Here is a 51,208-nt window from a genome sequence, read left to right as displayed (position 1 = left end):
TTGAGCAAAATGTTGATTAAAGTGGCTGTGGTAGCGCTGCTGCGTATGTATCAAATAGAGTGCGGTGAAGACGTCGAAGACAATGTGGTAATTCAAGATAAAATTCGCCTCAAAATGTGCAAAATTTAGTGGTCAGAAGCGAAATGCTAAATCTTTTTCAAAGAAAGTTAGTGAGATTACAAGAATTCTAAATATTTTAAAAGAATAATTAAATTTTTATTTCTTCATAAAAAAAGTTGTTAGCTGTTTTTGTTGTTGATATAAAATTAAGACATTAATTAAGTTCGTATGATTTCATTGGTTCCTTGTTTGAAATTTAAAATTCAGCAAGCGTCTCAATATTCTTGCAACCTTAACTGTGTACTACTACCACTAGTGCTCTACTCTGACATGTGTGAATGAAGGGTATTCTCTTAAGCCTTCTCTTTAAACCAGCGCTGGGCAGAGACATCATTTACTATGCACGCGACTATACAAAATGTATAGAAAGCTTGAAAGAGCTTTTACCCAATACTGCTCTTAAATCTAAAAAATTAAAAAGGCCTCCAAACCCACCATGTGAGCTTATAATTACGATTTCACAATTGAACTATAGTCTATAGCGGCGAATTCTTGCAAAGAATGTAAAAACTCGTTCGTAAGACAAGTGAAGGAGAGATAGTAATATAGTTCGAAAGAATATTGTTATTTTAGTACAAAAGACTTAGAAAAATAAAAATTTATCATTCCCCGCTCATGGTGAAAAGCTATTTTGAGAGAAAGCACTTATATATCATTCAGCTCGCGTCGCCCCAACAGTCGCAATGGCCGTGTGAGCAAAGCCCTGTTGTGCCTTTGGAATGGTGATGGACACCGCCTTGCCCGTGGGCAAAGCTCTTTTAAGCTATCTGTACATTTTGTATAGGCGCGTGCAGAGTAGATCTCTCTCTGCCCATCGCTGCTTTAGAGCTCATTCAAGTTTTCAATACTAAAGTATACAAAACTTGGAAAAGCTTTGCCCGCATGCAGGCCGGTGCCCACCACCACTTTAGAGAGATTCGGTTTAAAAACCTCGTACAGCGCGTTTGTTTTTACTATAAGTCTTTTCCTTTTTAATTTGGTTTTATTTTAATTATTATTTTTAAAAAACCAAAGATTTATATTTTTAGTTTTGTTTAATTTTAAAAATCTTATTTAAGTTATTTTTTATTATTATTTAAGATATTATTTTGTCAAAAAGTAAATATATAGTTTTTTATTTTCTATACAATTTTAGAAAATCTTCTTTTTTCTTTTTTTAATTCAATATTTTTTTATTTTTTTAATTTAGTTTCCTCTAGGTTTTCAATGTTATTTTTTTATATCATTTAGTTTCCAGGGTCTTATTTAATTCTTCATATTTGGTTTAATCGATTTCCCCTCCTAATTAATTATCCTTAAATATTTACATTTTATTATTTAAAAAAGACAAAAAAATATTTTTTTAATTCTATTTAATTTTTAAAAATATTTTTTAGTTTTTGTTTAAAAAAAAAAAATTTTTTTTTTTAATTTTTTTTTATTATAAAAAAAAACTATTGCTAAAAGGCGAACAACATAAGGCTAAGGCCTCCTCTTAGCTCTTTTAATAAGTCTTTCGAAAGACAATAAAAAGCTTTCAAGATACATACATAGTTGCCAGAGTTGACAATTGTCTTTTAAAAGACTGTATTGAGTTGAAAGACAGCAGAATTATTTTGAATACGTCGCTGCCAAGCAAACATGCGACAAAAAGGACTTTCTCTCTTTTCTTTACGTTCTCACAACCAGAAGAACAACTATATGCCACAAAGTTAATAAGAAGAATGACCGCCTTTTTATAATAATTTTTATTTGTGACGAGAGATTTTGTTGCTTTCCTCTTCTAACAAGGGCTTGGATGTCATACCCGCATGCTTTTGTTTGTCCTTCTCAAATTTGCCAAAAGTGGCGCCAAGTTTCCGATATTAAAATATATCCGCTAAAATATATATATAACAGTGAAATGTTATGCTATCAGCATACAATGTGCCACTGTTAGCTTACTTAACATTACACCCAATGCACTCTATATATGTACATGAATATTAAGATGTGTTGGTACAAAGAAGTGCTCGACCATTGTTTAAATTACAGTTTACTTAGTGACTTGTAAGTGTTAAAAAATTTTTAAAAATTTACGAGCTTCCTACGCAAAGTAATTCAAATAAATTTTACCGTGTGCAAATCTGAAAAGTTTTGGTTAAAGCAAGAAAAGGGATTACATTTTTTACTTTGTTATTTCGAGACCATTAACTTTACCTGGGAATACGAAAATATATTTGATATATGTACATATGTATGTATGTGTTCCGGCGAAAAGATAAATCTTTAAAAGGCTTCTATGCCTGTAACCAACAAAATTAATGTTGCCTATTTTTATTGCTTTCAAAATCCATTTTTCAATGCTTCTTATTTATATGAAAATTTCATGTAACTACCGTAGTAAATTTTAACTTTGCCCCATTGCAATGCATTGTCAGCAGCCAATTCTTCCGTATTCCAATATAATTGTATTGCCACAGCTAGCAGTGGAAATACAAATATGTATGTACTTATGCATGTACATATATACTTGTACATAAATAAGCGCATCAGCCAATAATAAATGCGTCACAGCACCTCAATATACCATAAATTCAAGCGAGCACTTTTTTCATATTTGAATTTTTTTCCTTATCAATTTTGGATACATAGTATGAAAAATTTAGTTTGATCTTATCACGAAATTTAGCAATTTTTAAGGGTTAACTTGCCACACGTAAGTGAAAAAGTGAAAAGGACTCTGAGAATTCGCCACATAATACATACATATATGTATATTAACCACACACCCGCACGCTACTTTTAAGCGTTGAAGGAGAATATTTTTCGTAATTCTTGCGAAACTCAACAGCATTGCGTGAATGTAAACACCAAAAGACATTTATTTTCGCCCCAAACAGGTGTACTGAAGCATTGATGCGTGAATTACTGCTGTCAAATTGCTACACACGATTCACTTTATATACATACATATGTATGTATATATAGAAATGCCACTACAATGAGCAGCGCATGCAAATACTCAAGTCGTATAAAATCCGACGAGACCAAGAGCTCTTTCCGACACGCTTAACTAGCGAAAATATCAGCAACCACTGTGTAGTGGTGGCAAACTATCGATGGCACTATCGATACTATCGATGGTTTTGGTTTTTTAAGTGATAGTTTTTCAAAACTATCAAGTATTTTCACTATCGAAAACTTTCCAAACTTAAGACACAAAAATATTGAATGTGCATTGTATATATCGGCAATACTTTTATATAAAAGAATATATGGCAACTATGTTGGCCTAACGTCATCAGTAGAATCTGAACGAATGTACAGTAAAGCAACTTTAATAGTAAACGAAAAGAGATCACAACTAAAACCTAACTACTTTGACATGCAATGTTTCGTAAATAAAAACAATTGGCTTTAGAAAGCAGAATATGTAAATATGTTTAGTTTTTTAAATCATACTTTCATTATTAAGGTAGGTATGGTCTTTAAAATCATATTCAAGGAAAAGTTAACGTTAGCTTTTGACATCATTTTGGATGGGTTTTTAACTGTCAATACAGTTGCAACCAACTTTAAGTACCAACTTAATTTTGGCTATGAATACGCCGCAATTAGATTTTTATCTTTTTCAAAATAGGCGACTATCGATATACTATCGATAGTTTAAAAAAAAAATCGATAGTCGCGACTATGGATAGTTTGCCACCACTATCACCGTGTTGGCGCGCGCTGACAAATGGTGGCAGCTACGAGTAGTACGCACAAATTCGTATTGATTAATGATGGCGCTGATTTCTAAGAACCCACCACGTGCACTGCCGCCACCGCTGGTAAGCTTTTTATTTAAAGTGAGAAGGTGGAGGGGGGCGCAACAAAAATATCGTTGACAAGCGAAATCAAACTGTTGCGATTTAAGAAGGAACATCAATAAAATAAATAAAGTATGCACATGATGCATGTAGCGGTAAATGTATTAAGAAACTAACTGTATCTTTTAATATCAGAAAAATTCAGGGGCGCAATGCTTGATGTGAAATGAGTTATATGTATGTATGTATGTGTTAAATAACGCTCGAAATTTCCTCCTCGTTTGTGTGTATGATATTTTCACTCAGGTTAAGGGACCGCTACATTATCCCTTTTGTCGAAAATCGATATTGTTATCGATTAGGATTTAATAGATTTATCAATAGTTTTTATAGATCTAGTTAAGTGTGGGTTTATCAAAATATTTTCGATGTATTCACATGCTTTTTAGTTTTGTTCTAATTTATTTATCGTTACTTTTACCTTTATATGTCGATATGCTTATCAATTTATGTGTTTGAAGTCCCGCCACATATTGGTATAGAAATATTAATTTTTCTCGTTATCGATATCGTTTAAATATTCCAATTTATTTTAAACCTTAAATTATCGATATCGAAGCAGTTTGACAGTAAAAGGGTGAGTCACAGCTACAGCCCAGATGATTCAAGTCGATTTCTATGAAGTTTATATCCACTCCAGATAGGTCCAGAAAGGTGTTAGGAACTACGAACTCAAATACTACATAGATTCAACAAACGAAGGCAAACCAACAATAGAAATAAGAGGAGATTATCTCCTCATAGTTCTCCAAATAGCAGTGCTGCTCAGAAATTAAAATAGAGCTCGGCTTGATTGACTTTCGAGACTCTTTACAAAGTGTTCTTCTTACTTCCAGCCAGACGAAGGTCTATCTTAATTTCGTCCTTCATTCATTGACGTAAAATTAAAAAATAGGAGCGACTAGTGGGAAGGATATTCATTAAATGCTAATAAAAATAATAAAATGTTGTCCATAAAATTCGTTGCAAGCACTCTATAGAGGAAGTCAAAGGGCACGTATGCATACCAACTTCTTGTCAATGATCCCAACAGTAGGCCGGCGAGGCAATTCTGGGCTAACTTCTACGAAATCTTGCGTTTTATTAAGTCAACAAAGTGATTTTAATTTAGGTGTACAAACGAGAGTGTAAATGATATCACAACCGACCCAGCGAGTCCTAACCTGCCCAGTCCATGAACCTATTAATGAAGTTAAATTCGTCTGTTTATCAGCATACATTTTAAGCTCACATATGTGCATACTATTGATATCTCAAGTCAAACTCATTCAATCATAAGTACGACCACATATGCACTCACAAAATAAAATCACTACCACTCATACATGCATTCATATCCCAGCAAGACGAGGCTGACTAATAACACAAAACGACTAACTCAACAAAACAATAATAAAGGGGACTAAGTATTTTCATAAATTAAATAATTCCATATCGTGCATGTGCATTCCTGCGCTTCATGCCAATTCACTCGCTGAATAAGTGGTAAAAATATGCTAACATGGAATCACTGGTCAATGTTTGCGGAATAAGTAGATGCAATATTGAAAATATTTCAACCATTTTATTGCACCAAAACCCACAGAGGTTAATAAAACTTCATTCCCGTGTGTTGAATCGCCCATTGATCTCGCCCCTCTCGACCCTTATTTTTGCAAATTACTTCATTCAAATTTACGAGGATAAGTACTTGCATACATTTATGCATATACCAATGTATGTATTTACATATTTGATTTGTGTGTGATACCTGCATACCACCCACCCACACACACACGCCACCGAAATACAACGAATGATAAATAAGTTGAAAATTCAATCAACAACGACCAAGGGAAAATGTCGATATTTTAGATTATTTTGCAATCTCAATTCCAATGAAATGTAAAACCGCTATACCAATAGTAGAGAGTAATTGAATGATGTGATACTTGGTAGTTGGCCAATTGGAAAATTACACAGAGCGTGCTCTATCCGGATGGGAGAACTGTAAAGTGTGCACCGCCATCAATGTATCACAAACAGCGTAACTCATTGCTCATTTAAATGCTTTTATTTGGTAAATTATTAGCAAATGATTAATGGAAGAAATTATTTGGAGGTACAAATGAAATTCGGTTGCAAAATCCACAGTGAAGCGTTTGCAAAGGTCTAAATAAGTTGATTAGTGTATGTTCAATGTCTCAAAATGGAACAACTCGGATCTTTTCAACGAAAAAATTTGTTTTAGGGTAACAAAAAAAAAACACTTAGGTAACGGTATTGACAAATTGATCAATAGCGATATCGATAAATTTTGTAAAGTATTCATATTTAGGTATATAAAACGTCAAAGATATCGAAAGCTGAATTACCGATTTGAAAGATTATATCGATAATTTGACCGATAACAATACCGATTGAGAATCGATAATAATCGATTAAATGTTCAAATTGTATAGCTCAAATTTCTGAAATGAAAAAATCAGTTTTATTGTAGAGATATTAATTCTTCCCTGGCTACCGTGTGTGCCAAATGGATTAAATAAATTTATAAATAAAAACATGTATCGATAAATATTTCAAATGGTATCGATAACAATATTGGTGCACATGCACAACAATATCATTAAATATATCGATAACTTACTGATACATTTGCAACGGTACCAATAGATAAATAATTCATAAGGCATCGATAACAATATCAATAAAGAAATATCCATAAGAATATCATTAAATTGTCGACAATTTACTGATAAATTTACAATGGTACCGTTAAAAAATATCGATAAAGGTAACGATAAATTCATCAGCAAATATATCGATAAATTAAAAAAAAAAATTAAAACTTCAACAACAGCGAAAGATGTATCAACGATATCACAAATTTTGCCAGTAACAATATCGATAAAAATCGATAAAACGATTTAAAAATCAATTTATATTATTGCAGGTATAACTGCTCAGTAGAGGTAGCGATCTATTTGGCAATGAATAGAGTCAACGATATCGAAGGTTGTAACCATGATTTCTAGAAGGAAATGGAAAACATCTGCCGATAACGATATCGATTAAAAATCAATAATAATCGATGAAAGACACATATCTTTGCCATATTTGGGATGTTTAGTTATCTGTTAGACTAAACATATTCTACTTATCAAGCTTATTAATTGCACGATGAAATCTCCAAAAACGTAGATTTTGACTTATATCTCTATTTTATTAAACGTGCCATATGTATATCAAAGTCCGGTGTATTCTCGGAAGCAATGCATACAAATTCCGCACATACATAAATTTATTTCCAAAAATGTTTTCAAAACGCGCTCTATGAATCAATTATTTCGGCAAAATTGCAGTTTCAAATTTCATCCAACCACTAAATATTGCGTGAAATTTTCAGCAAAAAACATAAGCTGCAACATTGTATCTTTGCTAAAAATCACAATCCGTAAATGAATATGTCAAGAGCATATGCTGAGCTAAAATGTTCATGTTTTTCATTTGAACTTTTCCAGCGGAACGCTTTTGTTTAGAATTTTTAGCGAAATAGAAGTGAAACCATTTTAAACACGCTAGCACCCATGCGTTTACTCTATCGCATATGTATGTACATACATATATACACATATGGGCACATGCGAATGCTCCACTTAGTCATGCCTTTCGTTATCCTGCCCTCAGGTCAGTGGCTTTCGCTTGCACTCGCTGGTGCATTTAAGCTTTCACATATACATTTGCCTATACTCTTACATATGTACATATGTATGTTTCGATAGACGATGTATATGTCTGTGTATCTGTATTCAGACTGATACAGCTACAAGCGTTTGAGGGAAATAGTTTTTTTTTGTGGCTTTTTAGCTGTTGTGGCTTTTCGGCGGGAGGATAATAGTAACAGCATCATACTTTTTAATATATGTATACATATACATATGCGCATATGTATGAACAGAAAAGTACTGGTGGTATTTAGCCACCGAGTGAGGCAGCGTTCCACATCTAAGAAAGAATTTTAAACTAAAATTTGCATTTAACTAGCCCAGACCAAACAATTATATTGGAGTAAATTAAGTTTGTTTTACCTTTTGCCCTTTAGCCAATCTTTAGGTGTTTGTATTAAATTTTTCCCGTAGCAAAAAGGAAATATTTTTGTTTTTTAAGTGTGTTTCTCTATGCTGGCTTCTTCATGGAAATCCGTAAACATTCATGTACATATATAGGTGTGGAATTCATTAAGGGGTAGCACGGCGTATGCGTAACATGCGAGTGAATGCAAAGGGAAGTACATATACGTATGTATGTATGTATAAACATATGCCCATATGTACACATGTTTGTTAAACAAAATTAACGGAAATTAAGATTTGTTCAACAAATTTAATTACAAAAAAAAAGTTAAAGTTTCCACGGCTGCAAAAGGCCTAGAACTATATATGGAGCATATGATAGCAAGCATTTTAGCCAACCCCGAAAAATGGAAAACTTACAGGAAATGTGCAACGATAATGAATTAGGAGGCTCTTTAGCTCTTTGTCCAGTACTTAGTAGGCCTCGGCTTAGTGTCCTGCGGGTGGTTTTACTACCGAATTCAGTAATAGCCACCAAAAGAAGGTAAAACAAAATAATCTAGTTATAGAGTTGGCAGATAGGTGGCGGAATATATTACCTACTTATTGCTTAAGTATCACTGCTGAAGCTTGAGGATAATTTTCGTATAATAGCGCTGTCTTTTAACGCTTTTCTCATTTAAAATAAAATAATTCTCGGATATACGTAATTTTACAAGCTAAAGTCTTTCCTTTCTAGAATAAATAGCTTTATCGATATCTTTGTGGATATTTATGTACTCATATGTTCACCACACAAAGGAAAACTGTCAATCGAAGAACTTTAATCATTGCTATCTACTTTACACAGTTTCGAGCATTCAGCACTCTCACACACAGCACAACTTCAAAGAAAAATTGCACTCACTTTGTCGTTGAGAATTCGACCGAGCTTCTTCGGCTGCGTAAAGTCTTATTGTTGTCATACAAATATAATCGCTTTACGCTACCTTCGAATTGAAAGTGATATTTCATGAACAACTCTTTGGCATTGCTTGTCGAAGGGCGAACGCTGTTTGCAAAAAAAAAGCTTTCTCCATAAATTTTATGTAACTACGCACCTTTTACCACTCGGCTATGGCGGCTATGTGCTCGTACATATTTCCATATATGTTTGTATGTAGACTAGGGTGTTCCAAAAATGCATGTGAAAAATTAAGGTCGGAATTTCAATGTTATCACCCCTACATCGAAAAAGACTTTACCCGTGTTTTTTTTTTATTTTGAAATAAAGAAATATTTAGAGGTCGCTCAAAGCGCTTAAAGTTTCTAATATATTTTATATGGCGAAAAACATGTTTTCTTAGAAAAGGTATAGAATTCTTGAAAATTACAGATGACTTCCAATAACCATACCCAATTATTTATTTAAGCATTATCTATTATAAACTATTTATAAAGAACCCCTAAAAACCTAAAAAATGCAACTGGGGACCCATTTGAGGTTTTAGGGGCCCTATAAAAAATAGGTAATAATCGAGAACGGTTAAATGAATAATTGGATATGATTATTGGAAGTCTTCTGAAGTAAAACAAAGTTTTGCGATCGAAAAATATTGATTTCAAGTATTCCATACCATTTCTACGAAAACTTTTTTCCCCCCATATAAAATACATGGAGTATTTTGAGCGCTTTGAGCGACCTCTAAATATTTTTTGATTTCAAAATAAAAAGTCGGCGGTATAATTTTTTCCTATGGGAGAGAGCATTAAAATTCCCTCTTTACTCTTTTTGGACCACCCTAATGTACATATAATACCCACTACTCCAATTTCTTGTCTAACGAAAGCTATGCTCTTTGGTGAAGCATTTGCCATAAAAATTCCCTCGTATGCAAGTTTGATAATTCTACATTGGAGGTGACCACATGTGCTTATGTACATATGTATATGTGAACGCTTTTTTATTGAGTGATTCATACACACAACTGCTTACATATGTATGTTTGTTTATGCGCAAAATCGTATGTATGTATGTATGTAAGTCTCTTAACAATTAGAAATCGTTTTTATTTATCTCTTACTCATTACTAATTGCCAAAATAGAGACAAATACACATACATACATAGTATTTACAAGCGTACAGATGTATGCAAACAAAATAAAGGTTCTGCGCAATAAAATCAAAATAGAAGCTACAAATCTAAACAAATATTTATCATATGGCTGGTAAAAAATATGAATGGATATTAAGGTGGTGCAAAACTTTTGCACCATAATTTTATTGCTTGAAGATTTCTGAAGGCAAAACATTTATTTTTAAAGATTTTATAGCATTTCTACGAAGAAAAAAATTTATGTATGTCATCAGCTGAGTGAAAAATCGCCCTATCTCTGCTGCCGGTTCGAAAACGACCTATCACAGCAAATAGTTGTAGAACGCCCTATATCAGAATTTGGTTCAAAAATGCCCTATATCAGCTGTCGCTTTGAAAACGCTCTATTCAATATAAATTCAAGGTATTGGCTGCTGAGTTAGGGCATTTTCAAACCGGCGGGCGAAATAGGACAGGCAGTCCGCCACTCAGCCGTCGATATGCAAAACTTGAAAGCACTTTCCATTTTCTATAATTCTCGGCAAGAGAATTGCAAAAACCAGATTTTCTTGTGTAATTTTTGACCACCCTAAAATACATTTGAGCTCATGAAAGAAGTAACACAGGTTTTGAAAAATATAACTCATACTTTAGTACTTTGACAGGGCCAAGTAGTTTGTTGCTTATCATTTTATCGTTTTATAATTTTAATTTGGGGCATGCGCATATGTTAGCGATACCATCTTTTTTTAAATATCTATAGATTTTTATGTAAAAATTGTTTCGATAAATTTATCAAAGTATTTATCGATATTTTCATTGAGGTAGTCAATGATTTAAGTATAACTATAATAGTTAAGCAACCCCATCGATAAATGTATCGATAAATTAATCGACATTATTTTTTAAATACTTATCGATACTGGTTTAAATATTAGTCTGTGTATTTTTATTGTTGTTGAACAAATGTCCGTCCTCAATTCTCAATTAAAGTTTTGGAGACAAAACATAAAAGATCGTCATACCAATTTATACGTATACCCAGTTGGAAGCAGCAATAACCAAAAATTTAAATTCATTAAATTTTGCATTTGCAAGCGGCATAACATTTCGGATGCAAAACTAATCGTTTTTTTTCACCACTGTAGTAGGTACAGCGTCAACCGGATAGCACTTCCAAAAATAAGAACTGGCTGAACGGGATTTTCTGGCCTTAAAATTATCTACTCAAATCATTCCATGCACTCGTAGGTATTTATATACTAATTTATTATAATTTTATTATTGTTTTTTTTTATTGATGATAACAATTACCACCATATTTTTGCAAAATGTTCAACAAGTTGCTGAATCATTTAAATACTATGAATGTGCGTGAATATCTAGCATAGAAAACAACAGATAACGGTACAACAAAGACTTAAAAGTGTTTTCAGTATTGCGGAAGAGAGCCCATGCCCATCAAACAGGTGTGTGTGTTTGCGTGTGTCTACCAACTACTCTCCATAACTTCCACTTAAAGAGCGTATATATGAACGATAAGAAAACTGCTTCAATGAAAGCTCACAAATCGTCGAATTTAAATCTATTTAGCCCGCAAAATTTTGTTCAGTTCTTACTTAAATGTTCACTTGTTCAGTTCGCTTCGAGTCCTAGACAGTTTTACAAAATACATCGAAATGGGTGTGTTTCTCGCTTTGTTTATACTCACCGTTACACTGGGTTTTCTCGTCCTCAAGTACCGTCATGGCTACTGGGCACGCCGTCACGTGCCACACAATGAGCCTAGCTTCCCGATGGGCGATTTCAAAAACTGGCAGAAAACACAAACGTTTGTCGAAGTTTTTTTGCCAGTCTATAATAAATTCAAAGGCAGGGCTCCCTTTGCCGGCATGTTTTTGATGTTTCGCCCCATCGCACTAATTTTGGACATTGATTTAGTGAAAAATATTCTTATCAAAGACTTCAACAACTTTCACGATCGCGGTGTCTTCCACAACGAGAGAGACGATCCACTCACCGGCCACTTATTCGCTTTGGATGGGCAAAAGTGGCGCGCACTGCGTCAAAAACTATCACCGACCTTCACATCCGGTAAAATGAAGTTTATGTATCCCACCATCACCAAGGTGGCTGAGGAGTTCGTACGAGTTATGCAAGAAAAGCAAGCGACGTCTGCTGGTGGCATCATAGAAATGGGCGATTTAGTATCCCGCTTCACCTCCGATGTGATTGGTACCTGCGCTTTTGGCATCGAATGCAACGGCCTACGCAATCCGACCGCAGAATTTGTGGTGATGGGACAGAAGGCGGTCAGCGAAAGGCGACATAATAAATTCGTAGATGCTCTGCTTGAGTCAGCGCCTAAGTTGGCGCGTGCACTACGAATGCGGCAAATATCACAGCAAGTGCACGACTTCTACATGGGCATAGTCCGTGAGACTGTCTCCTTCAGGGAGAAGAACCAAGTGACCCGCAGAGATCTGATGCAAATTCTGATTGAATTGAAAACGAAAGATGGCAAGGATGGCGGTCTCACAATGGATCAAATTGCCGCACAGGCTTTTGTTTTCCTATTGGCCGGCTTTGAGACCTCGTCCACTACAATGGGCTTCGCACTGTACGAATTGGCTAAGCATGAGGATATACAAGAGCGGCTACGCAAAGAAATTTTGGAAGTGCTTGAGCGGTATAATGGCGAATTCACCTACGAAGCAATGATGGATATGCATTATATGGAGCAGGTGTTTTCGGGTGAGTAGTGGTTGTGAAAATAAGTATATCACTGGCTTATTCCTATACGAAATTTTCGCATATAATTCCAGAGACCTTAAGGAAATACCCAGTACTGCCACATTTGACACGCGAGGCCAATGCGGATTATAAAACCGGAGACTCGCGCTACACTATCGAAAAGGGCACTATGATAGTTATATCCGTAGATTCCATACACTATGACCCCAAATACTACCCCAATCCAGAACAGTTCGACCCCGAACGTTTCACGGAGGCGGAAATCAAGAAGCGACCCGCATGCACATGGCTACCGTTCGGCGATGGGCCACGCAATTGTATCGGCTTGCGTTTTGGCAAAATGCAAGCAGTAGTTGGACTGACATATTTGCTGCGAAATTTCAAATTCTCACTTTGTGAACAAACCAATGTCAGCAAGCACGGCATGAAGGGAAGAGTCTTGCTGCATTCGGTTGATGGAATTAAATTGCGTGTGGAGCCTGTGTAGATAAATTAATTTTCGGGTATAAGCTGAAATAAATTTGACTGCTAATTTTATTTAAAAAAAGATGTGAATATGTAAATGTATGTAAGTTTATAATATAGTATAAATGAGTTAATAAAACATATTGTTGCTAATTTATAAAAAAAAATATATTGACGTATAATCGATATTTGAGGCACTTAGCAATTCCAATTACTTAGTCACTCATTGCTTGCTAATTTATCAGTTTCGGTGTCATTTGGCGCTGAGTGGAAGTCCTATAAGATAATATATTTTTTGTTTAATCATTTAAAAAAAAACAGATATAAGTACTATATCGCTGTGTTGTAGTGGCTAGCAGTGCGCTCTACCATTCCACAAGGCCGGGGTTCAACCCAACATAAAAAATTAAAAAAAAAAATTTCTAATAGCGGTCGCCCCTCGGCAGGCAATGGCAAACCTCCGATTTAGGATTAGAATGAACTGAACCGATCTGAAAGTAATTAAAAAAATCATATTATTTTGACACCATTGATAAATTTTTGAAACATCTTAATGAATATTTTTACGCTTAAAATTTTCTATCGGCCGAGGTGTTTTTGTAGAATATATTAAAGCCCAATTTATTTACGAAAAAATTAATGCATGTATTTTTAAATCAGTTCAATTCAGGTAAATCTTTATATTTTTAAGAAATATTTTGGCGAAGGTCTCAAAATATAATAAGTTTTAGAATACCCATGGAAAAACAGTACCGGGTTGTTTTTTTTTATGGAGAGTGATGCACCCTAATGTACATATGTAAATATCCCTTTAGTTATACCAGAGTTTTGCGTTAGTAGAAACTGTTTGAACAAATTCGCATAATTTTCATATTTTCTACACTTCATTACATTCATTACCCATATGTATGTATGTGTGGAGGTACTTATATCTAAAATTTACAAAATCCCAATATCTCGCATTTACCCCAAATGCCAGTATAAGCTCTCATTTCTTAAGGACCATTACTTGTTTTTGTTTGCTTTGATTCAAAAATTGTTCCAAGTAAAATGGCAATCTCATTTGCATGTAGAACATACATGCATATAGCAAGGTGCAAACACTGTATATGTATATCTAATTATGTTCCCTGTCGGAAAATCAACTATGCATTTTAAAAGCAAGTTGAAAGAAATTCTTCCTTTTTTTCTGGTTAGCAACTGACTTTATTAAAATGGCGATGTCCTGGGTGCAATACAATTGTTCCATTTTGCATTTGATTTCCATTACTTTCAAATGTGTTTGGCTTAAAAAACTTCAAAATCAGTGATTTTCGGTTAAATATGCTTTTCTTCTGCACTTCACAGATGCTTTTTCTTCTAATTTTCATATGTTTCGTCGGATGACAATTGCAAACGCAGAACCTCATGCAATATAGCAAACAATGGAAAACTCCCCTGCGCACCCAGCTACAGCCAAAGTCCTCGTATGTGAACGTGTTCTCAAATGATCAGTTTGAATTATATACATTTCATACAATTATTAATTTCGCATAGAGAGAGAATTTCTTTAAAAATAGTTTTCATGTTCAAAAAAATTGCTTGGGAGATTTTTAGTGAATTTTCTGCATTTTTGTTTTAAAGGTGAATTTTCGAGACTGTCTGCTTTACTCCGATAGGGTTGTTACTTACATGCAATTGTATAGTGCATAGTCAGGTACTTAAGTGAAAACTCAATGGCCGAGTAGGGATTTAGGCGAAATTTTAAAGGCCAGAATGCTAAAATGCGAACAAAAGAAACAATCTTGCAAGTCATTGGGCCAGATACTCAATATAAGTACATACATATGTATGTAAGTATTCAAAAATTGATAAGGCAAATGCTTGTCAACATTCGAAAAAACTAAATTTTAAAAATATCATTTTTACAGTCTCAATTATCCGCAATTCATTATTAATGTGCCTTTCAAATAAACTTCTTGGAAAAATTGCATTACTTGCTTCAAAATGAAAAGTGTGTGGATACATGCACAGTTGCCACTTTCTTCTATTTTATGTGCCAAAATGTAAAAACTGCTACAGATTTAATTATTAAAATATTTTCAATTTTCTAGTGATTTGTGAACTATCTTATAATGCTGGAACATACCTCCCTTAAGTTAAATAAAATAGAACTATATAGATCCATTAAGTGCCATGCTCCAGATTTTGGCCGGAGACAATAACCGCTCCCCGAAATGTAAGGTCGAGGCCACGCAAGGAGCGGCAAAGCGGCGTCATACAGTAATGCCGCTCGGCCACTCAGTGCGTGGCCACTTCAATAGATTTTATATGTTTTAATCAGCCGCTTAGCAGCTCGCCGCTTTGCCGCTCATTGCGTGGCCTCGACCTAAGAGTCTCTGACCTACTCTTGAAGTCCTGTTAGGTAGCGTCTAAAAGTCCTCGGACCTTCTCGACTGAAATCCACAAGTCGTTCCGAGATTCCTCTGAGGCTATGAAACATTTCTTGAACTTTTGGCGGATCACAAAAATGCTGGGGACCACATAAGCTCCGTTGGAGCCCACGTTTTGCGAGAGCATCAGCTCTTTCGTTACTGTTATGAGTGCTTAATTGCAGTAGCTCACAAACCTAGATGTAGCTTTGAAAGAGTGCAGGGCTTTTGATGAAGAGGACACTACTGGCAGGCTATTTCCGTCTAGTGTAATCCGTATTCATAAATTTTTTTTCATAAACCCCAATAAATACCCCTTTTGCTATGCCATAGATATCTACTTAAAACAGTTAATTTGGTTTCTTATCAAAAGTGCTATTAATTTACTTTATGATCCACTACTACTGGCTCTTTTGTGATAAATTATTTGTAAACTAATTTTATTTATTTACAATACATTACATTTTAAAGTCTCTACTCTATTTTTATTACTAAAAAGCTGTTAATATTAATTTATTTAGCTTCAAGTGCAATATTTTTCTTATTTTAGTTGTTGCTGCGTGCAAGAAAATTACCAAAAGGAAGAGAGAAAGAAAATTACCCAAAGGAGGAGGGAAACTAAGAATGTAAGTGCACTACACTTTTTTCTATATTTTTTTTACCTTATTCTCATTTTATCTCAATTACCACCTTACACTGATTTGCTTAACAAAAATCGACGTAGGCGAGCTTTGCAGCAACAAGCACTGAAGCACATTGTTCCCAAGGTGGGTTATTTCTCAGATTTTGTGTCTTCTCTTTTTATGCGTCCGTCTCAACGGAGCTACTAAGTAAGCAAAATAATAAAAAAAAAAACATTTCAGTAATTCATAGTAAATGCTTTGTTTATTCATCTAGCAGCTTTGGTTGTTTATTGAGTGGGGAAGAGTTAGCTGGTAGAGGACTATAATATTTGCATAAAATCACCGTATTTATATCTACACGCATATAGTACAAATTTGCATGATCGTAGTTAATGAAAGATTGCTTTTGAAATAAGCAATCTTTAAAGTGATTATTTGTTTGGGATTAAACTTTCGAAGTCAGACAATGAAGCAGCCCCTGAGGCTCCACATACTCTATACCGGCGATGGGCACCACCTTGCTCGCGCGGGCAAAGTTCTTTTGAGCTCTATACATTTTGTATATGTGCGCGCAGAGTAAAAGCTCTCTCTGACCATCGCTGTTCTTTACCAGCTGTTCTTTACCAGCGATGAGCAGATAGAGCTTTTACTCTGCACGCGCCTATACCAAATCTATAGAAATCTTAAAAGAGCTTTGACCGCGGGCAAGGCGATGCCCATCACTACTCTATACTAATCACGACCAAAACATATGCTGAGAAACATGCTTTTTAAAGCCTTCTATAGGTTTAATATCAGTAATAAGTACAGAGAACTTTCACCCCGTTTGTAGTCATAAAAATGCAAAAGAGGCTTGAAAGAGCTCTGCATGCAACCAAGCTGCTGCCCATGACCGTTTTATATGGACGTGCAGAGTCTAAAAGCTGTCTGTGATCATCTCAGTAATGCTGAGAGAGAGCTTTTGCTCCGTGCTCTTGCCTGCGGGCAAAGCTCTTATAAGCTTAATATACATTTTGTATAGCCGCCAGTAGGGTAAAAGCTCTCTCAGCCCATCGCTGATATACAATCTACAGAGAGCTTTGAAGAGTTCCGCCCATGGGCGCTCTTTTGAGCATCACTACATCATCTCGCCTCTTATGTAACATAAGTTATACTTCATATTTGGTTCAACATAAGCACTAGTTGTAAGCTTTTAAAAGCTACCGTTACAATTTATATACGCCTGGCACAAACTAAGAGCTCTACCTGGGCCCTACTGATTTAAGTTGAATGCACACAATGCATACGCTCTCAATGTCCTAATCACTCTCTGCCATTGCTTGTTAGAGATCCGACATTCATGTTCGCAAGATTCATAAAAATAAAATAATATATGTATATGGCGGATGTTTTTTGTTTTGAAGAAATTATATAATTTCTTATTTACGAACCCCTAACTGTGTCACCCATTATTTCTTTATTATCATCAATTGAGAGTGCGTTCTTAAGAAAAGCTCTCCCTGTTATTTCACCACTTTATGCAAGCCCAAACACACATTAGTTCTCTAAATAAACTTGTCTAAAAACCAAAACGCATTGCTTGTTTACAAGTAACAATATCATAACACGAGTTATTCAAATTTTAAATATAACAGTAGCGACATATAATACTTAAAATTGGGTGGCCCAAAACATACTAGATCTGACGAATTTAATAATTCTGCTTACTCTTGTGTATGGAATCCAAAGCAGAATTATAATAAGAAGTAGACTGAAACCAAAACTCCCCACAACGCTCAAAACTGCGAGATCTACTTAGCCATTTTCTATGCACAAAGCGATACCGGCAAATGCCACGCGCTTAAGCGCAACGAAGATAACATCAGCAGTGAAAAGTTTGAGCACTTGCGAGTTGTTGTATGCTGTTTGTTTTATTTATAAATGTTTATTTGCTTCTATACTTGCCCTGCTGGTCGGCATAAACAAAAAAAAATACTATTTAATATGCCCGTCTGCTGTTGTCACTGCTATCAGTAATAGTAAAGCATTGAGACGAGCGGTATTTCGCTTAAAATTCTGTTAAATAGCCAAAATTTTATTTAAAGGCTACAATTTTTAACTTTGCTACTTAAATAAAATAAAACCGAAAGAATGTTTCTACTGTTAACTCTCATCATCTTCGCATTGGCGCTCGTGGTGTTCGCGCTCGAGCGGCATTACACCTATTGGCAGCGACGTGGGGTGCCACAGGTTGCGCCCCGTTATGTGGTTGGCAACATCCAGCGCACACCTGGCGGTCAAGTGCAGCTACGCCACTTCAACAAGCAACTCTACGAGGAGTACAAGAAGCGTCGGCCTTTTGTGGGCATGTATATCTTCTTCACGCGCGCCGCACTCATACTCGATTTGGATGTCATCAAAGACATCTGCATTAGTAAGTTTTCGAACTTCCAAGATCGCGGTGTTTTCTCGAATCCACGCGATGATCCACTCACCGGTCATCTGTTTCGCTTGGAGGGCGAGCAATGGCGCGCCATGCGCCAGAAACTCACGCCCGTTTTCTCTTCAGGCAATATGAAATACATGTTCCCCACCGTGCTGAAAGTGGGCAATAAACTGACGCAAGCATGCCACGCGGCGATCGCGGACAGCACACATAAGGGTGAGCTGGAAATGAAGGAGCTCTGCGCGCGCTACACTACCGATGTGATTGGCACTTGCGCTTTTGGCATTGAGTGCAATAGCCTACGCGATCCGCAGGCTGAGTTCAGACGTCGCGGCCATGCCGTCTTCTCCGAACCACGGCACTCACAACTCGTGCAGACATTCATGCTGATGAATCCAGATTTGGCACGTCGTTTGCGTTTGAAGTTCTTTCCCGACCACATCATACAGTTCTATGTGGATGTAGTGCGTCAAACGGTGGAGCTGCGACAGCGCGACAGAGTCAAACGCAATGATTTTATGGATTTGATGATCGCCTTGAAGGCGGAAGACGAGCGTTTGTCAGCGAAAAGTGATGGCATCGACCTTTCGCAAGGTCTTACTCTGCTGCAAATAGTGTCGCAAGCGTTTGTCTTCTTTGTGGCCGGTTTTGATACGTCTTCGACGACCATGTCGCTGTGTCTATACGAGCTCGCATTGAATCCGGCGATACAGGAGAAGGCGCGTAATGAGATCGAACATGTGCTGAAAGCCCATAACGAACAGCTCACATACGAGGCGCTAAATGAAATGCAGTATCTTGATCAAGCAGTGGATGGTGAGTAAAAGTGCGCGATATCTTCAAACATTACAGCTTTTACCTCCTCTTCTATTTTCTAGAAACACTGCGCAAATACCCCGTTGTGCCGTATCTGGTGCGCAAAGCTAAGGAGGACTACTTGGTGCCCAACACCAATGAGGTCATCGAAAGCGGGTCTCTTGTAGTGTTGCCTGTGCACGCCATTCAACACGACCCTGAGCTATACCCGGAGCCGGATAAGTTTGATCCCGAACGTTTTAACACCGAAGAGCATAGTGAGCGTCATGCTGCTGCGTACATGCCATTTGGCAAAGGACCTCGCGCCTGTATTGGCTTGCGTTTTGGCAAAATGCAGGCCAAGGTAGGGTTGGTTAATTTTCTGCGTCATTTCCAGTTCAGCAGATCCGCACGAACTCAAGTGCCACTCGATTTTATTGAACGCATTTTCCAAATCACACCAGCCAGCGGCATATATTTAAATGTGGAGCCTTTGAAAGTCGCGCGATAGGACAACAAATAGTTTTTTATGGCAATGAAATGAGTTTTGAAATAGACTTTTTAATTTATAGTTGAAATGTTGCGTCATTAAGTTATTAATAAGTCTCCACGTAAAATAAAACCTCGGGAATTTTTCCTTGCAAGGTGCGTATTCGTTATAAGAAAAACCTGCTTGATAAGACTGCTCAATCTGAAACTTTTACTTGAAATTATATGCTCAAGCAGATTTTGGCTCTAAGAAGTGAAACCCGATTCTACAGGAAATCCTAACTCGGCATTGGGGACAGCCTAGAAAGAGGGTTACCCCATCTCAGTTCCTGAAAAATAGACAGGGTAAATTAAAATAGAGCGTAGTAACCATTTGGGTACGCTTGCATCCAGCTCAGCTTAGCTCGTCGGATAGGGGTTGGTTTTGTAAATAACTCAGATGTGCAATGTACTTCGCCAACAATCATAAAAATATTATCGTATCCATGCGGCCATATGCCGATTGTTAAATAAAACCGCTATATTGCAAACCCACGTCTGGTCCTTAATGGTCCACCCACATCTGTCGTTCCTACTTAGTTGCCTCCGCTCCTTCATATCACAACTGTCTGCCCTGTCTCGTTCAGTCTCACGGTTCGCCGTAAGCCTGTCACATCGCACCCAATGGGCCCGTTCGTCCATCCATCCATCCATTAATTTGTTCATTCGGATAGCTTCTTACTGAGCTATCCAGACTAAATCACTGATTTGACAGAATTCACCGTCTAGAGCTTTACTATGAATGAACCGTGCTATAGATCGATCTGTCCGTTCTGTACAGCAGTAGTCTTTCCGTTATTTTGTTATTCTTCCTAACCGTCGACTTAACTAAATTAATCGCAATTTTTGCTCTCTTCTCCTTTAACCAAAAATTTCTTCTTAATTTTTATCATTTCTGTACACTTTCCTCCAAAATTTATTCTCCAAAGTGTGGTCTACCTACGCCTCCTGTATGCGGAAAGTGGGCGGTTTCGAATCTCTATTTGGGTTGTTATCTATAAATTAACTATATTTTTCTTCCCAATGCGCCTGTAGAAAACATTCGCACCAGAAGGAGGGAGTACAGAATTTCGTGTGCATATAATAAACTAGATTTGTGATCGCGAGCATTTCAACCGTGTCCATGGAGTAATCAGTGACTTCGCTGCAAATGACTTACGGTGCCAAAAAATCACATACAGAAAGCAAGGGATTCCTCCTATCGTTAACCCCTACGGAACTTAGAGTCTTACGTGTGCCTTCCCGGTGAATTACCGCCTGCTGGTCTAGGCGAAGATGACCACTACACAGAATCTACTGCCAATGGGAATCAACAAGAAAACTACTAGTCACTAAAAGTTTCGCTGCCACAATTTCTACAGAAATTAAGCACCTCCTCCCTAAATATGCACGAAGTTTGCATTTATTGGACCTTTTTAGAAAGATAATAGCTTAGCTCGCATACTATCGTTAACTGACTTGTAAGCTTACCTAGAGATTTTTTAGGATCTAGGATTCATAAACTGAATGCCCAGTACGTAGCTAAGGAACGGTAGCGGTCATGTGGTCCTGCGACAGTCGGGAGAGTAGTCGGTTCGAAGTATTATAAATAGCAGTCGTAATCCGAATATCAGACGTTTTAGTAAAAAAAATACGGCAAACCGGTTAAGAATTCGCTAGCGGGGAATTATTAGAGCGAATGTGTCACTGCTCAATGTGGCCGGCGCAGGTTTGGCTAAAACACAGTGATAGCGAAAACTATTATAACAAAATTAATATAGATAAATATTTATTTTTTTGTTATTTTTTTTTTTTTAATTCGTGCTTAACCTAAAATTTTCTTGTAAAACTTTAAAAATTACCAGGCTGTTGAAATAACCAAACAATAAATGCTTCCCTTTCGAGAAAGAACAATGCGTGAGTCTCACAGCAAAAGAACACATAGTTTCTTGATACGAAAACCGCGAAATTTGCATTCTTTTTCGTGATAAGCTTTTAAAACTTATACGCATATATATGTATATATATGTATGTATGTACCCCAGAAGCGTTTATAATTTACGAGAGCGCACTGCACTAAGCGAACGGCAAAGTAAACTAAGTGAACCTCTCAGCAGCGGTTGCAGTTGCAGTTGGCCAGTCGAACAGAATAGTTGGTGCCTGATATTTCATTCTTAAAGCTCGCATACCTACTAAAAAGTTATCATATATTAAAGCATTGATTATATACGCACATAGAAAAAATTTTGCTACGGAATTATCATTATTTTTAATAAGAATCTTCTACCTACGAACATGTCTGCTGCGGTATTCTGCGCGCTGCTAGCCACCGTCCTAGCCATACTCTATATACAGCTGCGCCGCCACTATAGCTATTGGGCGCGCCGCGGTGTTCCACACGAGCCACCGAAATTCTTCGTCGGCAATATGAGCGGCATTGGTACACTTTATCACTGGAAGGAAATCAACGCGCGCATTTATAATCGTTTCAAGGGCCAAGCGAACATTATTGGCGCGTATACATTCTTTAAGCGCGTCGTCTTCATCATCGAACCCGAACTCATCAAGCGCATCTTAATAAAAGACTTCAACTATTTCGCAGATCGCGGACTCTTTCACAATGTGCGCGATGATCCGCTCACCGGCAATCTGCTGTTCTTGGATGGCGAACAATGGCGCGTGCTGCGTCACAAGCTATCGCCCGCCTTCTCCACTGGCAAGATACGCTTCATGTTCCCCACTATGGTGGCGGTAGGTGAGCGGCTTGTCGGCGCTTGTCAGCGTCTTATTAATATTGGCGGCACTGTTGAGCTGAAGGAGCTCTGTGCGCGCTACACTACCGATGTGATTGGTGAAGTCGCCTTTGGCATAGAGTGCAACAGCCTGAAGGACCCGTATGCCATATTTAGACGCATGGGTCGCACTATTTTTGAAAAACCACGTCATTCGCTACTCGTGCAAGCTTTCATGTTTACCGATCCAAATATGGCACGCAGACTGCGGCTGAAAAACTTTCCCGATGATGTGAGCGACTTTTTTATGGGTGCAGTGCGTGAAACTGTGGGGTACAGAGAGAAGAACGGCGTGCAGCGTAATGATTTTATGGATATGATGTTGGAGATGAAGGCGCAGCGTGATCGTTTGGAGCACACTGATATCAGGGAGGACGATTTAACGAACGGTTTGAGCATCGAACAGGTGGCCGCACAGGCGATGGTCTTCTACTTGGCGGGCTTTGAGACCTCATCAACGGTAATGTCTTTCTGCATTTACGAATTGGCATTGCAACCAGAGCTGCAAGAGCGACTGCGTGAGGAAATTTTCGGGGTTTTACAAAAAACTGAAGGAAAGGTGACCTATGAGGCAATCAAGGAGATGACTTACCTTAAGAAAGTGATGCAAGGTAAGCATGCATTTTTGTTTTAATTAGCTACATTCAAACTACAATTTTTTTTACAGAAACGCTACGTAAACATCCCGTCATACCGCACCTGGTGCGCTTAACCACCGCTGACTACAGCATTCCAAACAGCAACATTACACTGGAGCGCGGCATGCGCATTTTCATACCCATCGACGCGATTCATCACGATCCAGATATCTATCCCGAACCAGAGAAGTTCGATCCTGAACGCTTCTCGCCAGAGGAAATCGAAAAGCGTCATCCTTTCACTTATTTACCCTTCGGTGAGGGACCCAGAAATTGCATTGGCATGCGTTTTGGTGAGTTTCAGACCTCCATCGGAGTCATACAACTACTGCGTAGCTTCCGATTCAAGCCATCAGCGCGTACTCAGGTACCCATAGTTTATGCGAAGAAGAATTTTCTTATCGCCGCAGACGGTGGCATACATTTGGCTGTGGAGAAGTTGGAGGAAACTATTTGAAAATTGAGCAAAATAAATTTTACTAAATATATGAACAAAAATTTTGTACTTCCATTTGCGGTTTTTTGTTGTCTGTCGATTAACTGAGCTACCTACATAGATAAATATGTATGTATAAGTACTTATGTAAAGCGCAAGTTTAAGTACTTAGGTATATGATAATTTGTTTAATAAATGCCTTTGTGTATCTTATCGACACTTGAACGCCTTCTTAAGTTTTTTTGTTCACTGCACTTTTATATAAAAAAATTGAGTATATTTACATACATATAATGAACACATTGTAATTCATAATCAGTAATAACATTGCCTCATCCAAGTTTTCTATAAAAAAATTCTTATAGTTCTTTTATTGAATGGAATTATAATTAATAAATATTTATAGTGCCGGATCAAAGTATTGGCACAGAGAATTTTTCGCAATGTATGCAAAGTTTTTTACTTGAATTTCTTTTCGCACATTATTTTTTTTAAATACAGTTAGTATGAAGATCTACTTTCAAATCAGATTTTTGAGAAAAATTCTAAGTATGCAGTTTTAAATCCCATTATATTTTAGTATAACATAGTGCAAGCTTGAAGTTGCCAGAAACCTGCGTTGATTTTTGGCAATTTTTTCACGCAGTTTCTTCCATGCAAATTATGTGCGACATTTTTTTTTTTGTATGGAAGAAACTGCGAATAAGAAATTGTCAAAAAACAAAGGGGTTCTCTAGCTATTCAAGCGTGCACTTTATTATACCAAAATTAAATGCGCTATAAAACTGCATACTTAAAATTTTTCTAAAAAATCTGATTTGAAAGTAGAACTTCATACTAACTATATTTTTATAAAAAACAATCAGAGAAGAAATCAGAATAAAAAACTTTGCATTCACGGTGAAAAATTCTCTGTGCCAATATTTTTTTCGCGGCACTGTATATGTGAAGATAATAAATATTAACAAATATAAATAAATATTAACAAACTATCTATTAACAAATTAACAATTAAATAAGAGGGGTTTAATATATATTATAAAGTTGCTGAATTTATTTTTTATCTTTTTTGCCGATAGGCTGCCAATTTTTTTTGCCGGTCGTGTGCATATTGGAAGTGCTTCTTTGAAACGGAAATAAAAACTTCTTCGTGGGAGTTAAATTTTTGACGAAAAGCACCTAAGAAAATAAAGTGAAAGATTAAACTCCATTGGAAACCGGAAAATTTAATTAAGTAAAAAGTGGTAATAAATAATATTATGATCCGTACTTCTTATTGCCGCAGTCGTTGCCAAACCAATAGCGCTGCTTTTGGTACCAGTTCCCTTCCACGAGAAAAGTTTTGCTACCTCATCTGTAATAATTTTTTTTTAATGAATCATTTATTGACGCTCGTACGGATAAGGCTTCGGATTTCGCACGCCTTTTTAATTGAGAAGCCATATTATGAATAAAACATTAAGTTCATTAACTGCAAAGACCTAATAAACTAGCAAATTAAAAAAATAAATAACTATAAACTTACGAGATAGGGGAATTAAACGTTTAAATCCTTTAGTGTTACTCCGCGCAGCCTGTGAAAGAATTGCAAAACTCGTTAAATTAATTTGCATTATTGAATTACATATGTAGTAGCTACTTACAAGAAGTTTAATTATAAAAGAAAGTGGTAGATCGTCCTTGGCGTTTGCACCAGTCTGCCAATAAATCACATACTTAATAATTTTCTTAAATTGAATATTTAACAAACTACTTATAAAATATTGTGATTGAAGAAAAATTGTCAACAAAACTAAAATTTTTTCTTGTGCTGACAAATTACTACAAGCCTCTTTCTATTATATTTTTTTTGTTTTATCGTTTACGAGCTTTTCTCTAACTATTTGGCGATACGAGAATCCCTCGTAAAACATAATGTTCGTAAAATGTATGTTTTCTTGCTGGCTGGGTATGTATACACAAAAGTATGTATGTATGAAAATAATTTGTATAAATTAAAAGCAGGTTTCATTTGCATCGCTTTTATTTTGCTCACAGTCAAGAATTTTTAATTGCATTATTCAATTTTTTATGAAAGCTTTCAAATGCTCTTGAGCGTATGTACTATGTACATATGTGCGTGTGTATGTTTGCATTCTTTGCAAAATGAATATTTTTTATACACTTGTTAGTGGCTAATGGCATGTACATGCGCATGCACTAAGTATATGAATCTGTGTGGGTGTATGAGATACTACGAATTATGTTAGCAAAACAAAATGAGCACAAAAATACAACTAAAGTGGGGTTAGATAGAAGTTCGCTTAGTTGTTATACTTAGTGTTGTTGCGAAATTTTTTTAAGGTGGAAAAAGTCCGACGATCGGAGACGCGAGTGAATATTTTGCTGATCTTCAAGATTTCTTTAAAAATAATTACAATAAAGAGCAGTTTTTCGAAATTTTAAATATCGCGCAAATGTATGATATTGATCTAGCTAAAATCGATTGCCAACGAATTATTGAAATATTCAGATTTTTTTTCACTTTTAAAACTTTTTCACACATTTTTAAGATTTTTTACAATTTCCTCAATATTTTTTCACGAATGTTCGCGATTTTTTGAGATTTTCGGGCATTTCCAAACGTTTCGGGATTTTCTCAGTATTTTCTTGGAGATTTTTTTAAAAGTTTTCTTTTAATGTTGAATTTTTTTCTTAATTTTCAGGATTTCCGAGATTTCTTAGGACTTTTTGAAATTTTAAAAAACTTTTGCAAGTCTTCTGTGTGTCTTTTATTTTTGGTCAATTTCGAAATACGAGTATTCAGTTCTTTGCATAATTTTTTGGTCTTTACGGGAGGTTTTAGGACTTCCCTTTGCTTTTTGTCGACCTTTTTAAACTTTTCGAGATTTTTTCAGTTTTTTTTTTTTGAAACTCAAACGTGTTGGTGCTTTTTTGTGAGTATTAGTTATTTTTTTTCTCTTTTTGGGATTGACAGTACTTTTTTAGGACTTCGCTGGTTTTGTTTAGAATTCTGAGGCTTTCCACACTCATAAAAAAGTTAGAGATTTTCTTTGGTGCTTTTGGTATAAGGAGTTTTTTTTACCATCATTTTTCAGGTTGCAGTGTGTCTCCTTTTTCTGTTTTTTTTTCAGGATTTTGCCTGTAGAACTTTGAAGATTTTTAAAATTTCAGTCTTTTTCGATAATTTTCCGGGACTTGAGTGTGCTTTTAGAAGTCTTCCTAATTTTGTTTCCCTTTGAGTATCGGTAGCTGTCTTATGACTTTTTCAGAGCTTTTATTTTATTTATTATATGTGAATTTATTTTCCTTTCCCATTACCTTATCACATGGGTTTATTTTTTTTGTTAATTCTAATTCTATCCATCGTCTGCCGCCAACGCCAACGCCCCAGCCATTGGCATAGAACGGCCTTCAACTTGAGCGGCTTTGGGTGTAAATAAATAAATGAAACAGAGTTTGATTTCTCGTGAAGCTTAAAGCTCTTTGCCAACACACACACACACACACAAACACATAATACTCGTCTTCATGCACTTGCTTGTATGGAGGAGATTATTTTCTAAAATTCCACATTCAGTGCATCAACAGCATTTGCCGCGTAAGCACATCGAAAAATAGCAAAAATAACTTTAAAATATAAAACTTTTCCGCCCTGTGTCTATCTAATCGATACATTGGCGCAACATGAGCATCTTTATTGCATTGCTAGCGATTGTAATCGCGCTGATCTTCTACTTTCTCAAATATCAACAGTCCTACTGGCGGCGGCGTGGTGTACCCCACGATGAGCCCAGCTTTCCTATGGGCGCTCTCAAGGAGTGGCGTCATACGAAATCGTTTTACGAGGTACTCGCGCCGGTTTATGAGAAATTCAAGGGCACCGGCCCTTTTTGCGGCATTTACTTTCTCATACAACCCGTTGTATTCGTGCTCGACTTAGAACTGATCAAAAAGATACTCATCAAGGACTTTAGCAATTTTCAAGATCGCGGTGTTTTTCACAATGAAGTCGAAGATCCGCTTACCGGCAATCTCTTCCAGCTGGACGGCCCGAAATGGAGTGGGCTGCGTAAAAAGCTTTCGCCCACCTTTACCTCCGGCAAAATGAAGTTTATGTTCCCAACCGTCGTCGAAGTGGCTCAGGAGTTCATCAAGGTAATGGGCGAGAAATCCAAAGACGCGCCTGATAACATCTTGGAGATCACTGATCTGCAAGCGCGCTATACCGCCGATGTTATTGGCTCCTGCGCGTTCGGCATCGAATGCAATAGTCTGCGCAACCCGAATGCTGAATTTGTGAAAATGGGTCGCAAGGCGTTGATCGAGCGCAGACACGGTAAGCTGGTCGACACGTTCATGGAGAGTTATCCACGGCTCGCGCGGAAGTTGAATTTGTGCTCGCTGACTAAGGATGTACACGACTTCTACATGGGCATTGTGCGTGAAACGGTTGAGTATCGCGAGCGAAATGAGGTGAAGCGCAATGATTTCATGAACATACTGTTGGAGATGAAGAACAAGAATGGCGAAGGTGATGGATTGACGGTGGAGGAAATTGCAGCGCAAGCATTCATATTTTTCCTGGCTGGGTTTGAAACCTCTTCCACTACAATGGGGTTTGCTCTCTACGAACTGGCCAGACAGCCAGAGATACAGGCTAGACTACGACGGGAGATAAACGAGGTGCTGGAGCGACACAACAACGCATTTACCTATGAGGCCATACACGAAATGAAATATCTCGATCAAGTTGTCTCAGGTAAAATTAATGAAAAAGACATAACAGTTTTCGTTTTTTCCACCATTTTTTCTTTTTACTTCACTTAGAAACTCTTCGCAAGTATCCAGTACTGCCGTGGGTGGAGCGCATCGCCAAGGCTGACTATGATACCGGCGACTCGCGTTATCTGATCGAGAAGAATATGCCTATCGTTATACTCACCTATGGCATACATCACGATCCCGAGTACTATCCCGAGCCCGATAGGTTTGATCCCGAACGATTCACTGAAGAGGAAATTAATAAACGGCCCTCATGCACTTGGCTGCCATTCGGTGATGGACCTCGCAACTGTATCGGTTTGCGTTTTGGCAAAATGCAGGCATTCGTTGGGCTCGCATTGCTGTTGAAGAACTTCAAATTTTCTTTTGCACCTCAAACACAAACTAAGTTGTCCTACAATAAGGAAAATGTATTGTTATCGGCAGAGCACGGCATTCATCTGAGGGTTGAGGCTTTATAGCGTAAGAACACAGTTGGAAAGAGAAGCAAATACGGGGCAAATTTGAAAGTAATTTTAAAATAAATTTTAAATAAATAGAAGTGAAAACCGATTTTAAAATAAAGTTAAGAATTTTTTTTACACGTGGAAACACTTTTTGTGCCTCAAATTTTCTAGCAACGTAAACTAAGAATTAAAAGGACAAGTAAATATGTACATACGAATTCATTTAACGCACGCCTTGTTGTCGCTATTATTTTTCTTGGTTATTATTATTATTACTATTATTATTTTATTTTTGTAAGTAAAAATCCCGTCCCCTATGTATGTGTGTATGTCCAGAAGAAAAGTTCGCCGTGCACCTACGAATCTATACGGAAAGCAACCTAAGAATATTTCAAATTTAAATTATATAAAAAAAATCACAAGCTTCAGTTGTCATGGCAACAGTAGTAGTTTTATAAAAGTCACTAATATTTTTGCCACTCTCACAGCGATCCAGTAGCGCAATTTCAAGTTCATTGAGCACCCTGTATTGGTTACAGTGGGAAATTTAAAGTTACATATGGATATTACAAATATCAAAATGAAAAACGTAACGGTGTGTCCCATTTGGTAGGATGAAATTTTTCCCCCCATAGAAAAATTGGGACATTTTAATGTACTTATATATATTACACCGTACCACCCTACAGGCAAACAAAAAAGATTGCCGTTCACCTTCGAATCTCAAATATTTTTGCATGGCAATTTCGAAAAAACAAAAAACTTTAGTATTTTTACGTCATACCTTCGGCACTTTCATTCGGATCTTAAAGTATGATATATCGATATTCTTAGCTCGAGGATTAATTTTTTTTTTTTTGTTCCGAAGTTTATTTAACTCAAGTACCCCTTTCTTGCCCACCAGAGCTCAGTTCTTATCACCCTAACGTACCACCCTAATGTCAGTGAATTAAAAAATCATTAAACTTTTGCTAAAGAAGTATTTCGATTATTCCAGTAGAAATATTTATTTAAGAAAAAATTCTTTTATTGTCGAATGCAAATGTCGCTGAAAAAATTATTATAAGACCACCCCTATGGTTGGCCAATAAAAAAATTTCGAAATTGCTTTGCGAAAAATATTTTAGATTCGAAGGTGGACAGCGATCTTTTTTTGGTTTCTTTTAAGGTGGTACGGTCTAATGTACACACATATTTACTTACTTAGCTGCTTTCCGAAAATGTGCCAATAATGGGAAAATAATTTCATGAGGTAAATATTAAACAGAATGAATAAGTCAGTGTGAGGGCAGGACCAGGATGAATGTATTTGCATAAAAATTTATTAAAGAAAAAATGTTTCGGGTAGGCGTCGGAGCCAATGATAACCATCAGTTACCACCTCTGCATGGTTGTAAGTCATGCAGAGTCCCTACGGCTAATAGCGCTGTGGCTTTGCCGCTTGAACTCTGTAAGAGTTTTTGGGGGTGTGCGTCAAGCGGGAGTGTTGAGCATTGGTTATTTATTTAGGTTCAAAAATTGGGTAGGCGCGGTGGCCAATGGTAGCTCTTGTACCACCTCTGTATGCTGAAAGTCATACAGAGCCCCAAACAGCTTGTAGCGGCTTTGGCTTTTGCTGTTTAAAACCACTCCGGTGGAGTGGTGATGCATCAAGCGGAATTGTTGAGCATGATTTGGAGTGCCAGCAATTAACTACTTTAGTAGGTTTTGTTCTGCGGAAGTTGAGAAGTGCATTAAAAATGCATACCCAATGAAGAACGAACGAATTATTTTTAAGCACAAGTGCGTGTGTTTATTCGCTGCACTTGGTTTTGGGCGGGAGTGCAATATACAAGTGCGTGTGTGTGTTCGCTGTTCTTTGTTTATGCGGGAAATGCATAAGTCGCTTAAACACAGAACAAAATATCGTTTTTGATCATTCGCTTAGACGCGCATGCAAGTAATCACGCGAGATTTTTAAATATCTAATCAAATATTGCTATTTTTTATTGGTGGTTATATAGCGAAGTGGCTTGCATATTAAAATTGTTGGTCTGCTTTTTGAACAAGTGCAAGCATTTTAATCTTTGAAATTAAACGATGTATGTACATATATTGTTTAATAAAATTGTAGATATACAATAAAACTTTATTTAACTGCTTGTTCGAGTACAAGGAGGGTATGAAAAGTAAACATATTTGATGTCATCCCACTGAAAATAGACTGAAACAAGAACGAATATATTAGTCATAAACCTCAATGAATTTTTAAATGCTTCTAGAGAAATATTGGCCAAAATGAGCTTTTACACTGTGATCGACAATACAAATGCGACTTCCTCTTTTTGATTGGTGGCAGAACCGTCTAAGAGTTTTGGTGTAAGTCCAATAAAGCAGTCCAGTCGATCCTTGTCGCAAATGCCGACAATAAGAAAGATGAACTGAAGCTAAATATATCTCTACTTAATCTGCCTTTCTCATCTTCTACCTCCTCGAATACTTTCAGAGCTGGAGCATTTGCATCCATTCGTGCGACATGGCCTAGCTAGCGTCAATGTTGCTGTAAGCATCCCGGGTAATTTTCATCACAAAGACGTAGAAGGCCTTAAATAGTTCGTTCAATCTTCATCTCAAACACTCCAAGAGCCACCTCATCAGAAAATTCAGATGCGCTTGCTTTCCAGCGTCCATTTGAAGAAGTTTAACGAGATTGGATCGCTTTTTCTAAAACCTCGTTGGGTTTCAAACGGAGCGGAAGGATCCTTTTCAATTTTGACGTCACTTTTTCGAGAGTTTTTACAAAATGTGACGAACTGTAGAAATCTGTTCAATGGTGGGTTTGAAGCCACACTGATAAGGCTTATTCAGTTCGTTGACGATGGGCTTCAGTCTTTCACACAATACGCTGACAACGTGGTAGTTGAAGCGAATGGGGGGACGTCGGGCATGCGTTTGTCTGACCATATCCTGCACAAGATTATTTAGCTCAGCTGGTAGGCTGTCAGCTCCAGCTGCTTTGTTGTTTTTCAAGCACGCTATTACTATTCGTACCTCGTCATAGTCAGGTGGTGGCACATCGACTACGTCATCATCGACTGGGGCCCGGGTTCGTCTTCTCCACAGCTTTCAGTGCTGCTACTTTCCATTGAATAAGGTGGAAAAGTGTTCCCTCCATAATTTAAGTACGTTCTGTACATCGGTAACTAGGTCGCCATTGTTGTTCTTACACGAGTACGACCTGGTCTTGAAACCTTCCGTAAGTCGCCTAACTCTCTGGTAAAATTTTCGGTCATTCTTCCCGTCGGCCAGTATTTGAAGCTCTTCGCATTCACGTATTTCGGCCTCTCTCTTCTTAATGCGGCAAATACGTCTCGCTTTCCTCTTCCATTCTCTATAGCGGTCCCACACAGCACGCGTTGCGCCCGATCGTAACACGGCCCTGTATGTGGCATTATTTTTCTCAGCAGCTTCTTGACACTCCTCATCGTACCAGCTGTTCTTTCGGGCTTGCTGAAATCCAACTACTTCTTCGGCGGTGGCGTCGTAATGTGCGGTGGTTCACTTCTCGCATAGATCGTTGTGTTGAAGAGTGATTTTACTCCTAGGCGCTCATAAAAACGATCGTTGGTCTTATCGTAATTATAATCCGTTGCTACTGTTGTTGAGTTCACCTTTTATGTGGATTGTGGAAATTCGCTCACTGTTAGAGGGGAACCTGTGTACAAGGTGTCGAAGTCTCGAAGCTCTGCACCCTGTCCTGGCAGCTATATGCATAAGATATCGCTTTCTTCCCGTCAACCTCGTTTTCTCCACTGCTTTGATATCCACCTTGTATTTTTGTAGGGCATCCAGCCATTGGATAGAGCCGCCACCTCGTAAATCGTATTCCCTATACCAGGAATGGGCAGATTTTTGGCTCTTAAAGCAGTCAATGAGCCAGCAAGAGCTACGCAAGGGGTAAGTCAGTTCTCAGGGTAAAGGGCATGCAAAAAAATACATTAAAAGCATTATTTATATAAGTGATGAGAGTTGGAGTACAAGAAACTTTAATACATACTTCTTCCACCTTCATGCTGGCTCTTGATGTTACCCCTCATCTAGCACCTAAATGTGCCAAGCCGGCTCCTATGTGCAAAAGGCTGGGAGCCACTTCGCCCGTTTCTGCCCCATACTAACACGTGATAATTTTGCACACCAAGTCAGCTTCTTGCCACTGTGATTATGTGGTTAGAGGTGCGTACTTCCACTCTATAGGGCCTGAGTTCGATCCCTGGTCCGAAAAATTAGAAAAATATTATTCTAACAACGGTCGCATCTCGGCAGGCATTGTCAAATCTCCGAATGTATTTCTGCCATGAAAAGCTTCTCATAAAGGCCCATCAAGGCGCACCCTCAATTCGGAGGAGAAGCTCGGCCAAACACTTAGCAAAATTTTAAACGCCAAAATATTTCTTATTATTTCATTTATTGCAAAAAACATTAGTACAATAAGATCTGCGATTATCATTAAGATCAGCTTCCCTTCATCAATATATTTCTTACACACGAACTAAGGTGCATCTTTTATGGCACACTCACCAGCAACTTGTGGACCTGTTTGCTCCAAAATAAACGTAAACATATGTATGTACATGTGCGCATATGTACATGCAAAGTCTGCATTGCGTGCAGCTGCACCTAAAGACATTACCGTCGCACTACAAGCCAAACCGCATTACGCCTTCACATTCTTTTTCTAACTTATGCACATCAATGACAAGCCAAATGTCCAACACGCGCTGTTACATCTGCGCACTCTGCTTTCACCGCCTGCTCCATTTATGCCGTAAAAATCCGGAAATTATAATTTTTATATTGATTCCTATTTTTGTCTTCGTTCTCAACTCAAAACTCTGGCGCAAATGTACCAACTATTTATGCTATTTAAGGCGCGCGGCACTCGCGTACCTGTTTCCACTGGCACAATTGCAAGAACCATCGATGGACGTGCAAGTCTTTATCGGCCTGCTTATTGGCCTGGCGACGATGATTGTTATTTGGTTCCTGCGTCAGCAAAGCTACTGGCGCCGTCGCGGCATACCGCACAGCAAGCCGATGATGCTGGCATCGTTGACGACGAAACATTTCACGCAGATATTGCGCGAGACGTACCAGCAATTTAAGGGCACCGGACCTTTTTTTGGATTCTTCCTACTCGCCACCAATACGGCGCTCGTAACCGACTTGGAATTGGTGAAGAAAGTGCTTGTTAAGGACTTTAACCACTTTTCTGATCGCGGGCTTTACAACAATGCTCACGATGATCCCCTCTCAGCGAATATGTTTTTCGCAGAAACTGAGCAATGGAAGCGTTTGCGCACAAAAGTGACACCCACCTTCACATCGGGTAAAATGAAGAATATGTTTCATATGGTGACTGCGGTGGGGGAGCGGCTTATGTCTACAGTGAGTGCATGGATTGGGGACGGTGATCCGCAAGGGCTGGGAAAACTGATGGATGTAACGGATTTGAGTGGACGCTACACCACCGATGCAATCGGAACTTGTGCCTTTGGACTAGAGTGCAACAGTTTGAGTGCCGAAACTCCAGAATTCGTGCTGGTCACGAACACTTTCACCCATCACCGTCGTCACAACAAAGTGGTTGAAGGTCTAATTTTCAGTTTTCCGAAAGTCGCACGCTTTCTGCGTATGCGCATTATGCCACAGCACGTGCATGACTTCTACATAAAACTGGTGCAGGACACGCTTGAGTACCGCAAACGTACGGCCTTGCGACGAAACGACTTTCTGGACTTACTTATCGATATGATGGAGTGCGAGGATGCAGACGGCAATCGCGTTGAGGGTCTGAGTGTGAACGAAATCGCGGCGCAGACTTTCGTCGTATTTCTAGCCGGTTTTGAGACCTCGGCAATTACAATGAGCTTTGCGCTATACCTGCTGGCACAGCACGTGGACGTGCAAGAGCATTTGAGACAGGAGATCAATGAGGTGCTCGCGTCAAACGACGATCGAATCACTTACGACGTCATTAACCAAATGGGCTATCTACAGCAAGTAATATTTGGTAAGCATTTCGGAGAGTTTTGCCTGTTATGTTCTGTTTAACTTTCTATCATACCCTATTTGCCTTTAGAAACGCTTCGTATGTACCCCATCGTGCCAAATCTTATGCGAAAGGCACAGTCGCACTACGACACCGGCGACCCAAAATACTACATTGAGAAGGGCACAATGATCATTATACCCACAATTGCCATACACTACGACCCCGAATATTACCCAGATCCTGAACGTTTCGACCCAGCTCGCTTTACAGCCGAAGAAATACAACGAAGACCTACATGCAGTTGGCTGCCCTTCGGCGAAGGTCCACGCAATTGTATTGGCATGCGATTCGGCAGAATGCAAACCAGCATTGGACTTATTTATCTTATACGCAATTTTAGATTTAGCACTGCCGCCGAGACGGAAATACCATGCCCGATGGAGAAGTCATCTTTTGTCGTTTCACCACAGAATGGTATAAAATTGAGAGTGGACAGGGTAGAGGACGCCAAGCCGATCGAGCGGTTGTGAGGGTCGAATAACACTGAGTTGATAGTAAATATATTTTTATTTTTAGGTTTTCTTTTTTATTAAATAAATTTAAGATTCTAGTTTCTAACTCCAACCATTTTAATTAGCGCAAAGGTAATAATCATGAGATTTGAGGATATATGACATACGAACATATATGCATTCTATTTCCAGGAATGTGGTCCGGATTAACCACTTTTTTTCTACTTAAACGCTTGATACGAGCCGAAAAAGCGATCCAATTTTATAAAGGTCTAATATGCGCTTCGAACAATTTTTAATAGACCGATTGCAGTTATTATTTTGTATTAGAAAGGTGTAGTCTCAAAGTTAGTCCGATATGAATTTGGGCCAGTTCTTATAATTTCGTCATTTTACAAAATTATGGAACTGTTGGATTTCTGACCACGTTAACGCATTTCGATGAAGCCGAAATTGTCTGTTAGTACATATATTTAATCTTCCAATCCGATATAAATATTTAGATATTCTGACAAAATTATTATTATTTTAATTTTTTTTCCTAAAAACTATCCTCTTGCCAATATTCCGGCAACTCACTATAAGTTAGAAGCTTTCGCTTTCATTACGTAGCCAAATGTTATTATCTAATAAGCTCATACATATGTAGATTTTATATTTTATCAAGCCACCCGACCAGTATGACCAGGTTAGCCTTTTTGAGGCTAGATTTAACATAAAATTGTATGCCATAGCCTCAGAAATTAAATTGGGACATCGTGGCTTTTTTCTGGGCTTTTCTTACTTGAAATATTCATTATAAAATTCGGACCGAAACTATAAAATTAAGTACCTAAGCTTACTAAAAAGCTTTAGTATTTCTAAAGCAACTATTCACAGTTGAAATATTATTTAATATTCTTTGAGAACAGACGTTCTTAGCTTTTTAAAAAATGATACTAAGAAATTCGCTTTCAACCATATTTTTACAATTCGATTTGTTGGCGTACTAATTGTGTACTCTGATTTAGAAAATATTCAAATATTTGAATTTTTCTTATACTAAACTAAACTTTTTGCTGTGTTTTGATGAGAATGATTTAAAAAGGTTGTTTACAGAAAATCGGTTTGCGGAACTTATTGAGTTTTTATATAATGAATATACTGACTTCTTTTTAACTTCAATTTTCATAGCGCGTAACTTGTTCTAACCATTTTTAAAAACGAATTTAGCTTCGCTCTTGCGATCATCTGGTCACACTGCTCCCGACCACTCTCTGCCCACTCTCTGCCAACTCTTATCAACACTCCATCACAAACAATAGCAATACTTCACATCGCCGCTGAGCTATCGAAACCAGCACTGGTGAGCTCTTACCTACTCCCAAATTCAGTTACTTACCGACCTTCGTACAAGCCGGTTAAACGGTCTGTCTATTGGTCAAATCTAAAAATCATATTCTGGCACGCACACTCACACACAGCTGCTATGTTGGCTTACTATTTGATAATAGCGCTCTATGCGATCTTAACGCTATTCATGATGGTTGTTGGTATGCTACGTTCGCGTATGCTCTATTGGCGCCGGCGCGGTATACCACACGATCAGCCGGCTTTTATAATTGGAAATCTGAAAGGTTTTACGATCACGCGCCAACTCGCCGAAATATTACTTGAAACATACAATAAGTATAAAGGCGGTGAGGGTCCCTTTTGTGGCTTTTATTTGCTTGTCAAACCCATCGCACTTGTGACGGATTTGGACTTGGCACGTAATGTGCTCATAAGGGATTTTCATAAGTTCGACGATCGCGGTTTATTCCACAACAAACGAGATGACGCAATTTCGGAGAATCTTTGGAACTTGGAACCAGCAGAGTGGCGCGCATTACGCAAAAAACTTTCACCCATCTTTGCAAGCGCCAAGATGCAGCTCATCTTCCCAATCGTAGCGAATGTAGGCGAGCAGCTAACACGAACTTTTTCCAACCTACAAAGCGTTGACGCCGAACAAGATATGTACGAGTTGTTTCAGCGTTATACAACGGACGCCATTGCCAGCTGCATATTTGGAGTGGAGTGTAATAGTCTCAGTAGTCCGGATACGGAGTTCCGTGCGTTTACGTCACACGTGTCTTCGAAATCTCGCCACAATAACTTTGTGCATGCGCTGATGCAGTGTTTGCCCAGACAAGCACAACGATGGCGAATGAGACAGACGACGGACGAAGTGCACAACTTTTACTCCCACTGGGTAGGCAAGACGATTCTGCAACGCGAGGAGCAGAACATTAAGCGCAATGACCTCATGCAGGCGCTTATCGAGTTGAAGAATGCGAAACAAGAGGAAACTCGGCTCAGCATCACGGAAATTGTTGCGAATTCCGCATTATTCTTCAGCGCCAGTTATGAGACCACTTCTGTGACAATGACCTTCGCGCTTTACGAGTTGGCCGCCAATCAGCATGTGCAAACCAAGTTGAGAAAGGAAATTGAGGAGGTGTTAACGAAACATGGCAATGAGGTGAGCTATGAATCACTGGCCGAAATGAAGTACCTGGATATGGTAATCGCAGGTAGAGAATAAGCGAAACCGTGAAGTTTGGTCTCAATCGAGTTAACTATTTCTTTTATTATTTTTACAGAAACTCTGCGGAAATATCCAATCTATCCGTATCTCGAACGCGTTGCAAACGAGGATTATGAAACCGGAAAACCAGGATTTATAATATACAGCGGCACCAAAGTTCTCATACCGGTCGATGCTATACAACACGATCCGGCTATATACCCGCAACCGGCGAAATTCATGCCGGAGCGTTTCGATACGGAAAACCTACGTCAACAGCATCCGGTTGCTTGGCTGCCCTTCGGCGAGGGACCACGTAACTGTATTGGCATGCGTCTTGGTCACTTGCTCATCCGTATTGCGCTCGTGTCACTGCTCAAAACGCACAAATTTGCGACATGCTCTCGTACTGCCTCAACGTTGGCCTACGAAGGAGCAAGTCTGCTACTGAAGCCCAAGAGCGATGTGTACTTACGCGCAGAGAAACTTTAATGCGTGAAAGCTCGTTGTTTGGGAGAGTCGAAGCAAAGAAAGTTGTAGTTAAATTATTTCAGATAACGATAAAAATAGTTCAACTTAGGTTTTAAAAATAGTTTTAATTCAAGAAAAGTTACCAGTTTGTTATTGTATAAATATGTATGTATGTATGTATATTTCTTTCTCTTAAATAAAAAAGAAATCATTTTGGAAGTATTAAACCATGAAACAGTAAATTTTATACACAAGCGAATCAATGTACTCGCGAAACTAGGTACCAAATATAGTAAAACTGCGTTTTTAGTTTTTATATACGACGTCAGGATTTTTTTTAAAGACACGGATATCAAATAAAAGAGAAAATTCTGCACAATTTTCGTTTGAGAATATCCTTTTCGAACTTTATCCTTGAATATCCTAAAAATTTCAAGTATTTATTTATGAAAAATTTAAATATTGTACGCCGCCACATCCTCGAATTTCGTCCTTCTAACTTTAAATGGTTTAAGATAAAAACATTTACAAAAAGGCAATTTTCAAAACCTATCGTTCTTGTGAAACAAAAAATTAAATTTTTGTTATTTTGTCATAATTTTTTTTTAACAATCAATCATGTTCTTAAAATTTCAAAGTCCTTAAACAACTCTGACGGCAGCGATAAAAAAATAAATTTCACTGTATTTGGCCCCTGGTTGATTTTTTGATTTTTTTTTTTTTTTTTCGCACGGTGTAACACAAAGCCGTGGAAATTACTGAAGGCTTATGTCGTTTGTATACTTATATTAACTCATCACCTAAATATACATATTTGCTTTGTAAAATAAAAAGACATCTTCAACCTCTGCCAAAGCATTGGCCTTTGCCAATTTTATTTCAATTCCTCCACTCTCAGGTAGATACCGTTAAGCGTACTGATTAAAAATGATTTCACGTTCATCTTCAAAGGTATCTCAGTTTTGTCGCACACACTAAAGCGATATTTGCACAGCAAATGCGCTAAGCCGACGCGGATCTGCATGCCACCAAAACGCTTACCAATACAATTACGAGGTCCATCGCCGAACGGCAGCCACTCAACGCTTTCACGCAGATCCCGCTGCTCCTGCGTGAAACGTTCTGGATCCCATTGCTCAGGATTTGGATAGATATTCGGATCGTAGTGTATACCCACAGTTGGTATAATCACTGACATACCCTTTTTGATGACAAAGTTTGGATGGCCCGGCACTGCGTAGTCGGACAAAGCTTTACGGTTAAGAATTGGCACAACGCTGTATTTTCGGAGCGTTTCTAAAAGCAGCAGTTCGAAAAAAAAGTATAGAAAATAACGATGTTAAACAATGTAAATTTGTTAGTGAATAGCTCTTCCAACTCACCCAACACCACCTGATCCATATACTTCATATCCTGCAGGCATTCGAAAGTGAATTCGTTGTTGTGCTTGGCTATTGTCCCCAAGACCTCGCGTCTCAAACGCTCTTGCAGCGAAGGCTTTTGCGCCAACTCGTACAAGGCGAAAGCCATTGTAGTCGAAGACGTCTCAAAACCAGCTATGAAGAATACAAATGCCTGTGCTGCCATCTCCTCGATCGTTAGACACTTTTCTTCGCCGTTATCGCCACGCAGCTTTTTGTCGTTTCGCAAATCGATGAGCAGGCTCATGAAATCGTTGCATTTGATGTTGTTTTTCTCGCGGTACTCGACAGTTTCTCGCACAATTCGCATAAAGAATTCAATTACATCGTCGTTTATCGCGCGCATGCGCAGCCAACGCGCCAAATCGGGAAAACTGTGCATTAAACCACCAACAACTTGTCCATGACGCGCTTCGCTGAACGAACGTCGTCCCATGATGCGAAACTCCGCTTCGGAATCGCGCAACGAATTGCAAACGATGCCGAAGGCCACTTTGCCGATGATATCCGTGGTGTAGCGTGCCAGAATCTCCTTCAGCTCGACGACATTGTCTTCCAGCAGCTGCTCACCCATCACTTCCACCAAATTCTGCGTCACCTCAATCATCATAGGCAACATCAGCTTCATCTTGCCCGAGGTAAACGCGGACGAGAGCTTTGCACGCAGACTGCGCCACTTGTGGCCATCCAGCAGGAATAGATGCCCCGACAGCGGATCGTCGCGTTCATTATTGAACATACCGCGATCGGCGAAATTTGCAAAATCCCTAATGAGCACATTTTTTATCAGCTCAATATCCAGCAACACCACTGCCGGGCACTGAAAGAAATAGAAGCCGCAAAACGGTCCAGTGCCTTTATACTTCAAATAGACGTTGCGGCTAATGTCGGCAAAGCTGATGGTGCGCTGAGCGCCCACCAAGTTGCCGAGCAGCCAGCTTGGCTTGTCGTGTGCTATGCCCAGCCTGCGCCAGTAGTTGAAGCGGCGATGGAAGAAAATATACAGCGTTGCGAGCAAGATGGCAATGAGCGTCAGCAGCAGCGCGGTCATTGACATTGTGAATTGCGAAGTGGGTGCGTTTACTGGCTGGGTGTGTCTTGCGGCTAATTTTATTTTGGGTGTCACTCTTCCGTCGGTTGGTTTTGCTTTTGTTTTCCCACTCAATGCGGCATTGCATTGCTTCTTCGATTGTCACCGCCGCTTAACAACTGAGCGCTGCACATTCTGGCAGCCCAATTTATAAACTTTTGCAAGCGCTTTCTGGGTTGTAATCATTGCATGATTTCGAAATTAAAAGAAAATATAAAATGCTAAAAATAAAAACAACAGTACGTCTTAATGGCGGAAAGAAAGTTGAAGAGTTGTAGGCAAGGAAGAATTGGTGTAATGTTAATGCATCCAAATTGAAATGCACTGGGCAGAAAACGAAGCGTTAACTTAAATATTGGTACAACAAAGCTCTGCTGCGTTATTGAAATTAGTTTTAAGGCATATCTTCTAACCGCTGTAAACTTAAAATACATAAGCAATATTATCGTAGTCATGTTAGTTACAATACAATTGCGTTAACGATAACGATAAATGTATCGATAGTAGTAGCGATAGATGTGTTGGTAAGTATGTAAGTTGCATGTACATATATCGAAATTAACTTACGAAATAGGAAAGCAAATACGAATACGGACTCGAATATGAGTATGAATGTGTTACCGATAAATGTAATAAATTCAATATAACCATATGTATCCGTAACGATAAAAACAAATATATGTATCGAAAACATTTCGCCAAAGTATCTAAATATATCGACAAAAATATAAGAATTTATTTATCGAAAATTATATTGACCAGGAAATCGATACCTGTATTTCAGTATATCGATGTTAGTAAGATAAAGTTATCGATAAATATAGTCCATGCAACACAACAAAATATAACCATTACGATAGAGGTAAATAAATCTATTGGTGAAATCTCGATAAATAGACATAAATATTAATCGATAAATTATGACACGAATACATACGTATGTTAAAAGTTTCGATAGATATGTCCATATGTATGTCGGCCAATAAGTGTATTTAGAGTATATACATACACATGCGTATGTATGTAGGTCAATAAATATATCGACCGAAATTTGAACAAATTGAAAAATACTAAATTGACAACCAACGTCATATCGAATCCTACATTTTTCAAGTTTTCGTTTTTTTTTTCTCAAGTACTCTTTTTTGCCGAAGTTTTCGGCTGTAAATGGCTATGTTTTTTCTTCATTCAATACATTTGTATAATGCATTCACTTTCCTGCTGTTTTATTTTACTAAGTAAATGCTTGAGACACTCTTATCGTTACTATTTATATACTGGACAATCTGAATACGCGCTCCGCTCGCGAAAATATACTACATACATACATACATATGTGCTTGCTAGGGATGTTGCGAGTGTGGAATTTTATATATCCGCGGATGCGAATGACTTAGGCAAGTGAATTAGGTAACTTAGATAAATGAAAAAATGGAAAAATGAGTAAATTAGTAATTTAAAATTTGGAGCTTTATATTTGCCTTTTCGGGTTCCAGCGCGTTTCTTAAAGGGTCGTAAATCAAACCTGCTCCACTAAACAACTGCTCGGTTGGCGAAAAAATTGTCCTCCACTGAACCCTCACCGAGGATGCCGACTGGCAATGGATACTCCAGTATGTTCTGTGCATTATCAGGACGGTATCTAGATAAGATCAGGGAGAATCGCAGGTAGGCTCGCTGCTTATCAATAGCGGTGTTCTTTGACTGTATTTCTAGGGTGCCTCACTGACACCGAGTCGCCTCAGTGAGTAACGGTCACCCTACCATGGCATGGGGCGCTTCCATGGCGGACGGTTTTTTGCCTCTTTTTACTCGCTAGGTCACTGCATCGGACCGTCCCTTTCTGGGTATAGCCCGCGCTGTTTCCTTGTTTCTTGAATGAACAACAACAAACAAGTCTAGGACAACAACAACCAAGAACACGACGAAAAGTGTAGGTCCACGCGACGCAGCAAAAACGTACAACGCTGGACACTTGCTGGTGGTGGCGGCAAATATCTGCGCACAAAATTTAAAAATATTTTTAATTCATTGCGACTGACGCTCCAACAGTTGAGATGACTTGCAGCTATGTTAATTCTTTTTTTTATTGCTGTACAAGAATAGCATAGAGGCTGCTAATGTCGGACTTCCAATTATCGTCCAGAGTTTGACAATTATCTCATAAATTAAATAAATCTGTTTGTTTCCGAGCTGTAAATATACATATATACTTTTTATCCGCATTGATTATAGAATGTTACAATGCGAATGCGAATATTTGCGATAACCCTGCTACATGCACATATGTACATAGGTATACATAAGAAAGTGGCTTTAGATACCTTAAACCAAAAATTTCTCATACTGCCGATATGAAATTGCAGTTGTACTTACATATTTACATACAAACATAAGCTGTTCCAGCAATAAAAGTATCAGTTGAAAAATATAACCCACTTGTAATTAGCATTTTTGCGGCATTTCGATAAAATTAAACTGGTTGAAAGGTAAACGAATCATGCTTTTTTTAATATCCTGATACAAAATTTTACTTTGAATACACTTTTTTCTGAACTTCACAAATACTTTTTTCGAATTCAGAACTAGTATATCTGACGAAATCCGGATATAGGACCACCTACAGCAGAATATGTAAACAAATAAAAAAATTAGCAAAATGTATTTATTGATATTTTATGTCCAAAATTAGTTAGTTACAAGTTAGTTTACATGTAATGCAGAGGTAGCCAGGTCTGACTTTTTTCCGGCCATCGCCCCACAAAAGTAGTTAGCTTTTTTCGAACATAATATACAGTTAATAGTTAGCACTAGTGTTCACGGAAACATACTAAAATTTTGTATAAGCTAACGTCATTCCCTGCAGGGTAGTAAATAATTAAACAAGCAAACATTTTTATATATTGTTCTTCTAATAGTTAGATACAAATAAAACTATATGTAGTCAGCTTACCTCAAAGAAAATATACAGATAATAGTGCCCTTTAGTTCCTTCCCAATCAACTTCAAGTTAACTTATTGTTAGATATATTTCCTGCAGGGGTGTAGCAAAAACACATACATATTTCGTAAATATGTTTGTGTTTATAATACACATATGTGCATATGTATACAAATATAAATAGAGATAAAAATGCGTTAAGCACCTGCAGATAAAAAGCAAATGCATGCAAAAGTGAGAACTCATTTGTACACTAGAGTGGTTCTATTTGTAGCGGCTTGCTTAGATGTCGATCGACTGGAAAGTTAATGAAATTAGTATCCCCTTCAAAGCGTAAAATTTTAACCCTCTCAGATGTTTTAATGTATCTCAAACTGTAGTTTTGTTAAGTTTTCGATATACAGTAACTATGTCGTCCCGTTTCTGCGTTAACCCGTATCTACATTTCTATTACAGTTACGAGGTTAACGTAGAAACGGGACGATATGTAGATAAGTATGTATATAAGACCGCCTCTTCGAACCCAGAGAGTTCGCTACTCTACGCATTAGAAACTGCTGAGAAAGTTACTTTTGGAAAAACTTGTTCAAAAAATCCTATTCAGCGTCTATATATTTATGCCAAAAGGTTTAGTAGGACTGGTCCTGTTCGAGTGGTCTCTAAAACCATTGGGAAGCGAGAAGCTAAATGACGAAACAAACCTAAAGTAAATAAATTTGTTATTCATACAAATTTTCGATTTATAAAGCTTTTAAAGTGTTCTTAATTTTTACAAATTTGGATGTACGATTTTTAGGCAAAGATTGTATGATGGGATAATTTTTTGAATATTTCAGAGTTTTTTTTTAAAGCACTTAATAAAAGTGAAATTTTTTGTTAGCATTGCCTGTGTCTAAATATGTGCATACATATGTGTAGGTATAAATTAGAGTGTCTAGTTAAAAAAAGGCCTTTGCGGGAATCCGTTCCGTAAAACAGTCTTATGAGTCAGCGGTCTTACAAGCATGCAATCTAACTGGGGAATATGAATATCTTTGACTTCATAAAACAATAGTACTACACGCACATATATATGTATCGCATTAAGAGGCACTTGTTGCTTCTTGAAAATATGCCGATAAGCTATGTCTGATCTTAATGATCGTCGAAAAAAAAATTTCAATTGTAATTATGTGATTTTCAAAAAAGTACAAATATTTTTATTTAACGCTCACACCTGTCCACATCATAGTCATAGCTGATAAGTGAGATAAATATTGGAAATTCCTCTAGCCTTTTTTTTTTTTGAGGGCGTATGGAGAGCGAACTTCACCACTTGAGTCACCATTCAAAAGCAATGTGAAATGATCCCTCTGTACCTCATATTTTTTCTGGCCATCTGTCTGCTGACTTCTATTTTCATCACTGCAGGAAATAGCCCCGTTCTTGGAATCCTGTTGACTGCTGCCTAAGTATTCGCTAAGTATTTCGTAACTCATGCTCCACCCCAAAAAGATCTATTGTGCTAAGCTCTATGTAGAATCCCTCGAACCTTAGGCTACTTATAAAAGTAAGAGTCTTTTGGAGTTCCTCCTGGAAGGCGTCATGAGTTTCTTTCATTGTCTCACACCCTTTGAATTTCGACAGTGTGTACCAATCTGAGATTCCTCCCAGCTCCTAAGTTGTTCTGCAATGTGTATTTGGGCTCCACGTTTTGGAAAGCAGCCAGCCTTTGGTTGCCCTCAAACACTTGATGCCCACAGACGCACCGCAGCATTACTTTTTGTGGGCTCCTGGGTGGGAGTTTTACAACTGCCCGCAAGCCTTGATGCCGTTCAAAATGAGTCTAGGACATTTAGTGCCGCCTGGCTAAGCAGTAAATATAAAGTTAAAGACAACGCCCAAAAATATGGGTAGACATCGTGAAGGATGTCGGTAAGACCTACGAACAATTAACACGCCGCACCAGCATACTTTTCGACCCTAGAAAAATAATTTTTTAAGAGCGTACTAATTCAAATACCATTTCTACTATCATAAAAACTATATTTGTGATAGTAAAAAGTCCCGTAATTAATAAACCAAACTTAGTCTGCCTTTATTTAAGTGTTTAAATTTGTGTAAATATACACTTTTATCCTAAATAAGTTTTCAATAACTGTTTTATGCCACAACGTATGTGTGTTTAGCAATACACATTGATAGCAATTTCAACAAAAAATATAACAAACTCGCCTAGCCATATCACAACTTATCCACTTGCAGGTAAATGCCATCTTGAGAGCTCACTAGGAAGCTGCTCTTATTGAGCACCATCGGTATTGGCGTCTTGTCACACACAATAAACTTGAAATTGCTCAGCAGACATGCTAAACCGACACGCGCCTGCATCTGGCCAAACCGCATCCCAATGCAATTGCGTGGCCCTTCACCGAAGGGTAAAAACTCAATGACATCACGTTGCGCTACCTCTTCCGGCGAAAAATGTTCGGGATCGAATTTATCCGGGTTGGTATATAGATCGGGATCGCGATGCATAGCGCCAGCGGGTATCAACACGCGCATATTCCGCTTAATGACATACTTCGGAAAGCCAGGCACAGGATAGTCTTCCAGGCATTGGCGATTCAATATTGGCAGCACAGTGTATAAACGTAAAGTCTCTGCAATTTATAATACAATTAAAAGTAAAAATGGGGTTCTTGCCTTCAGCTAAGCAGAATAAAAATCTAAGGCCTACCTGATATTATCTGGTTCAAATAAGTCATTTCGCTCATACACTCGTAGGTCAGTTTGTTGCCGTGACGCGCTATCACCTCCAAAATTTCGTCCCGCGCCCGCTGTTGTACGTCTTCGTGCTGTGCCAGCTCGTACAATGCGAAGCTCAGTGTGGTCGACGACGTCTCAAACCCGGCTATCAAGAACAAGTACGCCTGCGCCGCCAGTTCCCCAACAGTAATACTCACCTCCTCACCATCTTCTGACTTCAGCAACTTTTTATTCTTCAGATCCAGCAACATATCGAAGAAATCATTGCGTCTAATGCCATTCTTCTCACGGTATTCGATATTTTCGCGCACGATACCCATGTAGAATTTGGAAATGTGGTCGGGTATAGTTTTTATGCCCAAAAATATCGCCACGTTCGGGAAGGTGTTGATGAAAGCGCGCGTTCGCGGCCCTAGTCGCTGATCCGTCACTGCCTTGCGACCCATCACACGGAACTCCGAATTGGGATCCTTCAAACTATTACACTCCACGCCAAAAGCACAGGTGCCAATCACATCGGTGGTAAAGCGTGCCATCAAATCTTTCATTTCGATTACAGCGTCCTGCTTTTGCATATCAGCTAGTAAATTTGTAAGCTCTTCAGCGATTTTGACAATAGTCGGAAACATCATCTTCATTTTGCCCGAGGTGAATGCAGGCGACAGCTTATTTCGCATACTCCGCCATTTGTGGCCATCCAACATGAACAGCTGGCCCGAGAGGGGATCGTGCTTTGGGTTGTGGTAAAATCCGCGATCCGTGAATTTGTTAAAATCTTTAATCAGCACCAGTTTAGCTAAATCTGGTGTCAATACAAAAGCAGCTGGGCCTGCACCCCAATAGAAGCCACAAAAGGGGCCAGTGCCTTTGAACTTTCTATATGTATCCAGCCAAATGTCAACAAAGGAGCGTTGCTTGCCCAAACCGCGCATGGAGGTGTCTAGTCCCTCGCCAGGAATACCATGTCGCTGCCAGTAGGTCCTTATTTGGCGAAAACGGTACCAGAAGTAGACCAGCAGGCACACCACAATGCTTACCAGAACTTGTGTTAGCAACATTTCAGTAGCGTGAAGAAATTCGAAAATTCTTAGACTTTATTTTTAATTTGTTCACAAACAATAAAATTAAATGCAGCTGCAACAAGCAGCGAGTGAACTACTAAGTACGATAAGGCACAAGCAGCTATTTAAAACAGTCTGACGAAGCTTTTTAACGCTTGAGCAGATAGTAAGAGCGAGCGAACAGTTAATATTATCTAAAATACTACATAAAAGAGTGGGGATATTTCTGTTGTCGTTTTTTTTTTAATAAAAATAAGTGCATGTATTTCAATTTTTATAAGGATGGCAGTAAGTTCCTATAAGTATGCAAACCCTGTCAGCTATTAATATTGAGGTTTATTGGTTACCTTTTGCTTTTCTCGGTCTGGTTGACTTTTAGTAAAAACAAGTAATTTTTAAGCAAAAAACAAAGCCGACTTCAATTCTCGTATAAAAATTGATGAGTACCGTTAGTTTCTTCCAATGGTCGGACTATATACGGAAAAGGTATTCTCCAATACCTCTGGTATAGGCAACTTATGTGGTCTGTGTACAATCTCCTGGCGTTGCAAGGTTAGTAGCGGTTCTTACTTGGCATTAGCCGGTTGGCAATCACGCCAGAAGGCTGAGTGTAGTCTACAATAAATTCTGTAGAAGCTGCAATAATAAAAATGAACAGTAAAGAGTCCAGCTTTTATGAGGATAAGAAATGCCAAAGTAGGAGCATGACAACAAACATATACTTTATTTAAAAACTAATTTTGGTTTCTAAAAAAAAATCATGAATCAAATAACGACATATATTTTAAAGCTCATAAAATCCCGCTCAAATTTTCTCAACATATAAACAAATTCCATGCTCGGATTGTACTAAGAAGTTGACTTTGTCGTAGGTCATCGGAATCGGAGTTTTTCCGTCCACGGAAAATTTAAAGTTCTTCAACAACAAAGCTAACCCAATACGTGCTTGCATTTGTCCAAAACGCATGCCAATGCAATTGCGTGGCCCCTCGCCAAACGGCAACCACTCAACACCGTCGCGGTGAGCCACCTTTTCGGGAGAGAAGTTGTCCGGGTCGAAAGAATTCGGGTTGGGATACAGCTCTGGGTCACGATGATATGCGGCGGCCGGTATAACCACCTGCATGCCCTTTGCGATGACATATTTGGGGTTGCCAGGCACCGCATACTCCTCCATGCACTCACGGTTCAGCACAGGTAGCACAGTGTACAGGCGAAGCGTCTCTGCATGACCAATTCAAGAAATTATGATTAAAAATATTTCGACTCCGGCTGTTAGTCGACTTACCCGAAATCACCTGGTTTAAGTATGTCATTTCCCTCATGCAATCGTAGGTGAATTCACCATTGTGATGCTCCAAAGCCGCTGTAATCTCATCGCGCACGCGCTGTTGTATGTCCTCGTGTTGGGCCAACTCGTACAGCGCGAAGCTCATTGTTGTCGACGAGGTCTCAAAACCGGCCACCAAGAAAACGAATGCTTGCGCAGTTATCTCCTCAACGGTTATATTCGTCATCATCTGACCGTCCTCCGTTTTAAGCATCTTGTTGTTCTTCAAATCCAACAACATATCGAAGAAATCATTGCGCCTGATATTATTTTTCTCGCGGTATTCAATATTTTCGCGCACGAGGCCCATGTAGAAGTCGGTTATGTGGTCAGGGGTACTCTTGATATGCAATCTTTGGCACATTTTAGGGAAGCTTTGGATTAAAGCCAGACCAATGCGCCCGTAACGGAGATCAGTGAATACGCGTTTACCCATTACACGAAACTCATCACTGGGATTTTTTAAACTATTCACCTCAATGCCGAAGGCGCAAGTGCCTATGACGTCAGTAGTGAAACGCGCCAAGTAGTCTCGTATCTCCAGCACCGCATCCTTCTCTATGTCTGCGGCCACAACACGCACAAACTCTTCGCCCACTCTTAACACAGTTGGAAACATGTACTTCATTTTTCCAGACGTGAATGTGGGTGATAGCTTATTGCGCATAGTACGCCATCTATGGCCATCCAATAGGAAAAGTTGGCCGGTAAGTGGATCATCCTCGGGATTTGTATAAAAACCGCGATCAACAAAATTGTTGAAGTCTTTAATTAGGATAGCTTTGGCCAACTTTGTATCGAGTATAAAGGCTGCGGGACGCTGAAACCAAAAGAAGCCGCAAAATGGGCCGGTGTCCTTAAATTTCTTATAGGTGGTCAACCAAACTTCCAGAAATGAGCGTTTCGTGTGAATGCCATCTAAATTACCCAACAAATAATGTGGCTTCTCGTAGGCAATGCCACGCACCTCCCAATACATGAAGCGTTGCCGCAACCAGTAGGCAATGTAGCCGAGCAGGGCGAGCAGGATGGCTAGCAAAATTTGAGTGACAGACATATTAGTTAGTTGTCTGTGTTGTGTTTGAATTATTTGTCGAAACGCAAAACTTTAAAACTGTGCGCAGCCCGCGCAGCTCACTGAAGCGTTAAATATCAGAGCGTTTCGCTAACTAAACTAAAGCAATAGCATTACAGCTGCCTAAGTCTAGATGTTGGCAAAAGCTTTTTATACCCGAGCGTGGTTATGCACAAGGGTTTTAGAATTTGATATTGCAAGTAAGCGCGTACGGGTAGCTAATTTTTATCAATTACTAAGAGAGAACTCCACCTAATTTATGCTAACTATCTAATAAAGTAATGACTATGCATTCATACTTGATGAGTTACGATTTCAAATTGCAGTCACTAACGCATACCTATGTATGTAGATACTTATGCGGCAGCTCTGTTCAAAGTATTTGATTCCCTCGTAGGAAAATTCTTCCTTTAATAAACTGAATATAAATTTATTAAAAAACAACAGCGTTTATAGGCAAGCATCAGTGCATACGAATGTAGTGACTAACAAGTAATTTTTAGCAAAAAAAAAACGACTTAAAAAAATATATATATTTCATGATCCAATGATCGGATCTAAACCAGATTAGTATGGGACCACCTCTGAGAGACTACCTTTCCGACGCAAAAAAAACTTATCGAAATCGGTTGACGTGGTCCAAAGTTATGCGGTAACATGCACCTGAAACAAGTTTGTCTCCTTAGAGCCTGGACTGGTTCAGGAATAATAGTCTGCTTTTGAGCTAATTTCTTTTAGTCTTTTGGTACTGGGAAGATTTTCCAAGCTAAGGTATTACTTTTCGGCAGTGCCTGGACTGGCTGGGTCCTACAAAAACCT

At 38.3% G+C, this 51,208-nt stretch overlaps 7 protein-coding genes across 7 annotated transcripts; 4 read left to right on the top strand and 3 right to left on the bottom strand.

Moving 5' to 3' along the window:
• The first annotated feature begins 11,763 nt into the window (after positions 1-11,763).
• LOC118744309 (cytochrome P450 6a22-like) lies at positions 11,764-13,466 on the top strand. The gene is made up of 2 exons (XM_036477224.1): positions 11,764-12,838; positions 12,910-13,466. The coding sequence occupies exons 1-2, from the start codon at positions 11,764-11,766 to the stop codon at positions 13,323-13,325; spliced, it is 1,491 nt and encodes a 496-aa protein (XP_036333117.1). The 3' UTR covers positions 13,326-13,466.
• A 4,988-nt stretch (positions 13,467-18,454) lies between these two features.
• Positions 18,455-23,960, top strand: LOC118745217. Its single transcript, XM_036478741.1, has 4 exons — positions 18,455-19,578; positions 19,641-20,065; positions 22,303-23,467; positions 23,524-23,960. Exons 1-4 carry the CDS (start codon positions 18,468-18,470, stop codon positions 23,949-23,951), a joined length of 3,129 nt encoding a protein of 1,042 aa, XP_036334634.1. The 5' UTR covers positions 18,455-18,467; the 3' UTR covers positions 23,952-23,960.
• A 3,564-nt stretch (positions 23,961-27,524) lies between these two features.
• LOC118744308 (cytochrome P450 6a22-like) lies at positions 27,525-29,336 on the top strand. Its single transcript, XM_036477223.1, has 2 exons — positions 27,525-28,692; positions 28,761-29,336. Exons 1-2 carry the CDS (start codon positions 27,618-27,620, stop codon positions 29,174-29,176), a joined length of 1,491 nt encoding a protein of 496 aa, XP_036333116.1. The 5' UTR covers positions 27,525-27,617; the 3' UTR covers positions 29,177-29,336.
• A 4,784-nt stretch (positions 29,337-34,120) lies between these two features.
• Positions 34,121-38,947, top strand: LOC118745216. The gene is made up of 4 exons (XM_036478740.1): positions 34,121-35,210; positions 35,280-35,718; positions 36,917-38,259; positions 38,329-38,947. The coding sequence occupies exons 1-4, from the start codon at positions 34,121-34,123 to the stop codon at positions 38,742-38,744; spliced, it is 3,288 nt and encodes a 1,095-aa protein (XP_036334633.1). The 3' UTR covers positions 38,745-38,947.
• A 615-nt stretch (positions 38,948-39,562) lies between these two features.
• On the bottom strand, positions 39,563-41,625 carry LOC118744304 (cytochrome P450 6a9-like; the record flags this gene model as incomplete). Its single annotated transcript, XM_036477218.1, is given in 2 exon segments — positions 39,563-40,019; positions 40,106-41,625. Coding segments are annotated over 2 exon segments (1,518 nt in total). The 3' UTR covers positions 39,563-39,597.
• A 4,602-nt stretch (positions 41,626-46,227) lies between these two features.
• LOC118744307 (probable cytochrome P450 6a21) lies at positions 46,228-48,122 on the bottom strand. Its single transcript, XM_036477222.1, has 2 exons — positions 46,895-48,122; positions 46,228-46,817 (listed from the first exon to the last, which is right to left on the bottom strand). Exons 1-2 carry the CDS (start codon positions 47,979-47,981, stop codon positions 46,399-46,401), a joined length of 1,506 nt encoding a protein of 501 aa, XP_036333115.1. The 5' UTR covers positions 47,982-48,122; the 3' UTR covers positions 46,228-46,398.
• A 667-nt stretch (positions 48,123-48,789) lies between these two features.
• LOC118745215 (probable cytochrome P450 6a21) lies at positions 48,790-50,371 on the bottom strand. The gene is made up of 2 exons (XM_036478739.1): positions 49,273-50,371; positions 48,790-49,208 (listed from the first exon to the last, which is right to left on the bottom strand). The coding sequence occupies exons 1-2, from the start codon at positions 50,369-50,371 to the stop codon at positions 48,790-48,792; spliced, it is 1,518 nt and encodes a 505-aa protein (XP_036334632.1).
• Positions 50,372-51,208: the final 837 nt, after the last annotated feature.

This window comes from Rhagoletis pomonella, unplaced genomic scaffold (genome assembly GCF_013731165.1).
Source record: "Rhagoletis pomonella isolate Grant_MI unplaced genomic scaffold, Rhpom_1.0 Rhpom_scaffold_00008, whole genome shotgun sequence".
Taxonomy (NCBI): domain Eukaryota; kingdom Metazoa; phylum Arthropoda; class Insecta; order Diptera; family Tephritidae; genus Rhagoletis; species Rhagoletis pomonella.
The sequence above is the reverse complement of the archived record's forward strand: the minus strand, read 5'-3'. Positions and strand labels throughout refer to the sequence as shown.

Excerpts from the sequence above, each read along its gene's own strand:
- LOC118744309 (XM_036477224.1), top strand. The coding sequence starts at position 11,764 with ATGGGTGTGTTTCTCGCTTTGTTTATACTCACCGTTACACTGGGTTTT. Across the intron at positions 12,839-12,909 it reads TATGGAGCAGGTGTTTTCGG|AGACCTTAAGGAAATACCCA; the intron begins GTGAGTAGTGGT and ends ATATAATTCCAG.
- LOC118744308 (XM_036477223.1), top strand. The coding sequence starts at position 27,618 with ATGAGCATCTTTATTGCATTGCTAGCGATTGTAATCGCGCTGATCTTC. Across the intron at positions 28,693-28,760 it reads TCTCGATCAAGTTGTCTCAG|AAACTCTTCGCAAGTATCCA; the intron begins GTAAAATTAATG and ends TACTTCACTTAG.
- LOC118745215 (XM_036478739.1), bottom strand. The coding sequence starts at position 50,371 with ATGTCTGTCACTCAAATTTTGCTAGCCATCCTGCTCGCCCTGCTCGGC. Across the intron at positions 49,209-49,272 it reads CTTAAACCAGGTGATTTCGG|AGACGCTTCGCCTGTACACT; the intron begins GTAAGTCGACTA and ends TTGGTCATGCAG.
- LOC118745217 (XM_036478741.1), top strand. The coding sequence starts at position 18,468 with ATGTTTCTACTGTTAACTCTCATCATCTTCGCATTGGCGCTCGTGGTG. Across the intron at positions 19,579-19,640 it reads TCTTGATCAAGCAGTGGATG|AAACACTGCGCAAATACCCC; the intron begins GTGAGTAAAAGT and ends TCTATTTTCTAG. Across the intron at positions 20,066-22,302 it reads AGCCTTTGAAAGTCGCGCGA|AAAAAATTTTGCTACGGAAT; the intron begins TAGGACAACAAA and ends ATACGCACATAG.
- LOC118744307 (XM_036477222.1), bottom strand. The coding sequence starts at position 47,981 with ATGTTGCTAACACAAGTTCTGGTAAGCATTGTGGTGTGCCTGCTGGTC. Across the intron at positions 46,818-46,894 it reads TTTGAACCAGATAATATCAG|AGACTTTACGTTTATACACT; the intron begins GTAGGCCTTAGA and ends TATAAATTGCAG.
- LOC118745216 (XM_036478740.1), top strand. The coding sequence starts at position 34,121 with ATGGACGTGCAAGTCTTTATCGGCCTGCTTATTGGCCTGGCGACGATG. Across the intron at positions 35,211-35,279 it reads TCTACAGCAAGTAATATTTG|AAACGCTTCGTATGTACCCC; the intron begins GTAAGCATTTCG and ends ATTTGCCTTTAG. Across the intron at positions 35,719-36,916 it reads GCCAAGCCGATCGAGCGGTT|CTTCGCTCTTGCGATCATCT; the intron begins GTGAGGGTCGAA and ends AAACGAATTTAG.